General features: G+C 36.9%; 2 protein-coding genes and 1 non-coding gene across 5 annotated transcripts; 2 read left to right on the forward strand and 1 right to left on the reverse strand.

The window, feature by feature from the left end:
- Positions 1-16,645: 16,645 nt before the first annotated feature.
- On the reverse strand, positions 16,646-16,753 carry LOC112739624 (small nucleolar RNA R71). The gene has a single exon (XR_003170555.1). It is a non-coding gene; the product is annotated as a small nucleolar RNA R71 (small nucleolar RNA).
- Positions 16,754-39,490: 22,737 nt separating this feature from the next.
- LOC112737990 (poly(A)-specific ribonuclease PARN-like) lies at positions 39,491-45,539 on the forward strand. 2 transcript variants are annotated; one of them, XM_072211596.1, is made up of 8 exons: positions 39,491-39,999; positions 40,453-40,583; positions 41,172-41,366; positions 41,447-41,559; positions 41,669-41,785; positions 41,862-41,976; positions 42,079-42,294; positions 44,519-45,539. In XM_072211596.1, the coding sequence occupies exons 1-8, from the start codon at positions 39,524-39,526 to the stop codon at positions 45,172-45,174; spliced, it is 2,019 nt and encodes a 672-aa protein (XP_072067697.1). In that variant the 5' UTR covers positions 39,491-39,523; the 3' UTR covers positions 45,175-45,539. The 2 variants fall into 2 exon arrangements, with proteins under 2 accessions (XP_072067697.1, XP_025643978.1); XM_025788193.3 differs by having other exon boundaries at positions 39,539-39,999; positions 41,450-41,559.
- A 2,571-nt stretch (positions 45,540-48,110) lies between these two features.
- LOC112737991 (probable aminotransferase TAT2) lies at positions 48,111-66,143 on the forward strand. 2 transcript variants are annotated; one of them, XM_025788194.3, is made up of 8 exons: positions 48,111-48,605; positions 62,411-62,816; positions 63,461-63,800; positions 63,961-64,179; positions 64,392-64,451; positions 65,058-65,213; positions 65,324-65,417; positions 65,779-66,143. In XM_025788194.3, the coding sequence occupies exons 2-8, from the start codon at positions 62,530-62,532 to the stop codon at positions 65,907-65,909; spliced, it is 1,287 nt and encodes a 428-aa protein (XP_025643979.1). In that variant the 5' UTR covers positions 48,111-48,605; positions 62,411-62,529; the 3' UTR covers positions 65,910-66,143. The 2 variants fall into 2 exon arrangements, with proteins under 2 accessions (XP_025643979.1, XP_025643980.1); XM_025788195.3 differs by having other exon boundaries at positions 48,221-48,605; positions 62,449-62,816.
- Positions 66,144-72,089: the final 5,946 nt, after the last annotated feature.

Consider the following 72,089-nt stretch of genomic DNA (forward strand, 5'->3'; position numbering starts at 1 on the left):
TTATATATAATTGCTCTTCGCCAAAAGGTCTTAATCTAATTCCCTCTTATCTTCAATTTTGCATCCAATAAAACCAAATGATATTTTTAAGTAATGGATCATGAATTGTTGCAACATAGAAAATGAATACCACATTGGAATCTTTGATTGCTATTTATCTTTCAACTTCATTTAAAGTTTCAAACTTTTTTATCTGAGACAGAAATTTTTTTTTTTTTGAAAGAATTGGTTTGGGGTGCAGGGTGTGGGAGCAACATAAATCCAATGACATGCTGATTTCAAAGCATCAACATGATCAAGAACTTGGAAATGAACAGATGAGGTTGTAATTCAAGGTTTTTCTTTTTGTTATTAAAGTAGTAATATTTAATTATTGGCATTCAAGCTTCTCTTTTCATTTTTTGCTTAGATTTGGTTGCAATTGAAGCTTTTTTTTCTTGGTCAATTGTTTGTTCAGGTTAATTTATTTCTATATATTTATGTTGAGCCAGCAGCTTCTCTTAATGATTCCCACTAAATTTCATATTTGGAACAACTTTTTCTACTGACTAGGTTTTACTTCTTTATTTTCTTTTTATTTTCCTTTTTTATTTTTTTAAATTATTTTCATTTTAATCAAGTAGCTAAGTATGTAAAACTGTTGTTGGATCTGAATAGACATGCTCATGTTTGATTGATTTATGAAAACATTCAAACAAATTTATTTATCAAAATGTCATATGTTGAAATCATGTCCAGCGTCCAATGTCTTTAGAATGATGAAGTTCACACTTAATTACTGCCCATAGAAACCTTTGGTCTATTCAATTAATTACTCTCCATTCTGTTTTCATACTAACTTAATTAATCATCGCAAAAGCCTTTTTATTTATCAATCACTTCTTTCTGTCGTTGGTGATAGTTAATTAAATCTACGTTGAGCTTTATTTTTTAATTTTTTGATTTGATTTAGTCTTGAAACTGCCTTTTTTATGAGAGGAAAACTTGATATTATGGGATTTCAAATTCAGAGGACTTTTAGTTAATCATGTTTTAATAATTTCTTTTGCTTTTCAGGTAAAAGGTGATTTTCTGAGCTAACCTGGGTTCAAATCCAATGCTTATGAGATAGTATTTAATTTCTTGCTCCCATCCTTTACTTTTGTTTCATCATTTGTGTTAGCAAAAGTAGTAGTAAGAATATAAGAGTGGAATTTTGTTTTGGAAATTCATATAATTATCTGCAAAATTAGTTGATGAGTTGGTCATATCTCTGCCATAAGTATCACCAATATAATGCTGGCTTAGCTACTTAATTAATTATCTATCGATGATTTGATAAGTAGTTGGATAGAAGGTACAAGCACTACAATCAGATGCAGGGAGTGGTGGTGTCATTTGAGGTCGTGACTGGGGAGGGGCTGCTACTCTGCCAATGGTTAGAGCGCTTCTAACTTGGTACTTGAATGTTCCCATACTAACTATTATTGAATAGTGAATATGAATATTATTATTTTCTGGTATTTATAATTTCACTATATTATTCTATATGATTTTTAGTTGAATTTGAGAATAGTACCATTAGTGGAACTAATGCTATGATTGATTAATTCACTTGACCGATAGGGTATTCTGGTATTTTTCACCTTGCACACTACAACAGGAGACAAATTCAGATTCTTAAAGATGTTAGTGGAATAATAAAACCATCAAGGTAAAATGATTCTCATTTATATTCAGTTTATTTAATGTGTACAATGAGGGCAATTTAACATTTACTTTATGAAGCCTTTTTTTGAAACAAAAATATTTGAATACCGATACATTTCTTTTTTTCTGGTGTGAAATATCAGGATGACATTCCTGCTGGGTCCTCTGGGTGCTGAGAAAACTACATTACTTTTAGCACTTGGAGGAAAACTTGACCATAACTTTAGAGTTTGTTCCTATTTCATTATGCTTTCTTTTTTTTTAACTATATAATTAGTTACTACCTCTATTTCCAAAAAGCTGTCCATATGAGTGGTTTAACGGTATTTATTTGTTTCAAAATATTTTGTATGAGAATTGCTCAGTTTAAAATCATTTATTGGGATTCACTGGTAACTTCTGGTTGAATTCTAAGTAGTCGTACTTAAGAATTATCACAATTTCTTTCATTTCTTTTCATTTATTTTTACGTTTTATGAATGATTGATTATGTTTCATTGGGCACTGCGTTTGTATTTTAGAATTCAAAGAGGTCCTTTGCTAATTTGAATTGTTCATGCTTCAGATTTCTCTCTCTTTAATTGGCTTTTCGAGCATTTTCGTCACCGGTAATAATAATATATTGCTTTGCTTTGCTTTCCTTCACAAGTTCGATTCTTAGTTAATTAGCATAATCATCTACTAAATTAAACATGTATAATAATAATTTTTTCTATTTCTTAATTATCTCCTACTTCAACTAATAGCATGATGTGTAGTATAGCTAGCTAGGTAGATCAGAGAATAATATTGCATGCCTGTTTAAATATGATGCAAAATTGATTTTTATGAAGAATTAATGTAAAGGTACAAGTAGCAGCAAGTAATAGAGAATATATATATGTTAGCACAAGTAGTTTCATTTCTCATCTTTACAAATTTACATCATCGATCATTTATGGTTTGCTACTTTTCGTGCATCATCATTCAGATTCCAAACAATTGTCGTATTTTATTCTTTAGTTATATTTATATACAATCCTTTCAATTGCTTAGTTTGTTAATTCTCAATCTCTCTACCTACATATAGGCTAATAGTACTTGGTGTTACAAGTCTGAAATGTGCCCTTACTTTTTTCACAAGTCCTTTTTGTATTTGTCATTTAAGAAAATCATAATTTTCTCTTATTCAAATTATTAGTCTCTGTTTAAGTTTATAAGTATGTTCATTTTTTTTAGTTTTACAAGGTATGAAAAGTAACAGTAAAGTGTCGCTACCATTTCTATTGGCGATTTTGCTATCTTCTTATGTGAATTGACTCATAACTTGCACCGGTTTGGGTTTCCCATTGTGCTTCTTAATGAATATGTTAGTTAATTTTTGAGTGTTATATCTCTCTTATCTGAATGAATGAATGGAACTCCCCTATTATGCTTTGCAAGGAATCATTCAAATGGAAGCATTTTTTTCCCGATTTGTGTAAACTATATTTTCAGAAAATTTTAAGGTAAACTATGTTGTGATTCTGTAAAATTGTTTACTGGTATATAATGTATAATGCAGGTTATTTTTTGAATACGAAATTGTGCTATATTAGACATTCTATAATATTTGCTGATAATTTATTATTTGTTTCCTTTCAAGTATTAATGCGGCATATGATTTTCTAATTTTCTGCATGATAGTTCATTCAATTGAGCAATTGTCATATTATCATGTAGCAGGGTTCTTTTTACCTTCGCATGGGTTTCTTCGTTTGTGGAATCTATGACTTTACAAATATTACTATTGTGTTTCTTTTTATTGAACTTGAAGATTAAAAGCGTTTCATCTAGATACAGTTTAATTTTAGTCTTAGGCTTTTAGCCTTTTGATGTTTGATTTATATAACTCAATTGCATAAGGTATCATTTGTAATATATTAATTAATACTTTCTCTTATATAGATGACTGTAGTAGATTTTTTTATATTTGTCTTTGTTTTTATTTAACTTGCTATAAGCATAAGTTCATATGTAGACCAATAATCTTATTTCATGAAATTATCTTTCTCTTTCCAACGGATTAATTCTTTGATGTATATAGTAGATTTTTCTGTTATTCTTGAATTTTCTATATTATTTGTTTTATCTATTCTGAATCTGCTTTAGTATAGCATATCATTTTTTTATCTATTCTCACTATCTAATATATTTTGCTACGTGTCTTTGTTGCTACAAACATTAGTTGAATAAATATGATTCGGGCATTCATCTATTTATTTTTTGAATTTGATCTGTTTTGTTTCGTTCTGTTTTACCTTTTCTAGATTTCTTGCAATTTTAATGTTACTTCATATAATTGTTGGTTCTATATACTAGCATATGAGGAAGATATCAGAGCCTATAACAAAGGATTGATAATTGCTTTAACTCAATATTGTGATTCATGCTAATCTTATGGTTGAACTCTTTTGATGTATTAGAATGGGATGGAGATTCTAACAAGTCGACATCTGAGGTGAATGACGATAGTGATGATGGAGCTTTGTAATTTATTTTCAATTCTAAAATAGATTCTGACATTAGTTGTTATTGTTTGTTAAGGAGTTTGATTTGTTGTTATTCTGTAGGAGGATGAGTGAAATAGTTGGTGTGGTGAAAGAATAGTAGTTTCTTATTTTTTGGATCTGTTATTATGTTTTCAGTTTATCGTCATCATCATGATGTACCTATCCATTCTGCTATTCATATTAATCAAATGCAGTTTACCATTGTTCATTTTCATTTTTCGATCTTATGAGAAAGTCCAAGTCGCAATTAGAAGCTGAAAATTATTGCATAAATTTTGTAACTAGATCTAATAGTGATAAGGTTGTTTATGATTAACAATTAGATAAGTTTTTCCAGCAAGTGCTTTAGTATTCTTATTATTTAACTCTCTTCTTGGTTGAAAACATGAATATATAAGAACTAATAAATCTATGAAGATTTTAATCTTTGCACAATTTGGGTCTTTTAAAGTTATATTTGGCTATTTAAATTCAATGGTTTTAAAATGATTTAAGAGTTCACATATTGTGTGGTACATTATGTTATTTTTGTCAATTTTGTAAGGATATACTAGCCTTTTTTTTCTTTACTCATTCCTTACTATTGTCCTTACTATTGTCCATGGATTTTATTCGCACTATCTATTCAGTATACATTTCATATACCATGTAGTTCTAAACAGATTTTTCATGTGCATTATATCTAATAGTTTGCATCTTGATGTTCTTATTAAACAAAACCTTTTATATTTACGTTAATCAAACAAACATTTCATCTTTTAGTTATTTCAAATGACACTCGTTTAATAATTAAGTTAATTCTCTTTCACAAGAGTTATAAAAAAATCTAATTTTGTTGTTACATTTGCTCTGTCCAAAATCAAATCCAAGAGAAAACTGTTTAGGGAGTAATATTATACTTTGTTATCTTCAGGAAGGTTTTTAATAATGTTTTATGATTTGATGTTCTTTATGTTTTAATGGTGAATGTAATTCTTGCACTATGTGATTCAGTGATTGTTACGCTATGGAATGCAATTTTTTTGTTTAAAGCTACATCATTTATCTTCATCAATTAGCTTTACATAAATGATAATTGTATCTGGTTATTTTGTCCTGCCCGTGCGTAGCACGGGTCCCTGCTCTAGTAATATATAAAAATCAAGTCCTGTAATTTATTATTCAATAGTCAAAATAAAATATCTTCACATGATGATAATTATAAAATCTTCATTGAAATAGCCACTTACTTAAAAATCTAGAGTTAATGAAGAACAACTTTTTTTATGCTTTTCATGTGTTTTTATTTTATTTTTTAAATTATTTAAAATTTAAAATATAAAATTAAAGTTAGTTAAATTTTAAAATTTAATTAAATTAAAAGGATCATTTTGGTTCAACATAAAAAAATAATATTTAGATTTTCTTCTAAATTAAATAAAAAATGTTTTTTGTTTTTACTAAATTATAAGAATATTTTAATAAAGTAATAATATAATTGGCTTGTTTGGATGAGTTTATAAAAAAATATATAAGAAAATATATTTTAAAAGTAATTTTATGTTTGGATATCTTATACAAAATTTTTTTTTATCTATCAATTATGTTTGGGTATAATAATATAAAAATATTTTTTTATTTATTTATTATGTGAAAAATATCTTTTTTTTAAGGAAAAATAATCTTTTGAAAAAAGATGTATATTTTAGCATATCAAAAAAGATATTTTTTATTTTTCTAGTACTTTTAGTTTTTACTACTAGAAATTTACTAAACACGCTAAAAAAATAAAAAAAATATTCTTTTATCAATTTAATGGCACCTAAACAAACACAATATATATTTAACAAAAAATAAATGCTGACATGTATAATATAGTCCACATATCATATTTTTATTTGTCTACATTTTTATCGTATCGGTATGTATAAATTTATCATCATACCAAAGTAAAGACTAAATAAAAAAGTCAAACAATATATAACATAGTAAATTTAGGTAGCATTTGGTAATGAGTATTGAGACTGAGATTGGAAAACTGGGACTCAGTATTGTGTCTGGTGGCCAGAGACTAGAATTAAAATTTTAGTCTTTGTCCCCAAAATTTCAGTCTCTTTAGTACCTCCAGAAAAGTGGGAACACAAGGACTGAAATCTTTGAGAACGAAGATTGAAACTTTAATAATATTTTTTTCGAAAACACCCCCATTCAACCTTTCAAATTCCAATTCTACCCTCCCATAGCCATCATCCCCCCTTCTTCAGATAGCATCGTTCCCTTCTCCTCTAACCGTCATCGTCCCCATATTCTTCAACCACCACCATCCATCTCTTCAGTAATCAATACAGCAGAAAGAAAAAGCAGATCTAATACAAACATAACTTTAGTAATCAACACAACACAACAGAGAAGAACAACAAAGCAGAAGCAAAATAGAGAATAACAACGAGCTTCCCATCATCAGCGACGACGAACAGCAAAGCTCACAAACAATGAAGGCGACGGTGACGGCAAAGCTCGACAGTGACGGTGAAGTGATAATGAGAGTAGAGCAAGCGAGAGAGAGAGAGAGAGAGAGAGAGAGAGAGAGAGAGAGAGAGAGAGTGAATGAGTGAGCTAGCGAGAGAGAGCGAGCAAGCAAGGGGGAGAGAGAGGGGGGAGAGCGAGCGAGAGCCAAAAGGTAGATAGGGAAAGGGGAACGGGAAAGGGTTGGCTGGGTTTAGGGCTTTATATTTTTAATTAGAGTAAATGGTCAAATTGGTCCTTAAAAGATCACACGATCTTCATTTTGGTCCTCGAAATATTTTTTTAATTAAATCCATCCTCGAAAGATTTTAAGTTAGTCACGTTAATCCTTCCGTCATTTTCCTCGCTAACGTCGTTAATAGAAGCTGACTTGGCACCTTAAATTACTCCTCACCATATAAAACGATGCCATTTTAAGTTAAGGAGAGCTGGTTCATCAAAACAAAGTCATATGGATCACTCTTCATTCTTCAACCACACTTCCCTTCACTCTCAGTAAAAAAATTCCTGTTCTTCGTTGCTCTCTAAACCCAGCAACGACGCTCACTGAAAGACGAACCTGGTTGGATTTCAACGTGCGATTAAATAGTGGGTGTCATGTGCGTTTTCTCTAGCGAAGGTCGATTCATGTTTCGCACACGGAACGGCAACGAAAGGTGAGAGGTAGTGATTGAAACAACATAGTCCTTGTTTCTCTAACAAAACTCTCCCTCTCACCTTCTTTTCAAAGAAGCCTTCATCATCATCGCCGTTGTCCCTGTTTCTCTCACAAAACCCTCACCTCCCACTTCCTTGTTGACGTCGTTAAGGAGAAGATGAAGAAGTCTTCATCATCATCGCCGATTGAAGCATCTGGCACAACGTGTTTACGAGTTTGCCATTGAGAAGTGGCTTTGGCGTAGTGATTGAAGACGTGACCGACGACCATTTTCAATGTTGTTTAAGAATTTTTTTTCTGGTTACAAATTTGTTGTTAAGATTGTGCCATTGATAAAATGTGTTTCTTGTTAGTGGGTTTTGTTGGAATTAGAAACCGTTTGTGGGTACCGATGGCCATTTTCATTGTTGTTTAAGGTTTTTTCTTCTAGTTACCAAACTTGTTGTTAGGATTGTTCCATTGATAAAATTTGTTTCTTGTTTGTGGTTTTTATTGGAATTGGAAACCATTTATGTGGTTAGGGTTTTTTCTCCTTGTTGATTCATGAAAGTTGGTCAAGGCCTTTGTTTTTTTTTTTTTGAATATTAAAGGAGTCTACTGGCTATCAATTTCTCTGTTCGTAGTTTATGTTTACTGTTTGTTTTGTTGTTTGATTTTGGTGTTTATTTTTGGAATTTGATTTTGTAGAAGGGAAAATATTTTTTTTGTTGAGTTTAGTAAACAATAATAACATTTTTTATGATGACAAATATAATTGTAAATGGGTTGATAGGCCAAAAGTGTTGTGATGTGTCATTTAGTGTTACAGGCACAAGTGTTAGTGTGCAGACCAAAACAATGGAACCAAGCACCTGAACTTTAGCTACTTGGACCAAGATTTCAATACAGCCCATTACCTTCATGAAAAAAATAGCATCTAGCTGATGGTGGTGTTATGGTGATTCGGGTATGGCACAAAAAGAAAAAAGAAAAAAAGAAAAGATCATTTTTTCATTAAACACCAAAGAAAAAAAAAGGAAAAGCAAAATTTTGGTGGCTATGTCAAATCAAAATTGGAGTCAAAAGCACAATGTTCAAGTCAAGCTAAATCAGAAGAAAAAGGTAAAATATTTCCATAAATATGTAAGGTAATTACTTGTTGATTTCACCTTTCCCTCTGCACAACTATTTCAGGTAACATGAAGAAAGTGGAGGTCACTTTAATATGTTATAAATCAATGGCTAATATTGAAACTTGGGCCAAAGCACTAGATTAAGGGTTTGGATTTGAAAAATTCATTAAGGAAGCAAGTTGCTACTGCTCATCTCTCCTTTGTTGTGCTTAACTTTGATATCTAATCCCTAATTTTCTGGTCTGATGGAAGAAAAAGAAAGGGAGACTTTAGCTACTTCAAGATTCAAGGAGCTGACTTTGGGAAGCGAACCTTAGCAGTGGAAACAGAACTCTATAAAAAAAAATAAAATCAACTTTAGTTTTGTTCAAGGAGAGTGAACCAGAGTTTGAGTTTCATTGAAAGCTTCCCTACTATTCTTGCTCAACATTTTGGACAGTGTTTTTACATCAAAGAAACATTCTGCCAAGATGGAGAGCTACATATGAGAGTGCTGAATCTGGTTCATCTTATAGCTTCAGAGACATTCTATTCTACATCATCTCCTTCATGGTTTATCATTGAATATTCAGTTTGTATATTGTATCTTTCTTTGTTTTTATTCAGTGGTAAAAGGCCTTTAAGTAAGGCATTAAAAAAACTCATTGAGAGAAAAGGCAAAGACAGGTACTTGAAGAGAAAAGTCAAGATTTATGTCTTATCTCTTTTTATTGTATTTCTATTTTGTATCATGTACCTGTGAGGTATCTCTTACTAGGTTCGGTGAGCACTTAGTGTGTTGAGAGTCTAGGAAGTGAATCTAGGCAAGTTAAGCTTAGATAGGAGCTTAGTTTGTCCTTGATAGGATCAGGTTGAATTTTTGGGAATTGGTGTATGTAATACTTGAAAAGATAGTGAAAATTCCACCACTATTGTGGTGGAGACTAAATGTAGGCTGCATTGCACAAGGTAGCTGAACTAGGTTACATGGTTGTGTCATCTTCTTCTTTCCTGCTTTGGTTCTATTTTCATGTGTTATGAGACAAAATAAAATTGTTTCTTACAAAATCAATCTCGTAGTCTGAACAGAAGCAAGATTTCATTTTCTGGTTTGAGGATTAATTAATCAAGTTTAAAAGAAGGCCATAGATTCAACCCCTCTTCTCTAGGCCATCAAGAACCTTCAATTGGTATCAAATCTTGGTCCTTAAGGATCAAGCTTCATAGCTTGGAGGAAAGGTCCAATGCTTAACAACTTGGGTACAAACGTTGTGCTTACTCTCTTACTGATGGTCAGTTAAACAATAGGTCTCCTTTCTTCAATGGGAAGAACTACACCTACTGAAAAGAAAGGATGTAGATCTTTGTTTAATCCATTGACAACAATATATGGAAGATTATTGTAAATGGTCCTCAAGTTCCTACCAAGACAAGTGCAGAAGGAGTGGTGACTCCAAAAGAAGAAGCCGAATAGAATGAAGAAGACAAGAAGAAGGTAGAGTTAAATACTAAAGCCATTAACATGATGCACTATACTATCAACTTCGAGGAATATCGGAAGGTATCTAGATGCAAAATGGCAAAAGAGATTTGGGATAAACTCCAAGTCATTCACGAAGGTACCAAACAAGTCAAACAAACAATAATAGATATGCTGTGAAGAGAATATGAGATGTTCTCCATGAAGGAAGGAAAAACTATTGATGAAATGTTCAAGAGATTCTTGATTATCATAAACAGCTTAGATGCTATGAGAATGACCCACACCGAACAAACACTTGTGAAGAAAGTTCTTAGGAGTCTTACAAAAGAGTGAAAAACAAAAGTAATTGTGGTAGCTGAGAGCAAAAACCTGAGTTCATTATCATATGATGATTTGAGAGAAAAACTTCTTGTATATGAAACCACACACACCAACCAAAACACAAAAAGAAAAGGAGTGGCCCTAAAATCAAAAGTTGAGTCATTGGATGATGATTCAAATGATGGTTTTTCAGATGATGAAATTGTGTTATATGCTAGGATATTGGGAAGGTTAATGAGGAGCAAAGGCAAGAACAAAGGATCGAGTTCAAAGGAGCAAAAAAGGGATCTGAGCAACGTTATTTGTCATCACTGCAAGGAGGCAGGTTACTTCAAGTTTAACTGTCCTAAACTCAAGAAAGAAGACAAGACGAAAAAAGAAAAGAAGAATGTGCTTATGGCTTCATGGGAGGATTTAGAGAATGATTCTAATGAGGATGAAGACTTTGAATATGAAGAACAAGTCTGTCTAATGGCTGGTCACAATCAATTAGATGAGGTAAATTACTTTGACTTGTCCATTGAAGATTTATATATTATTATTGATGATCTCACCAACCATTCTTAAAAATTGCTGAATAAATACAATAAATGCAAATCTGAAAATGAAATCTTGAAAGTTGAAAATGATTTATTGAAAGAAAAAGAGAAGTAAACTGAAAGTGTCATTGAACTTGTTGAAGAAAATAGATTTCTAAAATTTGAAATTGAAAAATTTAAAGCAAAGCACTCGGTTGACACTTCACAAGAATTCATTGATGAAAATGAAATATTAAATGAAATGATTAAAGGTATGAATAATGATTTAGTGAAATTTGCACATAGTTCTAGCAACTTGGGCAAATTGCTTGCTAATCAAAGAGTTTTATTTGAAAATTTTGGTCTAGGTTACTTCACTAACTATGATGCTATTTTTGAAAAATCATATTTTGACAAAAATGCATCATCATCAAAGATCAAACCTTTGTCAAAATATTTTGGTCTGGGATACATAGCTAAAGATGGTGCGGTTGCTAACTCGTTTTATTAAAAGTGATGCAGCAATCTCAAAAGCCAGAAAATTCAAAACCTTTAATCACTTTCAAAATCATGCATACAGAAATCATTGTTCTATCTGCAATAAACATGGTCATTCTTCTTCTCAATGCTTTATTGTCAAAATCATGCATACAGAAATCCTAGTTCTCCACCAATTCAATTAGTGAGATCTAGAGTTAATGGCTCCCAATCGTCAATTACTTGGACATTAGTAACTCAAGAGTTCCTAAGTTACCTTCCCAAGCTAAGAACACTAAAATCTACTCTAACATCCAATCAAGCATTTTATCAAACACTTGGAAGGCACAAAAGAAAAGCATAGTAAATTGACAACAAAAATAGAATCTAACAACAATTATTATAAGGAATTAACAACAACAATCAAAAGAAGCACAATTATTATGACTTACCTCTAATTGAATTGAAAGAGAATAGAAGGAACAAAAGTAGATCTACAACAAAGCATAGAAACAAAATAGAAGAGATTACAACAAAAGAATAGAAGAAGGATGATTGCAACAACAAAGAATTGAGAAGCAAAAGTAGAGGAAAGCATGAATTAAACCCTAGATCTAAGAACTAAACCTAATCCTAATCCTAATCCTAGAGAGAAGTGAGAGCTTCTCTCTCTAAAACTAACTAAAACTAATCCTAATGTGTAAAAATGAGCTAAAAGTGTGAATGATGATGATTTCCCTTCAATCCTTGGTCCTTATATGCATTTTGGCACCAAAGTTGGTTGTAAACTGGGCCCCACAGCTCTCAGAAATTGCTGGGCACATTTTCTATTTAAAAATCATGTGCGGCCACCGACGCGTATGCGTACAGCACGCGTGCGCGTCCCTTGAGTTTTCGCGATCCACGCGTGTGCGTACCGTGCGCGTGCGCGTGGATGATTATATCCAAATCTTTGGCTTTTCCATGATTGCTCCACTTTGCATGCTTTCTTCTTCACTCCTTTGATCCATTTCTAGCCCTTTTCAACCTAAAATCACTAGCAAACACATCAAGGCATCTAGTGGAATCAAATGTGAATTAAAATCATCAAATTAGAGGTCTACAAGCATGTTTTCACACTTAAGCACAAAATAGGAGACAATCATGAAACCATGCTGTTTCATTGAATAAATGTGGGTAAAAGGTCATAAAATCCCCCAAATCAAGTACAAGATAAACCCTAAATATGGGGTTTATCAAGCACTTTGCTGATGAAGTATATTGGGCATTGAGTTTTGTCTTCTTCTCGGACAAGGACTGCCGCCATGGCTTGCGTGGTTACTGCTAGGTATAAGTACATGGGTTTCCCTTCTCTAGGTTTGTTGAGTATGGGGGATTCAGAGAGTATCTTTTTGAAGTGGCTGAACGCTTCTTCGCATGCTGGGGTCCACTCGAAGGTTATTCCATTCTTCATCAAGTTGAAGAATGGGATGGCCTTTTCTGCCGAGGCACCGAGGAACCGAGATAGAGCCGTGAGCTTCCCGGTGAGTGATGAGCGGATAATTTATACGCTTTTTGGCATTGTTTTTAGTATATTTTAGTTAGTTTTTATTATGTTTTTATTAGTTTTTAAATAAAAATCACTCTTCTGGACTTTACTACGAGTTTATGTATTTTTCTGTGATTTCAGGTATTTTCTTGCTGAAATTGAGGGACCTGAGCAAAAATCTGATTCAGAGGATGAAAAAGGACTGCAGATGCTGTTGGATCCAGACCTCCCTACACTCAAAGTGGACTTTCTGGAGATACAGAAGCTCAATTGGTGCACTATCAATTGCGTTGGAAAGTAGACATTCTGGGCTTTCCAGAAATATATAATAGTCCATACTTTGCCCGAGACTTGATGGCCCAAACAGGCGTTCCAAGTCAGCTTAAGAATTCTGGCGTTTAACGCCGGAACTGGCACAAAAGCTGGAGTTAAACGCCCAAACTGGCACAAAAGCTGGCGTTTAACTCCAAGAAAAGTCTCTACACATGGAAGCTTCAATGCTCAGCCCAAGCACACACCAAGTGGGCCCGGAAGAAGATTTCTGCATTAATTACTGATTTCTGTAAACCCTAGGCTACTAGTTCTCTATAAATAGGACCTTTTACTATTGTATTTAGACACAGATCTTTGGACGTTTAGTCCCTAGACCTTGGAGGATGGCCATTCGGCCATGCTTACACCATTATCACTTTTGTATTTTCAACGGTGGAGTTTCTACACACCATAGATTAAGGTGTGGAGCTCTGCTGTTCTTCATGAATTAATACAAAGTACTATTGTTTTTCTATTCAACTCAAGTCTATTTCTTCTCCAAGATATTCATTCGCACCCAAGAACATGATGAATGTGATGATTATGTGACACTCATCACCATTCTCACCTATGAACGCGTGACTGACAACCACTTCCGTTCTACATGCAAACAAGCTTGAATGTGTATCTCTTGGGTTTCTAATCTAAGATTAGAACCTTCGTGGTATAGGCTAGAATTATTGCGGTCATTCTTGAGATCCGGAAAGTCTAAACCTTGTCTGTGGTATTCCGAGTAGGATCTGGGAAGGGATGACTGTGACGAGTTTCAAACTCGCGATTGTTGGGCGTGTGACAGACGCAAAAGGATCAATGGATCCTATTCCAGCATGATCGAGAACCGACAGATGATTAGCCGTGCGGTGACAGCGTGCGTAGAACATTTTCACTGAGAGGACGGGAAGTAGCCATTGACAACGGTGATGCCCAACATAAAGCTTGCCATGGAAAGGAGTATGAATGATTGGAAGAAGGCAAGAGGAAAGCAGAGGTTCAGGAGGAACAAAGCATCTTCATACGCTTATCTGAAATTCCAACCAAAGAATTACATAAGTATCTCTATCTTTATTTTATGTTTTATTTATCTTTTAATTATCAATTCTCCATCACCATCTGAATTCGCCTGACTGAGATTTACAAGGTGACCATAGCTTGCTTCAAGCCGACAGTCTCCGTGGGATCGACCCTTACTCACGTAAGGTATTACTTGGATGACCCAGTGCACTTGCTGGTTAGTTATGTGGAATTGTGACAAAGTGTGATTCACGTTTGAGAGCTCCAAGTCCTTTGGCGCCATTGTTGATGATCACAATTTCGTGCACCAAGTTTTTGGCGCCGTTGCCGGAGATTGAACGAATAACAATTTCGCATTTGTTTCCGGTAACAACAGTGCCAAGTTTGGTCCGGCAACAACACCAAGTTTTTGGCGCCGTTGCCGGGGATTGTTCGAGTTTGGACAACTGATGGCTCATCTTGTTGCTTAGATTAGGTACTTTTCTTTTTATTTTTTTTTCAGAATTTTTAAGAATGAATTCTAGAGTTTCAAGGTGATGTTCTTATCATCACAAAAGCTAATTGATTCTCATCAATTTAGCTGCTGAATGTAATGTCCTGCTGAAGCTTGGCTAACCATGTCTAATCTTTTTAGACTGAAGCTTTAGACTAACATTGCATGATTCCTGGAATTCTTATTAAAAGTTTTGATTATCTTTATTTTCTCTTCCATATAATTTTTGGAAAAAAATACAAAAAAATTTTAAAACATAAAAACCAAAAATATTTTATGTTTCTTGTTTGAGTCTAGTGTCTAATTTTAAGTTTGGTGTCAATTGCATGCCTCTCATTTTCGAAAATTACATGCATTATGTTCTTCATTGATCTTCAAGTTGTTCTTGATGATTTCCTTGCTCTGATCTTTAAATTCTCTTGTTTTGTGTGTTTTGTTATTTTTCATATGCATTCTCAATTTATTAGTGTCTCTTATAAGAAAATTTTTAAGTTTGGTGTCTTGCATGCATTGTTTACTTGATCTTAGTTGCATTTTTATTATTTCTCATCATCAAAAATTCAAAAATATTTTTAAAACTATGTCTTTTCAAGTCAATAATACAGATAATTGAAGATTCAGAACATTCAGCAGAGGAATCAAACAGAAAAAGCTGGGCGTTCAAAACGGCCAGTGAAGAAGAAAAACTGGCGTTTGCTGGGCGTTTAACGCCCAAAAAGGTAGAGTTTTGGGCGTTAAACGCCAGAATGGATGCCATTCTGGGTGTTTAACGCCAGGATGACACTAGAGGGAAGATTTTGTTTTTAATCCAAATTTTTTTCAAATTTTCATAATTTTTCAAAATCAAATCTTTTTCAAATCATATCTTTTCAATCATATCCTTTCAAAATCAATTTCTTTCCAATTTTTTTATTATTATAATTTTCGAAAATCCTTGCCATAATTAATGATTTACTTTAAAATTTTCAAGTTGTTACTTTCCTATTAAGAAAGGATCAAATTTTAAATTCTAGAATCATATCTTCTAATTTCTTGTTAGTCAAGTAATCAACTTTAATTTTATAACTTTCTCTTTTTAATTTGATTTTCAATCATATCTTCTCAATCATATCTTTTCAATCACATCTTTTTCAAAATTAATTTTCAATCATATCTTTTTAATTTCTAATTTCAAAATCTTTTTCAAAATCACTTAATTTCTTTCCCAATTTTAGTTTTCGAAAATCATCAATCAAATTTTCAAAATTTCTTTTAATTATTTCAAAATCTTTTACTTTAATTTCGAAAATTCTTCCCCTCTTCTCACATCCTTCTACTTAAGGACTAACACTCCTCCACTATCAATAATTTGAACTCTATCCCTCTTGATAAGTTCGAATTCTTCTCTTTCTACCTTCTCCTTCTATTCTTCTTTTCCTCTGACACCTCAAGGAATCTCTATACTGTAACATAGAGGATTCCATACTTTCTTGTTCTCTTCTCTTTCATATGAGCAGGAACAAAGATAAAGGCATACTTGTTCAAGCTGATCCTGAACCTGAAAGGACCTTGAAGAGAAGGCTAAGAGAGGCTAAAACACAATTCTCTCTAGAGGGCCTAACAGAGCTTTTCAAGGAAGAAGAAACCATGGCAGCCGAAAACAACAATGCCAACAATGCAAAGAAGGTGCTTGGTGACTTTACTGCACCTACTCCTGACTTCTATGGGAGAAGCATCTCAATCCCTGCCATTGGAGCAAACAACTTTGAGCTTAAGCCTCAATTAGTTTCTCTAATGCAACAGAATTACAAGTTTCATGGACTTCCATTGGAAGATCCTCATCAGTTCTTAGTTGAATTCTTGCAAATCTGTGACACTGTCAAGACCAATGGGGTTGACCCTGAAGTCTACAGACTTATTCTCTTCCCTTTTGCTGTAAGAGACAGAGCTAGGACATGGTTAGATTCACAACCCAAAAAAAGCCTGAACTCTTGGGAAAAGCTAGTCAATGCCTTCTTGGCAAAGTTCTTTCCACCTCAAAAATTGAGCAAGCTTAGAGTGGAAGTCCAAACCTTCAGACAGAAGGAAGGAGAATCCCTCTATGAAGCTTGGGAAAGATACAAGCAATTGATCAGAAGGTGTCCTTCTGACATGCTTTCAGAATGGAGCATCATAGGTATCTTCTATGATGGTCTGTCTGAACTGTCCAAGATGTCATTGGACAGCTCTGCTGGAGGATCTCTTCATCTGAAGAAGACGCCTACAGAAGCTCAGGAACTCATTGAGATGGTTGCAAATAACCAATTCATGTACACTTCTGAAAGGAACCCTGTGAATAATGGGACAAATCAGAAGAAAGGAGTTCTTGAGATTGATGCTCTGAATGCCATACTGGTTCAGAATAAAATATTGACTCAGCAAGTCAATATGATTTCTCAAAGTCTGTCTGGAATGCAAGCTGCACCAGGCAGTACTTAGGAAGCTTCCCCTGAAAAAGAAGCTTATGATCCTGAGAACCCAGCAATGGAAGAGGTGAATTACATGGGAGATTCCTATGGAAACACCTATAATCCTTCATGGAGAAATCATCCAAACCTCTCATGGAAGGATCAACAGAGGCCTCAACAAGGCTTCAACAACAATAATGGTGGAAGAAATAGGTTTAGCAATGGCAAATCTTTTCCATCATCTTCTCAGCAACAGACAGAGAATTCTAAGCAGAGCCATTCTGAATTAGCAACCATAGTCTCTGATCTAATTAAAACCACTCAAAGTTTTATGACTGAAATAAGGTCCTCCATTAGAAATTTGGAGGCACAAGTGGGTCAGTTGAGTAAGAAAGTTACTGAACTCCCTACTAGTACTCTCCCAAGCAATACAGAAGAGAATCCAAAGAGAGAGTGCAAGGTCATAAACACGTCTCACATGGCCGAACCTAGAGAGGAGGAAGAGGAAGTGATTTCCACTGAGGAAGACCTCAATGGATGTCCACTGGCCTCTAAGGAGTTCCCTAATGAGGAACCGTGGGAATCTGAGGCTCACACTGAGACCATAGAGATTCCATTGAATTTACTTCTGCCATTCATGAGCTCTGATGAGTATTCTTTCTCTGAAGAGGATGAAGATGTTACTGAAGAGCAAGTTGCTAAGTACCTTGGAGCAATCATGAAGCTAAATACCAGGTTGTTTGGTAATGAGACTTGGGAGGATGAACCTCCATTGCTCATCAAAGAACTGGATGACTTGACTAAGCAGAGATTACCTCTAAAGAGACAAGACCCTGGAAAATTCTTAATCCCTTGTAACATAGGCACCATGACCTTTGAGAAGGCTCTGTGTGACCTGGGGTCAAGTATAAACCTTATGCCTCTCTCTGCAATGGAGAAGCTAGGGATTATTGAGGTACAAGCTGCAAGAATCTCACTGGAGATGGCAGACAATTCAAAGAAACAGGCTTATGGACTTGTAGAGGATGTCTTGGTAAAGGTTGAAAACCACTACATCCCTGCTGATTTCATAATCCTAGAGACTGGGAAGTGTGTGGATGAATCCATCATCCTTGGCAGACCCTTCCTAGCCACAGCAAAAGCTATAATTGATGTTGACAGAGGAGAATTGATCATTCAAGTGAATGAAGACTCCCTTGTGTTTAAAGCTCAAGGATATCCCTCTGTAACCATGGAGAGGAAGCATGAAGAGCTTCTCTCAATACAGAGTCAGACAGAGCCCCCACAGTCAAACTCTAAGTTTGGTGTTGGGAGGTTCCAACATTGCTCTAAACATCTGTGAGGCTCCATGAGAGCCCACTATCAAGCTATTGACATTAAAGAAGCGCTTGTTGGGAGGCAACCCAATCTTTAATTATCTATGTTAAATTTCTATTTTCTTTTGTTATTTTATATTTTATGTAGGTTGATGATCATGTGAAGTCACAAAAACAATTGAAAAAGCAAAAACAGAAGAAAAAACAGTATTAAAAACAGAACACCCTGGAGGAAAAACTTACTGGCGTTTAAACGCCAGTAAGGGTAGCAGAATGGGCGTTAAACGCCCAGTCTGGCACCATTCTGGGCGTTTAACGCCAGAAATGGGCACCAGACTGGCGTTTAATGCCAGGAATGGGTAAGAAGCTGGCGTTAAACGCCAGAAATGGGCAGCAGCCTGGCGTTTAACGCCAGGATTGGCAGCAAGGGGCGTTTTGGCATGCCACATGGTGCAGGGATGAGAAATCCTTGACACCTCAGGATCTGTGGACCCCACAGGATCCCCACCTACCCCACCTCTCTCTCTCTTCTTCACCTATTCACCAATCACCTCAATACCTCTTCCCCAAAAACCCCTCACCTATCAAATCCCACCATTCTTTTTACCACTCACATCCATCCTTCATAAAACCCCACCTACCTCACCATTCAAATTCAAACCACTTTCCCACCCAAACCACCCATAATGGCTGAACCATACCCCCCTCTCTCCACTCCTATATAAACCCATCTTCACTCCTTCATTTTCACACAACATACACACTACTTCTCCCCCTTGGCCGAGACCCTAAGCCCCTTCCATCTCCTCTATTTCTTCTTCTTTTACTCTCTTCTTTCTTCTTTTGCTCGAGGACAAGCAAACCTTCTAAGTTTGGTGTGGTAAAAGCTAAAGCTTTTTGTTTTTCCATAACCATTTATGGCACCAAAGGCCGGAGAAACCTCTAGAAAGAGGAAAGGGAAAGCAAAAGCTTCCACCTCTGAGTCATGGGAGATGGAGAGATTCCTCTCAAGGGTGCATCAAGACCACTTCTATGAATTTGTGGCCAAGAAGAAGGTGATACCCGAGGTCCCTTTTAAGCTCAAAAAGGGCGAATATCTGGAGATTCGACATGAGATCCGAAGAAGAGGTTGGAAAGTTCTCACCAACCCCATTCAACAAGTCGGAATCTTAATGGTTCAAGAGTTCTATGCCAATGCATGGATCACCAAGAACCATGATCAAAGTGTGAACCCGGACCCTAAGAATTGGCTTACAATGGTCCGAGGAAAATACTTAGACTTTAGTCCGGAAAATGTAAGGTTGGCATTCAATTTACCTATGATGCAAGGAGATGCACACCCATACAATAGAAGGGTCAACTTTGATCAAAGGTTGGACCAAGTCCTCATGGACATCTGTGAAGAGGGCGCTCAATGGAAGAGAGATTCAAGAGGGAAGCCGGTTCAACTAAGAAGGCATGACCTCAAGCCCGTGGCTAGGGGATGGTTGGAGTTCATCCAACACTCAATCATTCCTACTAGCAACCGATCCGAAGTTACTATAGACCGGGCTATCATGATTCATAGCATCATGATTAGAGAGGAAGTAGAAGTTCATGAGGTTATATCCCAAGAACTCTACAAGGTAGCGGACAAGTCCTCTACTGTGGCAAGGTTAGCCTTCCCTCACCTCATTTGTCACCTTTGCAATTCAGTTAGAATTGACATAGAGGAAGACATCCTCATTGATGAGGACAAGCCCATCACTAAGAAAAGGATGGAGCAAACAAGAAATCCCACTCATGGACAAGAGCATGAGGAAACTCCTCATCATGAAATCCCTGACATGCCTCAAGGGATGCATTTTCCTCCACAAAACTATTGGGAGCAAATCAACACATCTCTAGGAGAATTAAGTTCCAACATGGGACAACTATGGGTGGAGCACCAAGAGCATTCCATCCTCCTCCATGAAATTAGAGAAGACCAAAGAACCATGAGAGAGGAGCAACAAAGGCAAGGAAGAGACATTGAGGAGCTCAAGCACTCCATAAGATCTTCAAGAGGAAGAACAAGCCGCCATCACTAAGGTGGACCCGTTCTTTAACTTCCTTGTTCTTTATTTTCTGTTTTTCGAAAATTATGCCTTATGTTTATTTATATTTGTGTCTTTATTACATGATCATTAGTGTCTAAGTGTCTATGCCTTAAAGCTGTGAAAATGAATCCATCACCTTAAATGAAAAATGTTTTTAATTGAAAAAGAAAAAGAAATGCATGAATTTCAAATTTTAAAACAGTTTAATTATTTTGATGTGGTGGCAATACTTTTGTCTTTCTGAATGAATGCTTGAACAGTGCATATTTTTGATACTGTTGATTCATGAATGTTAAAATTGTTGGCTCTTGAAAGAATGATGGAAAAGGAGAAATGTTATTTGATAATCTGAAAAATCATAAAATTGATTCTTGAAGCAAGAAAAAGCAGTGAAAAGCTTGCAAAAAAAAAGCAAAAAAAGAAAAAAAGAAAGAAAAAAAAAAGAAAAGCAAGCAGAAAAAGCCAATACCCCTTTAAACCAAAAGGCAAGGGTGATAAAAAGGATCCAAGGCTTTGAGCATCAGTGGATAGGAGGGCCCACAGGAATAAAATCCTGGCCTAAGCGGCTAAACCAAGCTGTCCCTAACCATGTGCTTGTGGCGTGAAGGTGTCAAGTGAAAACTTGAGACTGAGCAGTTAAAGTCGTGGTCCAGAAGCAAAAAGAGTGTGCTTAAGAGCTCTGGACACCTCTAATTGGGGACTCTAGCAAAGCTGAGTCACAATCTGAAAAGGTTCACCCAGTTATGTGTCTGTGGCATTTATGTATCCGGTGGTAATACTGGAAAACAAAATGCTTTAGGTCACGGCCAAGACTCATAAAGTAGCTGTGTTCAAGAATCAACATACTTAACTAGGAGAATCAATAACACTATCTGGATTCTGAGTTTCTATAGAAGCCAATCATTCTGAACTTCAAAGGATAAAGTGAGATGCCAAAACTGTTCAGAAGCAAAAAGCTAAAAGCCCCGCTCATCTAATTAATACTGATCTTCATAGATGTTTTTGGAATCCATTGTATATTCTCTTCTTTTTATCCTATTTGATTTTTAGTTGCTTGGGGACAAGCAACAATATAAGTTTGGTGTTGTGATGAGCGGATAATTTATACGCTTTTTGGCATTGTTTTTAATATGTTTTTAGTATATTTTAGTTAGTTTTTATTATGTTTTTATTAGTTTTTAAATAAAAATCACTCTTCTAGACTTTACTATGAGTTTGTATTTTTTTCTGTGATTTCAGGTATTTTCTGGCTGAAATTGAGGGACCTGAGCAAAAATCTGATTCAGAGGCTGAAAAAGGACTGCAGATGCTGTTGGATCCAGACCTCCCTGCACTCAAAGTGGATTTTCTGGAGCTACAGAATCCCAATTGGTACGCTCTCAATTGCGTTGGAAGGTAGACATCCTGGGTTTTCCAGAAATATATAATAGTCCATACTTTGCCCGAGATTTGATGGCCCAAACAGGCATTCCAAGTCAGCTCAAGAATTATGGCGTTTAACGCCGGAACTGGCACAAAAGCCGGAGTTAAACGCCCAAACTGGCACAAAAGCTGGTGTTTAACTCCAAGAAAAGTCTCTACACATGGAAGCTTCAATGCTCAGCCCAAGCACACACCAAGTGGGCCCGGAAGAAGATTTCTGCATTAATTACTGATTTCTGTAAACCCTAGGCTACTAGTTCTCTATAAATAGGACCTTTTACTATTGTATTTAGACACAGATCTTTGGACGTTTAGTCCCTAGACCTTGGAGGCTGGCCATTCGGCCATGCTTACACCATTATCACTTTTGTATTTTCAACGGTGGAGTTTCTACACACCATAGATTAAGGTGTGGAGCTCTGCTGTTCTTCATGAATTAATACAAAGTACTATTATTTTTCTATTCAACTCAAGTCTATTTCTTCTCCAAGATATTCATTCGCACCCAAGAACATGATGAATGTGATGATTATGTGACACTCATCACCATTCTCACCTATGAACGCGTGACTGACAACCACTTCCGTTCTACATGCAAACAAGCTTGAATGTGTATCTCTTGGGTTTCTAATCTAAGATTAGAACCTTCGTGGTATAGGCTAGAATTATTGGCGGTCATTCTTGAGATCCGGAAAGTATAAACCTTGTCTGTGGTATTCCGAGTAGGATCTGGGAAGGGATGACTGTGACGAGCTTCAAACTCACGATTGTTGGGCGTGTGACAGACGCAAAAGGATCAATGGATCCTATTCCAGCATGATCGAGAACCGACAGATGATTAGTCGTGCGGTGACAGCATGCGTAGAACATTTTCACTGAGAGGACGGGAAGTAGCCATTGACAACGGTGATGTCCAACATAAAGCTTGCCATGGAAAGGAGTATGAATAATTGGAAGAAGGCAATCGAAAAGCAGAGGTTCAGGAGGAACAAAGCATCTTCATACGCTTATCTGAAATTCCAACCAAAGAATTACATAAGTATCTCTATCTTTATTTTATGTTTTATTTATCTTTTAATTATCAATTCTCCATCACCATCTGAATTCGCCTGACTGAGATTTACAAGGTGACCATAGCTCGCTTCAAGCCGACAGTCTCCGTGGGATCGACCCTTACTCACGTAAGGTATTACTTGGACGACCCAGTGCACTTGCTGCTTAGTTGTGCGGAATTGTGACAAAGTGTGATTCACGTTTGAGAGCTCCAAGTCCTTTGGCGCCATTGTTGATGATCATAATTTCGTGCACCAGTGAGTCGTTGCACATCTTTGACGCTTCCAAGGCTTGTCATTTTGAGGACGGCTTCGTACTTGTCTGGATTGGCCTCTACCCCTCTTTATGTTATCATGAATCCTAAGAATTTCCCCGCTTCCATGGTGAATGTGCATTTGAGTGGGTTGAGCCTCATTTTAAATTTTCTTAGTGCTTTGAAGACAGCTTGGAGGTCGTCTATTAGCCTGTTCGGCTCTGCTATTTTCACCAAGGTGTCATCGACGTACACTTCTACTGTCTTGCCGATGAGGTCGTGGAAGACCTTGCTCATTAGTCTTTGATAGGTGGCTCCTGCGTTCTTTAGCCCAAATGGCATTACTTTGTAGCAATAAGTGCCTCCTGGCGTTATGAACGTCGTTTTGTCCTCGTCAGGTCGGTGCATTGGGATATGGTTATAGCCAGAGTACGCATCCATGAAGCTGAGAAAACGATACCCTGCCGCCGAGTATACCAAGGTGTCGATGTTGGGGAGGGGAAAGAGTCTTTTGGGCATGCTTTGTTCAGGTCGGAATAGTCAACACACATTCTCCACCTCCCGCTGGCTTTCTTGACTAGGACGATGTTGGACAGCCATGTCGAATACTCGAGTTCCTTGATGAATCCTGCTTCCAACAACCCGGCTGTTTGTTTGGCGACTTCGTCGGCCCTTTCTTGAGACATCTTTCTTCGCCGATAGGCTACTGGTTTGGCATCAGGTTTCACGGCTAGTCGATGGGACATGACCTCGGGATCCAATCTCGGCATGTCTGATGGCGTCCACGGAAATAGGTCACCGTTCGCCCTTACAACCTCCATGAGGGGGCCCTTGAGTTCATGGGGCAGGTTCCTATTTACAAAGGTAAACTAGTCTGCCGACTTCCCTATCTGAAACTTTTCCATGTCCCCCTCTGGTTCTGGTCTCGACTTGTCTTCCATCCTGACGTCCAGGTCTGCTAAGAACACGCCAGCTGTCTTCTTAGATTCTTTCCTTAAGGAGAGACTGGCGTTATCGCAGGCGACCGCTGCTTCTAGGTCTCCCCTTATGGATCCAACTGTTCCCTTGTCCGTTATGAACTTCATTGTCAAGAATTTATTTCATATTATGGATGAGAGTTCGTTGATGGTCTTTCTCCCCAGAATGATGTTGTATGCTGTGGAGTCTCCAAGGACTACAAAGTCTGCCATAATCGACTTCCTGGCGTCACCGGTTCCAAGATAGATTGGGAGGGAGATCGTCCCGTCGGGTTTTATGGAGTTGTCGCCTAGTCCCACGACCCCGTGCTGGTGATTTTTGAGGTCAGACTCTTTGAGCCCCATGGCGTCGAATACGTTTCTGAACAGGATGTTAGAGTCGGCCCCGGTATCGACGAGGATTCGTCTAACTAACCCTGTCCCGACCATTGCTGTAACCACCATGGGGGGTTCTCAGGGAGGTCGTGAAACCATTTATCTTCTGGGCCAAAGGATATTGTGGGAGGTCCCCTGCTGACGATGGGACCTTCTGTCGAGATGGATAGGATCCGGGTATCCTTTTTTGTTTCCGACTTGGATTTAGGAGGGCTGTCACGCCCGACCATGACGTTGACCACAAAGGTTGGGGGGTTGTTGGCGTCCCCTATGGGTTCTTGCCTTGGTTTGACAGTCCGGCTACGATCTTCCTCAGAGCGTTCACGTTCCCGTCTCCTTGGCTCTCTGATGAGCCGGAGAATTCGCTCAGCTTTCCATCTTTGATGGCCTGCTCTAAGGCATCTTTGAGATCGAAGCAGTCTTGGATTTTGTGACCGAATTCCTTGTGATAATCGCAGTAAAGGCTTTTGTTGCCTCCCGTTCTTTCTTTCAATTGTCTAGGTCTGGATAGGATTCCCTTGTCTGCAATTTGTTGGTAAACTTCCACTATGGGCACCGTGAGTGGCGTGTAATTTGTGAACCTTCCTACCCATGGGGGTTGCTTGGATTGCTTGGCTAAGGTGCCGTCCCTGGGAGCTTCCTTATATCTATCGACCTGGGGGGCTTGCCGAGCTGAGGGGTTTGGGAGCTGCCGTTTGTTGGCTGCTACAACCTGACTCAGCTCCTCATCATTGATGTATTCCTTGGCCACACCTTGAATTTCCTGCATGGACCAGACGGGCTTAGTAGTGAGGTGCTTCCTAAAGTCCTCGTTTAGCATGCCTTCGTTAGGCAGAGGCTAGCGACTGAGTCTGTAAGGCCGTCGATTTCCAAGCATTAGTCGTTGAATCTGTCCAGGAACTTCTTGGTCGGCTCCCCTGGGGGTAACCCCTAGTAAGTTAATTAGGTGCTTTGCCTTGGCTATGCGTGTCGTGAACCGAGCTAGGAAGCTTTGGGAGATGTCGACAAAGGCCGTGATGGATCCTTGTGGGAGCGCGTTGAACCATCAGATCGCTGGGCCGGCCAGCGTCACCTACTCCTTCCAAGTTCATTCTTGCTTCAAAAGCTGTGAGGTGCTCTTGGGGATCCTTAGTCCCATCGTACCTCATGTCCGTCGGCTTGTCGAAGTTCTTCGGAAGCCAGACCTTGAGGATCGAGCGGTAGAAGGGAGTGGCTCCCATGATGATGGGTTTCTGTTGTTTCTTGGCTTTCCCTCTTTGGGACTCCCTGTGACTCTCGGTCCTGCCTTGGGTAGGTCAAGAGGTCGCCTGTGTATGCGCCTCGTCGCGCTTTGTTAGGCTCCTTTCTCGGCTCTCGTGTCTTCGAGAGGGGGAGCGAGTGCGGATGCGGGATCGATTGGCGTTGCCGTGGGAGTGGCTGACGTCTCCGTAGGATCGGCTCCTCGCTGCTAGCTCTCGCTCAAGGTTTCGCATTCTGTGCCTGAGCTCTTGCATGATCTTGGCACTGTCGGCCCCCGTTCATCCGAAGGGACGTCTTTCGGGGGTCTTAGTGTAGATTGGTTGGTTTGGCTGAACGGAGGATCGTAACTATTCGCCAGCACGGGCTGACGAGCTAGCCCTGCTCAGGCGGGCCCCTCCTCCTTCGCAGAGTTCCTCTGAAGTGGGGAGTCGCTCTATGTCTGCTCTAGGGTCCCCACAGACGGCGCCAATGTTCTTCACCAGATGATCTCGGGTGCTCGACAGGTCAGAAGATGGTGGAGGGATGAGGGGGCGAGACCTTGAAGTGGCTTGGAGCGGGTTCCTGGTCTAGAGGTGGAGACTGGCGAAGCCGGTGGTAGAACGGACGAGAGGGGGGTGGCCACCTACAAGGACACTCTGACGATCAAGTCAGTGTCTGTACAAAATGATAGCCAAATTAGGTAAGATGATGTGTACCTCGGGGGGAGAGCTGACCTTTCCCCTTATATACTGTGCTGGGTGGGCCCATAAATGACCTAACCCACTGGTCAGGATGTTTGTGAGTTGTCCTTGTCCACGTGGGAGGAGCAGGTTGTTTCGGACTTCGGGTCGGGGCTTCGGGTGCTACCCCGAGGATACCAACCCGACCGGTTTGCTAGGCGTGGTGTACTGGGTCGTGCAGGTGGTAAAGTCGGGCGTCGACCGGGTCGAGTGTTAAAGACTGACCCGTCGGGTTTTCCTTGTGAGGGATAGCTTGGGCCTGGGTCAGGGGTGGTGCCTCAACCCGGCGGCTAGTTGGGCTGGACTTGTAACGGTCCGTAACAGTTCCCCCAACACGCTAGTCTTGAGGTTTGGAGCTCGTGGCTAGGCGTGTTTGTCCTACTCGCCGAGACGGGATGTGTTCTTCTTCTCGGGAGTCCATTGATGGCGTTTCGTGTTTCTCACGCGTGGTCATCTCGTCTCTGATGCTGCCTCCTTGGCTTCTGTGTGGGGCATTAAATGCCCATCGTTTCATGATTTGAAATTTGCGTGAAACGACGAGTATGCCCCTGCCTTTTGGCGCTCTTCCTCGATGGTTACGCCTTTTGCCCTATTTTTGTTTTGCAACCCCCTCATAACTTCATTCTCCCTTTTCTGCTTCTTCTATTCTTTCGTACTGCTGCTGCTTCCATCTTCTTCCCTGCTTTTGCTGCTGTTTCGATTTCCTTCTTACTTCCAGTGTTCCTTCTTCCCTTTCTTCCTTCTACTTTGCGGATTCTGCATTTTCCTGGTATGTTGATTCGCAGTTTTCCTTTTGGTATTTTCTTGTGTATTTTCCTAAGCATGCCTGGGTTTTTTGCTTGGTTCTTCTTTTAGAGGGGGTGCCACTGGGTTTTCCTTAGATTTTGCTTGAGTTCTGGGTTAGTGTAGGGGTATGTAGAGGGTGATTTAGGGAGTTATAGTTTTATTTTTACTGCTTTAAGGGTTCCCGAACTCCCGTTCTGACTAAGTGGTGCCCCCGCTGTAGGTATGGCCGAGCGCCTCGTTCTTCCGAATCAGGTTCAGCGGCCGCTAGCCGATTTCGTTGATCATTATGCTTGGGTTTCTTCCAACGTGAAGGACACCCCTTCCAAGGTCACTAAGGAGGGCCTCCAAGATTTGCGCCAGGCTGGGCTCTTGTGTGGAGGTGGTCCCAAGGAAGCGTTGTATCAAGTTTATGTTCCTGCTGGTCGGGAGCGTGTTTGCCAGAAGAACCTGGAAGCTCCACAGGTTGTTGATTGGTTGTGAGTTTATGAACCCATGTTCATGACCTTGGGAGTTCGCTTACCCTTTTCCCCCTTTGTCATGGGTTTGTTAAACCGTTGTGACGTTGCTCCATCGCAACTGCACCCGAACAGTTGGGCTGCCATCCGATGCTTCGAGATGGTTTATGAATATCTGGAGCTTCCGATCTCCGTGAACGTTTTCCTTTACCTTTTCTTTCTTACGTACCCTTCTCGGCAGGGAAAGGCGAAGAAGGGGTATATGTCCTTCAGGGCCCAACAAGGTCGTAGGATCTTTGGCCTTTTTGAGGACTCCTTTCATGGTTTTAAGTCTACTTTCTTCAAGGTCAGGCCGATTGAGGGTCATCAACCCTTCAGGCTTACTGCCGAGGGGGAAAGGCGGATCCCGACTTACTAGAGCTTCGGGGCGGGATCCGATTATTTGATAAAAATATCCTATGATTGGTTAAGCCCAAAAGATCGTAACATTACCGACATCTTGTTGGCCATTTTTGGCAAGAAAAATCTTAACCCTCGTATGGTTATGGGGGACCGGGAGGCCGATCGGTCGTATGTTGGTGAGTTCTTTACTTTTTTGTATTTTTAGTGTTTACTCTTCTATTGCTCACACCTTTGCTTTTTGTTTGCAGTTTCCATGGCTGGCGGGAAGACTACCCTAGCGGACTTGATGAACCTCATCCAAGGAGGGAATGAGGGTGGTGAAGACACTTCATCGACTCCTTCGGCGAGTCAGGTCCACGAGGATGTCGGGGAAGGTAGTGGTTGGGTTGACGGGGCTGACCAAGGTAGTGGTGAAGACTACCCTGGATGACTTGAAGTCCCTCCTAAGAATGCCTCGGGGAACTCAAGTGTGGAGGCGGAGGTTCCTTTTGATGAGGAGGATCTGGGGTTTGGCGATGACGACTTGAAGGTCGTTGGCAACCCAAAGAAGAGGAAACGGGACTCTGGGAAGGCCCTTTCTGTCATGGAAAAGAACTTCGATGCTGGGGGTTTCATCGAATTTCAGTTGCTTCCTGGTACCGAAGAGTTCTTCCAGGATGCCGACCTTTCTGGGCAGGCAAGGTGGATTTATCGCAGTCTTCTTCGAGTTGCTGCTATTGCCAAGAAGGTGGAACCTGTCTTGGGAAATTATCATGTTTTGGAAGGGAAGCTTCGGAACTCCCAGAAAGACCTGACAGATTCAAGATCTCGGGAGGAGTCTCTAAAGACAAAGTTGTCTGAGCAGGAGAAGAAGGCTAAGGAGGATGCCAAAGAGATCAACAGGCTGGTGGATCGGGACCTCGCCTTGATGAAAGATTTGAATACTTCTCGTGGTAAGACTGCCGCTGCCAAGAAGAAGGCCAAGGAATTAGAGGAGCTCTCAAGACAGTTGAGGACGGGAAGATTGTTGATATCCTCAAGCCTTGAGATGGATACTTCTTTCAACTTTTGTACTCCTTGCCTTACCTTTTGTAATTTGTTTTTATCTTTGGGCCTGTTTAAGGCGCCTTTTAGTTGTAATGAACACTTTGGCATTTTATTTTGATTAGGCTGTTTTGTTATTGCTTGCTTGCTCGGGCCGTCGTGGCTTTGCCATTTTCTGTTAATGCTTGCTTGCTCGTGCCGTCGTGGCTTTGCCTTTTTTTTTTACCCGGGCCGTCGCGGCCTTTTGGTTTACCGTTTTTATGGTATTTACCGTTTTCATTGCTTGTCGCTTCGAGTTGTTTTTTGCTTTGCCTCCCTTTGGTTCCCGGGGTGATTAGTCCCAAGTTTCTGTTAGGTTGACCGTTTGTTGTTTTTCGTCGTTTTGTCGTTTTGACGTGAATCTTGCAAAAAGACAAACTTATTATATACGCATATGTAGAACTTAAAACAAAGAAATGGTGTAATACATAATAAGGTGAAGGAGATGGAGGTAAAAAAGGAATGCAAAGGAAGTCAAAGTGGAGGGGTCGAGGTCGTTAGATCGTGTGGTTGCTTCTTCTTATGAGTAGAACCTCTTTAGGTTTGCCATGTTCCATGTTCTCGGTACCTCGCTTCCTTCCAACCTCTCTAGCTTGTAGGCGCCCTTGCCGAGGACTTCTCTTACCCTGTAGGGGCCCTCCCAATTCGCGGCCAATTTTCCCTCTCCCGAGGCTGGTGGACCTATGTCGTTGTGTCGTAAGACCAAGTCACCCTCTTCGAGACTTCTTTTCAGTGTTTTGCCATTGTACCTTAGGGTTATCCTTTGCTTGATTGCTGTTTCTGTTAGATGTGCCATTTGTCTTGTTTCGTCAATCAGATCCTTTTCCACTGCCTCGCTACCCCCTCCGAGGAGTAATCTTTGGCTCGGCTCCCCGACTTCGACTAGGATGACTGCGTCGACCCCGTATGTGAGTCGGAATGGGGTTTTGCCGGTAGATGATTGGGGGGAGGTTCTATAGAACCATAAGACTGACGCTAGCTCGTCTTCCCATGAGCCCTTCTTCCCTTCAAGTCGCTTCTTTAGCCCTTTTAGGATGACTTTGTTGGCTGCCTCTACCTGGCCGTTGGTTTGGGGGTGCTCGATTGAGGAGAACTTTTGCTTGATTCTCAGTCCTACTAGGAATTCTTTGAACTTCTTGTCGGTGAATTGTGTCCCAATATCCGATATGATAGTTTCTGGGATTCCGAACCTGGTGACCACTTGCCTCCACATGAATTTTTGGCAATTCGCTGAAGATATGCTAGCTAGTGGTTCCGATTCTACCCACTTGGTGTAGTAATCTATGGCTACTATCTAGTATTTTACATGTCTAAGCCCAGGCGGGAACGGTCCTAGGAGGTCGACCCCCCCCCCATTGGGCGAAAGGTTGGGGGCCATTATCAGGCTGAGTTCTTCAGGTGGAGCTTCATGGAAGTTGGTATTTTTCTGGAATTTTTTGCATTTTTTGACGAACTCTTGGGCGTCCAACATCATTGTGGGCCAGTAATATCCTGCTCGAATGATCTTTCTTGCCAGCGATCTTCCTCCGATGTGGTGACCACAACAGCCTCATGGACTTCGCTTAGGACGTAGTCCGTTTGGTCGGGACGTAGGCACTTGAGTAAGGGTTGGTGGAGTCCTCGTTTATACAGCTATCCTTGTATGATCACATACTTTGAAGCTTCCCTTCTGGAGTTCTGGTGGTTTGCACTTCTTTCTCATTCTCAGGAGTTTTGCCATGCTCTAAGTATCGGAGGATAGGATCTATCCAAGAGGAGGGGTTCGGTATTTGGGTTGTGCACAAGATGATTGCAGGTTCAGTTGCTAGCCCTTGGATTAAGGATCTATTTCCCGTCCTGGGCTTGGTGCTTGCTAGTTTAGAGAGGAGGTCGGCTCGGGCGTTTCTTTCTCTAGGGACATGCTGAATTATGACTTCCTCAAAGCTTTTGCATAGCTCCTTTACCTTTTCCAAGTATTTTTGTAGTAGTGCGTCCCTTGCTTGGTAGCTGCCGTTTATCTGAGAGGTGACGATCTGGGAGTCGCTACTAACTTCCACCCTTGATGCTCCGACCTCTTTGGCTAATATTAATCCTCCTATCAGGTCCTCATATTCTGCCTAGTTGTTGGAGATTGGGAAATCAAACTTGATCGATTGTTTATAAGCTACTCCTGCGAGTTCTCGAGAATGATTCCAGCCCCTCCGAACGTTTGGTTGGATGCTCCGTCAACGTGGAGTTTCCACCGTGTGTTTGGTATATCGGGAGTCTCCCCTGTGACCTTCACCAGGAAGTCCGCCATTGCTTGGGCTTTAATTGCCTGCCTGGGTTCGTACTGCAAGTCGTATTGGGACAGCTCTATTGCCCATGCCATCATTCTTCCCGCGAGGTTGGGTTTCTGGAGGACTTGCCGAATGGCCTGGTCGGTTCTGAGAATTATCACGTGCCCTTGGAAGTACTGTTTTAGTCTTCTGGATGAGGTTACTAGGGCGTAAGCCAACTTTTCCAACTTGGTATATTTCAACTCCGCCTCTTGGAGCACTGATGAACAGATTTTTTGACGGTTTAGAATTTCACAAATGAATCCTCGTTGCAAGTATAGTTTCTAAACCAATAAATAATCCTTTCATACAAAAGATTGTTTGTCACAAGTACAAACCCCTAAAATCTATAAACCAAAGTATTTAAACCTCGGGTTGTTCTCCCTAGGAATTGCAATAAAGTGTCCTTGTTATTGGTTATGAGGTATATTTGGGGGTTTTTTGAGATTTTAGACATGAAATGTAAATGGCAATGAAAATAAACTAACAACTACAAAGGTCTTGGCAAGGTTTGATGGTCAAGGATCTCTATCCCTATCGCTAACTACAACATGACAATTGGCAAGGATCAATCCCACTAAGTCATCCCCTAACTAGTAGTAAAGGAAAGTCAAGTGAGCTATATCAATCTAAGTCCATAAGTCCTACTTCTCCACCAATTTAATTAGTGAGATCTAGAGTTAATGGCTCCCAATCGTCAATTACTTGGACATTAGTAACTCAAGAGTTCCTAAGTTACCTTCCCAAGCCAAGAACACTAAAATCTACTTTAACATCCAACCAAGCATTTTATCAAACACTTGGAAGGCACAAAAGAAAAGCATAGTAAATTGACAACAAAAATAGAATCTAACAACAATTATTACAAGGAATTAACAATAACAATCAAAAGAAGCATAATTATTATGACTTACCTCTAATTGAATCGAAAGAGAATAGAAGGAACAAAAGTAGATCTATAACAAAGCATAGAAACAAAATAGAAGAGATTACAACAAAGGAATAGAAGAAGGATGATTGCAACAACAAAGAATTGAGAAGAAAAAGTAGAGGAAAGCATGAATTAAACCCTAGATCTAAGAACTAAACCTAATCCTAATCCTAATCCTAGAGAGAAGTGAGAGCTTCTCTCTCTAAAACCAACTAAAAATAATCCTAATGTGTAAAAATGAGCTAAAGGTGTGAATGATGATGATTCCCCTTCAATCCTTGGTCCTTATATGCATTTTGGTGCTAAAGTTAGTTGTAAACTGGGCCCCACGGCTCTCAGAAATCGCTGGGCACGTTTTCTATTTAAAAATCACGTGCGGCCACTGACGCGTACGCGTACAGCACGCGTGCGCGTCCCTTGAGTTTTCGCTATCCACGCGTGTGCGTACTATGCGCGTGCGCGTGGATGATTATATCCAAATCTTTGGCTTTTCCATGATTGCTCCACTTTGCATGCTTTCCTCTTCACTCATTTGATCCATTTCTAGCCCTTTTCAACCTAAAATCACTAGCAAACACATCAAGGCATCTAGTGGAATCAAAGGTGAATTAAAATCATCAAATTAGAGGTCTACAAGCATGTTTTCACACTTAAGCACAAATTAGGAGATAATCATAAAACCATGCTATTTCATTGAATAAATGTGGGTAAAAGGTCATAAAATCCCCCAAATCAAGCACAAGATAAACCCTAAATATGGGGTTTATCAACCTCCCCACACTTAAACCAAGCATGTCCTCATGCTTAAACCAAGAGAGAAACAAAGGGTATCAACATTTATTCAATGAAATCTAACTAAATGCAATCTAAGCTATATGCAACTATCTACATGAATGTAATTGCTTGGTCAAAATAAATCAATCCTCAAGAAGTATATATAGGCACAAGGGCCAAAGGTGTTAACAACCATGCCAAACCACAATTGAATTGAGCTATTAAATATTTTTACAAACTTGCATGAAGAAAGATGATCATAGGTGAAAACATGTAATTGAGCATCAAACCCTCACCGGATGTGTTTGTACTCTATTCGCTCAAGTGTTTAGGGTTGAATCACTCAATTCTCCCCTAATCATGCTTTCCAAGATTTGTTTTTCTTCTAACAATCAACATTTATTTCATGCATGCATACATATATCATGAGGTCTTTTCATTGGTTGTAATGGGGCTAGGTCAAGGTAGGATGCATATTTGGTCAAGTGGACTTGAAATTTGAATCTTTGATCAACTAAACTTCCCACCTAACCTATGACAACCTATACAATTCAAAGCTAACCTAACTACCCATTTTTCACTTTTTCACATACTCATGCATTCTCTTCTTGATTACAACTCATATGCATTGATTTTATTGAGCTTCACTTTGCTTTGGGGCATTTTGTCCCCTTTTTATTTCTTGCTTTTTCTTTATCTTTCTTTCTCTTTTTTTTTCTTTTCCATATTTTTTTCTTTTTCTTTTGTTTTTCTCATCATTTTTTTCTTTCAAACTATATACAAAAACATCAATGCATACGATCTCTACATTTAATCAATACATGAGCATGTACCCAATTCCCAATATTTTTAACAAAAATACAAAACTACCCTTTTTATTCAACCAATGTCCCAAGTTTTCCCACACTTGAATGTTACATACACTAGCCTAAGCTAATCAAAGATCCAAATAAAGGACATTTATTGTTTTTCGCTTTAAGGCTTGTAATGTCCTAAAATTTAAGAACAAGTGGGTTAATCGTAGGCTCAAAGTTGGCTAACAATGGAAGATAAGAGGTAAGGCTATTTGGGTAAGCGAGCTAAATGAAATGATGGCCTCAACATATAAATACATGAATACACAAAATAATGGACATAAAGAATCAAACAAATCAAGGATTACAATCATAGGAAGAGAACAATTTCACACAAGAAGGAAGATAAGTGGTTATAAGATATAACCACACCATTAGGCTCAAAACTCACTAGCTTGTGTTCTTAGCTCAAAAATCATGTTCCACAAAATATGAATTCATGCAAGTTTTATGAAAGGTTTTCACTCAAATCAATTAGTGCCCTAGAGATAGAAATCTTGAAAATTTTCATTATTATGACTAAGCTTATTGTGTATATATATGCAAAATTAAGAAAATGAAACTAAAAATCCTAAAAGACCTAAAATGAAATGTAAAAGTGTTGAGATTAGAAATTCGTCACCCAAAATTACCGATTGGTCAGACGACTTCCCCACACTTAAAAGTTTGCACCGTCCTCGGTGCATTCAAAGATGAGCAGGGGGTTACGGCGACTCTTCGAGTTGCTACCTTCAGCTGGTAGGTCAACCGGTGCTACGTGTTCTTTGTCTTGCTTCCGTTTTTGCTTGTGGTGCATCAATCATGAAAAATAGAAAATAACACCATAAGAACTACTTTAACTTGCTGCAGTTACAAAATAAAAACTCTTCATATATCTTGCATGCCTCTTCATATTTCTCATTCTCATCATTTCAATTTTTCTTGAAAAACTGCAGCAGTTCTGTGTCATTAAGATGAGAAAGAAAGCTGCTACCCGAAGAGGCACGTTCACTCATAAACTTTCCAGAATCCTTGAAAGTTCTCGTGCACCATCCTACACTCACATTCATATACATTCTCATACTCCTTCTCCATCTCCCTCTCCTCCTCACTCTGAACCGATGGCTCACACCAAGACTACGACACGTCGTCCCTCTTTTTCTCAGGTAGCCGAACCATCTAGTGCTCCTTCTCATCCCAGTGCTTCAAAGAGAAAACGTCAAGTGACCAAAGAAGAGCCTCGTGATCCTCCAAGATCCAAAACTAAGTCTGTTCCTCAACGTTCTCAGAGAGGTAACTCTCGCATCCCTCTTTGCTCAGTCAAATAACCCCTAAATATTAACCCTTTTGCTTTTAAATCTTACTTTGCAAACATGTCTCACTCTCATTTCAACCCTCTTCATTTTTCCTCTGCTATAAACTTTGAGTTTTATAAGAAAGTTTTTGTTCATAGTCCTTTATGCTCTACCTATCTTGCTGATTTGCCTGGTTAAGAAAAAAATGTCTTGACTTTGTGAAAAATATAGTATTCTTGGACTAGAATCATCTTTTTAAAATAGAAAAGCCTGTCTACCCTGACTTTGTCCATGAATTCTATGCTAACATGACTTATTACGATGAAAATGTTCATTCTTATGTCAAAGGGCGTGAATTAAATCTGAACAGTAAAACTATCAGTGAAGTTCTAGGGTGTTCTGATGTTGGTGTTAATGCATACACTTCGAAAAAATGGGATGAAGGATTAGGTCTCTCATACCAAGATGTCCTAGCTTCTGTTTGTAAAAATATTTCTCTCATTGATGGTCTTATTCCTACCCATAAGGCTTTAGGTCCTATCCATGCACAACTTCATCGCATTGTAAACCACATAATCCTTCCTCAAAGCGGTTCATATCAAAGGGTTTCATTTTGTGGCACATTAATATTGTATGCTATTATTATGAAAATTGAAATTTCCTTTACTTATTTGATGATGAGGCATATGTATGACTGTATAAAGAGTGATAAGAATGTGTCACTTCCTTATGGCATATTTTTAACATGTTTCTTTGATTTTTTTTTGGTGTTGACCTATCCAATGAGACACTTGAAAATCGAAACTCTTACCTAAAAGGAGGTGATGCAGTGAAACAACAAAAAAAGGACCTATCAAATCTGAAAGAGTGGTCATTGATGATGAAGAAGAAGAGCTTGTGACATTCCCCCTCACTCCATTACTGGAACATCAGCCTCTACTGGACACAAATCCCTTGTGTACGGAGTTGTAAAGGATGTTCTGCAAGAATTTGTCAATTTGTCCAATCATCTCATATCCACAAGCCAACAAGAGAGAAAGCTTGCCATTCGGAATGAAAATGCCTTGCGCAAGTTAAGAGATAGAGTTGCAGTTCTTCTGAAGTATGTAGACATCATTCATGAAGATGACACCATGACAACTGATCAAGAGGAGCCACTATATACTGAGGATGAAGGCTCAGATGCCTAGGGATGTCTCATGTTGAAGATTTTTATTTCTGTTGCACTTAGTTTTATGAGAGAATTTATTTTTAGCTACTGTTCCTTTTGTTCTCTGGATAACTGTATCCTTTAATTAAACACTTACTTCATTTGTGGTTATGTTATCTTTGGAGTCTAACCTATTTCTTGCAGGTCTAAACTGGAATACACTTCCTCCATTGATGACAAAAGGGAGAGTAGTGTAGAGGAACAGAGGAATATGGATAATTATGAGAGATTGAGACAAATGAAATTTGCTAATTGATATTATGCTTTGATGATTAAGTTACTCATGTTTAATGATATTCTCTTATATGTGTTGCTGAACTTCTGATTGTATGCCAGTATAACATGTGTGTTGTTTCTGAAGAAGACCACATTAAGGGGAGTATCTCCTATGAGAGAAAGGAGAAACAGATCATATTTGAATTGGAATCATCAAACGGAAGTCTCTAATATAAATTTGTTATTCCATTCCCTTTATTTCCATGTTAAATGATGTTTGTCATCAAGGAAGAGATTGTTGAGTTTAATAAACAATAATAACATTTTTTGTGATGAAAAACATAATTGTAAGGGTTGATAGCCCAAAAGTATTGTGATATGTCATTTAGTGTTACAGGACCAAGTATTAGTGTGCAGCCCAAAACAATAGAACCAAGCACTTAAACCCTAGCTACTTGGACTAAGCTTTCAATCCAATCCATTGCCTTGATGAAAAGAATAGCATCTAACTGATGGTGGTGTTATGGTGTGTCAGGTATGACACAAAGAAAAAAGAAAAAATCATTTTCTCATAAACACCAAAGAGGAAGAAAGGAAAAGCAAAATTCTGGTGGCTATGTCAAATCAAAATTAGAGCCGAAAGTACAATGTTCAAGTCAAGCTAAATCAGAAGAAAAAGGTAAAATATTTCCTAAACATGCAAGTTAATTACTTGTTGATTTTACCTTCCTCTCTGCACAACCATTTTGGGGTAACATAAAAAAAGTGGAGGTTACTTTAATCTGCTATGAATCAATGGCTAATATTGAAACTTGGAGCCAAAGTACTATATTAAGGATTTGGATTTGAAAAATTCATTAAGGAAGCAAGTTGCTCATCTTTCTTTTGTTGTGCTTAATTTTGATATCTAATCCCTAATTTTTTGGTTTGATGGAAGAAAAAGAAAGGGAGACTTCAGCTGGTTCAAGATTCAAGGAGTTGACTTTGGGAAGCAAACCCTAACAGTGAAAACATAACTCTATACAAAAAGGAAAATTAACTTCAATTTTGTTCAAGGAGAGTGAACCAGAGTTTGAATTTCATTGAGAGCTTCTCTACTGTTCTTGCTCAACATTTTGGACAGTGTTTCTACATCAAAAAAATATTCTACCAAATGGAGAGCTACATGTGACAGTGTTGAATCTGGTTCATCTTATAGCTTCAGAGTTGTTCTACATCATCTCTTTCATGGTTTATCTTTGAATATTCAATTTGTATGTTGTATCTTTCTTTGTTTTTATTCAGTGGTAAAAGGCATTTAAGTGAGGCATTAAGAAAAAGCCATTGGGATAAAAGATAAATAGAGGTACTTGGAGAGAAAAGCCAAGATTTATGTCTTATCTCTTTTGATTATATTTTTGTTTTATATCATGTACCTGTGAGGTATTCCTTGTTAAGTTTGGTGAGCACTTAGTGTGTTGAGAGTTTAGAAAGTGAACCTAGCTAAGTCAAGCTTAGGTAAAAGCTTGGTTTGTCCCTAATAGGATTAGGTTGAATTCTTGGAAATTGGTATATGTAATACTTGAAAAGATAGTAAAAATTCTACCACTGTTGTGGTAGAGACTGAATATAGAGCATTGCGCAAGGGCTGAACCAAGATACATGGCTGTGTTATCTTCTTCTTCCTTACTCTGATTCTATTTTCACGTGCTATGAGACAAAATAAAATTGTCTCCTGCATAATTAATCTCGCAGTCTGAATAGAAGCAAGGTTTTATTTTCTGGTTTGGGGATTAATTAATCAAATTTAAAAGAAGACCATAGATTCAACTCCCTTTTCTAGGCTATCAAGAACCTTCATTTCTGTTAATGAACATCTTTTTAGGATTGTACCATTGTTAAATTCTATTTTTTATTGGTTTTTTTTTTTTTTTTGCTGGAACTGAAAATCGATTTTGGAGTTAGGATTTTGTTCTAGTTGATTAAATATTTTGGGATTAGAGTTTGTCACTTAAGGACTAATTTGACCAAATTTCATAAAGACATCATGCTCACTACCAATTAGGATGTAGATGGGTGTGCTGACATGTAACTTAACGTGTCACGTCAGCCTCTATTAACGCCGCCAACATGAAAAGTGACGGAAAGACTAAAATGACTAAACTAAAATCTTTGGGGAGTGGATTTGATTAAAAAAATCTTTCGATGACCAAATTAAGGATCACGTGATCTTTCAAAGACCAATTTGACTATTTACTTTTTTTAATTAATAAGGACATTTTAGTCATTTTAAATATTTTAGTATCTACTTTTTCTCAAACCAAATAAGAGATTGAGACCTGTACACTTTACACCAAGCACAATATTAAAATTTATTTTAGTCTCTGTCTTTCAATTTGTGTTTCTGAGTCTCAATTTCTCTTTCAAACGCTACCTTAGAAACTATGAAATTAACAATTACCTTTTATAATGTTGAACTTGAAAATTAAAACTAAGAGTGTGTTTGAAAAGTTTTTTTTTTAAAAAATAATTTTAATTTTATTAAAAAAATTCAATTTTAGTTTTCATTCAAATTTATAATTTAAAATAATACATAATTTTGATAGAATTGAATTCTTATTAATTTGTCTTTAACTAAAAAATTGAATATTTTTGTAAAGATATTTTAAACTTTTTTACTTTTAAAATTATAACCATGAGAATAGAATTAAAAATTAGACCAAAATAATCTGATTTATAAACAGAATAAATGTGAAAATTAAAATTTTCACTAAAATTAAAATTATTAACTTTTATTTGTTTCAAAACATGGAGAAGAATGAATTTTGTGTTTATGAACAGCTTGATACTAAGAAAAGGCTTGTAGCCTTATTTCAATTCAAGGTGGCAAAGTTCAAACTTAGTGGTACATACAAACCGAAGGTGGAAGAACCCATCGACACTATTGTGATGGTTTCACTGTTTCAGCTACTATTCTTGCAGCAGAGGCGTTCCCTTTGCACGAGCGCTTCCCCCAAACGATGGAGAGTGAAGCAGGTCAACAACTCCAACTTCCCTGAATCCCTCCAGGAGATTAAGGCGCACATCGCGCATTCCGACTTCGTGGCCGTATCCATGGAGAAGACGGGCTCCCCCGCGCCGCCCTCCTGGCACCGCCTCCTCCCATTCGACACGGTGGAAACTGCCTACCTCAAGGCCAGCCTCTCCGCCCATCGCTTCCAGCTCCTCCAGTTCGCTGTCTGCCCTTTTTCCATCTCCGACTCTAACGCCCTCGTCGCCCATCCGTTAGTTCCCTTCTGTAACTTGCTTGCAACCGCCTTCTTTCTCTTTAATTAATTAAAATAGTAAAACTGTTATTTTGGTATCCTTTTTGAATCATATCAGTGCCCAATTTTAAATTAAGGAAATATGGAAAAGTACCGAAGTTAGTAACTTACAAGGAAGAACGTTGATAGTAGTAGTATTTGAAGAACATTTAGTAGGATTGAAAAAATGAGTTATATATTGAATAAGCGCAAAATTAGAACACTGAAAAAAATATATAGTTGATTAAGATTGTGCGTTGAATTTTGATCAGGGAGTTGTGATTTGTGCGTGAATGTGAATTTGTACTTGATTAAGATTGTGTGTCTGATTCGGATAATTTTTTTTTTTCTTTTTTTGAATTTTAAATTTATGGCTCACAATGATTGAAAAGGAATTAAGAGATGAAGTTTTGGTATTTGGGTATGGTGCAGGTATAATTTCCTGTTGTTTCCCAGAGATGAGCTGAGAATGGGGATGCCCTCTTACAGTTTTTCATGCCAGCCTTCGTCCCTTGCATCTATGGCATGCCAAGGTTTTGATTTCAATGCATGCATAAATGATGGTGAGGTTCTATTGAAGTTCTTGCATTTTCGTTCTCCTGTGTGGCAATTTGAATGGCTTGTTACGGTAGGAAGAGAAAGAAAGGAAGAGCTGAGTGATAGAAGGGAAGGTGAGACAAGAGAGGAGTTGTTACCTAACTAGTACAGAAAGAGCAGAGGGAATGTGGCGGGGGAAGGAAGGCTGTGATATTAGTTATATTAGACTAACGAGGGTAAGGGCCCCTTACTGCCCAAGAGTGTGTTTTCATTTTTTGTTTTCTACTTTCTGCATCCTACCCTTGTAATCACATCCAGTTTTCTGATTTAGAGCTGAGATCCTACACTGGAATACCAGTTCTGTGATAATACAAAGAAGTTTATGATTCTCTGTGTGTTTACGATACCGGTTCTTACCATTTTTTTCCCTTCTCTTTTGGTTTTAATAGTCCACGGATAGAAAGTCCATTAACTCCATACTAGATTGTATAAAATCTCTATTGAACATGTGAATGAACAATGCTTTGCTATGCTATGTGAATTGAGGATATGCTGCCCTATTTACTTACCTTGATATCCCAATGAGCTATAATCCATTTTAATTTGTGGGACAGGCATATCATACTTGTCTCGGGTGCAAGAGTCAGTGGCCAAAATTCGTTGTGGGACTGCATTCCCTTCTTTTTGTGTGATGAAATCTTCTTCAATCTCTACTGTTGCTGATACAGTTTTTGTTGAGAGGATTAAGTCACGGATTAAACATTGGAGAAAGACATGTAAAAGCTCTGGTACAAGTGGAAACAAAGATGGTATGGCAACTTTTGCAAGATTCTTCTCACAATAACATTTTGGTTAGATCCTTTTGTTCTGTAACACTAATTTTATGCAGAAGAGCTTATAAACTCCCTTAGGAATATTGTCCGGGGCAGTGAACAATTAAGATCAAGACCTTGCTTGACTATAGATGTTTGCAGTGAACGTCAAGTGCAGCTAATTGTGGAGGTATAATGGGCTAATAAATTCTTAATTATTCCAACTTGAATAATACAATCTTCTTTAACTGACTCGTATACTTTTCTTTCTGTTCTTTTGTACTTTGGATCTTCTGCAGATGTTGGCAGAAATTTCAGATGACCTTCTTCCTTTGATAATCCCTGCAAAGAGTGGATCCACCCAGGCTATACGTGTTGTTTTGGCAAATTCAAAAGAAGATAAGGATTTCTTGGAGGTAATTAAATGATTCATCTCTATTCTTTTGCCTTGTTAAGGTCACATCATTAAGTAATAATGTTTTTACAATGCAGAGAGAGCTTCAAAATGCTGAAGAGGAGGAGACAAAGAAAATTCGTGGTTTTCGAGAGGTGATCGACTTGATTTCTGCTTCACAGAAACCTGTTATCTCCCACAATAGCCTTAATGGTGTATCTCTTAAATGGAAATTTCTCAACTTTAATTCTAGTGTACTTCCCCGGTCTATCTACTTCATTTTATAGTTTATTAACTTTCTATTGGTTTTTGTAGATTGTACACTTATTCATTCAAAATTCATTGCCCCACTTCCACCTGAAGTAGATGAATTTGTGAGCTCCATGTGCACGGTTTTCCCCAAAGTACTTGACGTAAATTATTTGATAAGGGTAATTGGAACCAAGAGAAAAGTGGCCAACATACCTAGTGCTATATCCTACTTGAATAATCATTTCTTTGCACCTGTTGATGTGAAAATTCCGGACCAAGGTCAGTTAGTCTATAACATTTTAGTCTCACATGCAACAAAAGCATGCTTATTGGATGGTTTTATCCATTTTATCTTAATAATAGTATGGAAAGTGATATGGTCATTCCTTTGCAACTTGCATGCTTGTCAAGATATATATTCATATTATCTCTTAATGGTTTTCCTCCTTTAAAGATGCATATATTTTCCTACTCCATGTTTTGCTTCGTCTTTGATTGAAACATGATTATGGGGAAGACAATAGCATTGCCATAGGGTTAAGTGTTGTTTTTCGTGTTTGTTTTGTCACCCCTTCCACCCATGGTAAGTATGTAAGCAACTTACTGAGGAAGACAAGAGGTTCATGGCTGAGTATTTATTTGATTCAATGAAATAGACCGATGCTCGTAAAGAGGAGGAATACGGCTTTTAAGGAGTAAATGAGTTAAGAAAAAAACCATAGAAATTTTCAGTTGTTGAAGATTGTTTTGGCAGAGATCTTAAACCTTTCATCCATGAGATCTTCTAGATTTTATTCTTGCTAGTGCTCATCTATATACCCTGAGATAGAGAGGGTGGTACTTCAGGTGGGACTCATTGGCTTCTTGTAATTTTTTATATTGGTCATGCTACTAGGAAAGCTACACCTAAGCTTCATTTGGTGATGCAAATGGGGAGAACAAGGATGACACAGCGTTGATTTCAACTTAAAAAATTTGGCTTGAATTTAGTAGCCAACAATGCCATCTGATGCCTCTCCAAGTTGGAGAATTCAAACTTTCTGTCTCTTAAGAACGTAATCTAATAGAAGATGGACTCCACCAGTAACTGAAAGTTCTCCTGGTGAGGCTAGAGGAGAATCATGAACTCATCTGAGTGTGGTCCTATTAATTTTGTTTCTACTGCTTTGTTTTGCATATGAAGGTTCAAACATTATACGTGATGACTTTAAAAGGGACTGTGTGATTTATTGAGTTAGCTTTGCATATGGGAGGCATTGAACCCCCTAGTTTTGTGTTTTATTCCTATATTGGGACAGTAGAGATGTTTCTGCCCCATCCTTTCTTTTTGGAGGTACTGAAATTGCTTTGAAGTCTTTCCCAATGTCTCTCTCCTTTGTATCAACTATCAAGATAGTAATCAAAAGCTACTTGTAAGTTTGGGCTTAATTGGGCTTTTGGGAAGATGGTGCGCTAAGAATGCAATAAACCCAATAACATTCAAGAGTAGTAAGGATTGATCACCATACTTCTGAAGTCAATGCTGAATTTCTTGGGCCGGATCTAAAGCTTACCATGGCTGACACTATTAGTGAGGTAATAGACCCTACTATCCTTGTCAGAAGTACCATAAAATTTTCATGGACTGTTGTAAGTGACATTATCATTGGTAGTTATTGGGAAGGCAATGTCTATATTATCACAGTCTATGGAGCACCTTGCAATAGTTTTGAGCACCTGCTTCATTTTATGGCACTTAGAAAGAAACATGCGCATCTCATGGTTGAACATTCAGTTTTAAGGATTCATAAGAAATTATCTTGTTGCTTGAGGAACCTAGGGGATGTTTACCCACCCTTGGAAGAATCCCTTTATCTTTTAGCTTTTTTTAAATATTTATGAGGGAGTGGAGTTGGGAGAACACTTTGGATACCATGTGGACTATGGAGGTAGGCTTAGCATGTGTGACTTGGATTTTCACTATCTTTGTCATCAGTTAATGGAAGTGCTAACATCAGGGGATCATGATAAGGACTTGGATAGATTGGGATGCCCAAAGCCCAACATCAAGCATTATGCACTTGCTGTTATATTCAAGGAGAATTCTTCTCTCCCCTTAACAACTAGCTTGAGTGTGGTATCCCCACTATACTTGAGGAAATGATAGTGTATCGCACCAAAGTTTGAAACCAAACTGAATTTAGAGTAACCAATGCCAATATTCACTATTTAAAGGGGCCAAAACCATTTTTAAGCTTCATTTTCTCCCCTTCTATCCCTTCATTTTGTGGGCTCATACAGGTACAGTGAGTGAAGACAAGATTTATGGATTTTGAGCACTAAGGTTTAAAGGTTATGTTATTCTGGTAGAAAGATTCATGTTTAGTACTTAACAAATTGCATACTCAATTTCTCAACTTTAAGAGGTGTTTCTTTTATCCTATTTTATATATAGATGGCTATATTAATCAGTGACTGGTAAGTGGTACCTCATTTTCTTTCATTTTCATTTTTGCTTTTATAGGTACAACAAATGAAGGCAAGAGCCATGGAATTAATGCATTAAGGCTATGCTATTTATTTATGAAACTTTGCTCAATATTGAAAGTTTCCCCATATGTTAATGAGTCCGGCAGTAAGCATTTGGCAGCTGAGCTCGAAGACTATGCCAATGTATTTCATCCATGTGCAGCAGCCGATATCCAAGAGTCACCAGTTAATGAGGATATCAGTATATGGGCCAAAAATACTAGGAAAGTTAGCATTGACAATGTGGTTTTCCTATGGGGATTCAAATTTGGGACGACGGCAGGGATGTTGAAGAGTCTACTCCATGCATCCCATGATATATTTTTGGGAGAATTCGATGTTAAATTGGTGGATAAGAGTTGTGCCATTGTTGTATTCTGGCAGCCTAGTTTATCAAAACAGTTTCTTGATGTAATGAATAGTAAAGAAGTTGATGGAGCCTTGAAGGAATTGGTATCAGATGGCATGCGAGTAACCTGTTATCAGACCTACAAGACAATATGCAGGCTAGGGTTGTGGGGGATGGATCTTGCAGAGTCATTAGAGAGCGGCTTGGGGAGTTCTCACTCCGATATGAAGGTGGATTCTGGGAGCAAATCTTCAGAGATTCATTGGTACAATGACAACATAATTAACTTCGATAATCTTTGAGTTCATTAACCTTATTGGCAGTTTTTCGTTCACTAATTGACACGTTTTTATCTGAATAATTATTTCCTCGGATGGAAACTGTAAATGTATTATATTTGCTGCTGGCATGCGTATAGAATAGAAGACACTTTTAATGTCTTCATGACAGGGTACACTAGTACTGTTTGATGATTATCCTAGTGAGATACGAGGCTTTAGGCTTTGTTGTTGTATTTATCTTGCCTTTACTTCGAGGTCTCAGGTTCTAGAATTACACCTTGACGCTTCCATTAGGTTAGGCTATTTGGATGTAGTCTTCTCTTGATTCTGCATGGTGCCGGATGTTTCTAGATTGGACACTTGTTATTCTAACTAGACTTTGTGCATGTTTGGGCGCCATTATTTTGTTAAAAAAAGATCTTTTTTCAATGAAAAAAGATCTTTTTTTATTTTTTAACGTGTTTGGTAAATTTCTAGTAGTAAAAGTAAAAGCACTAGTAAAATAAAAAAAAAGATCTTTTTTGAGAAGCTGTAATTTACATCTTTTTTTAAAAGATCTTTTTTCCTTAAAAAAAAGATGTTTTTCATGTAATAAATGAACAAAAAAGTACTTTTATACTGTTATACCCAAACATAATTGATAGATAAAAAGATCTTTTTACATGAGATATCCAAACATAAAATTACTTTTACTTTTCTATAAGATCTTTTAAAAAAAGATAACTCAAAAAAAGATCTTTTTTTAAAAGCTCACCCAAACAAGCCCTTTGACCTGGGTAAAGAATACATTATATTATCTCCAAATTGTGCATAAACAAAGAAAGAAGCATCTCAAACTCCGGTAAATCATATTTAAACGAGATCCAAACCTGTTCCTTTTGAGTTATTTTGAAAAAGGAACCAATTGACTTTGATTATCTAATTTGAACTACAATCGTACACTTTTAATGAAACAATTCAAAGATCGAAGAGGTTAAATAATATCTTTAGAAACAACTGAGGACGAGTTTAGGAATTTAATTCTACAGAAGACTGGCAAAATTATGAAGAGAAGGTGCCAAAATTATCAAGAGAAGAAAGAGTGCGATTAGAAAAAGGGTTTATATACTCTGTCATAACATAATTTTTGTAAACCTTTCTCCTTTTAGTGTTCCACGTTTTTTGGCACAGAAGAGGGCGCCTGAGTTAATCTGTGGGCCAGTTAATTATTGGCCAACTTGATTGTATCTAATTAAAAAAAAAACACTATTTGTATCTATAAATTTTAACGAATGCCAAAAAATATTTTCAAATTATCCCCACTCTTTATCTTTAATCTCAACTCCATCCCTAAACCAAAAAAAAAAAAAAAAAGAGAAAAGGACAAATAGGTCCCTTACCTTTTGTCCTACGGACATTTTCGTCCCTGACCATTGAAAAATACTTTTAAGTCCCTGACCTTCACAAAACTTGGACGGATTAGTCCCTTACAGAGGCATTTGGACAGATCAGTCCCTGACGAAGACATTTGGACAGAGGGACTGATCTGTCCAAATTTTGTAAAGGTCAGGGACTTAAAAGTATTTTTCAATGGTCAGGGATGAAAATCTCCGCAGGACAAAAGGTTAGGGACTTATTTGTCCTTTTCTCAAAAAAAAATCTCAACTCCATCCTTCTCTCTTTATTCCCAAATTCTAAATTTTCACAATCTTCTATTGTCATCATCTTGACCACCTTCTCTCTTCTTTACTACTCCACCACTACCTCGCCATCATGACGACATCGATATCAACTACCTCAACAAATTCGTAGTTATATTCAAGCAGAATAAAAAGAAAGAAAGTAGAATTTAAACTCAAATATTAGAAAAGTGGAGTTTACAGTGGTTCTGGACAACTCTATTAATGACGATAGCGAACTCCAGAATAAACCAAAAAAATAATAAAACTAAAACAAATCAAGAAATAAGGAGCGAAAATCATAAACCAACATTAGAACAAAATCATAAACCAATAACCTAAAATAAATGTTGATCAGAGATGGAGATCAGCGATGAGGACACAACATAGAACATACTAACAAAGAGGAGATAAGAGGAGGCGACAAACCGACAACACCTTTTAATTCTGTGGGGATTTTGGACAGCTCCATCAGTGATGGTAGCGAACTCCAATGATGACAGCGAGCTCCAGCAATGACAATGATATCTTTTCTATTGTTATTAATTTGTCATCTTTATATCCCTCAGCAACCATCTTTCAGACGGCGAACCTTAACAGAATCGGCAATAGAATAGATTGACAACGGCGGAACAATTCTCTCTCTCTCTCCCTCCCTCCCCCCTCCTTTCGACTTTCTTTTTTTCTTTATTTCTTTTTCTCTTTTTACTTTCCCTAATTCTTTTCATTCTTTTCCTCGATACACCTCTCTTTCTTCCTTTCTTATTTTTTGATAGCGACAACTTATGTTTTGGTTTTTTTCTTTCTTCTTCTTCTCCTCTTTTTACCTTTCCTATTTCTTTTCATTCTTTTCTTTTCTTTTTGGATTGAGAGGTGCTGAGAGGTGTGTCTGTTTAACTTTAGGGTCAGGCATAGAAAATTAGGATAAATAAAAAAATGTGAAAATTTGAAATTTGGAGAAAAAGAAATAGTGGAAGAGTTGAGATTGAAGATAAAAAAATGAGGTAATTTACCTCATTTAAAAATTTTATTATAAAGGCAACAAAAATTTAAAATGTAGATATTTTTATCATTCGAAACCTATATTTTTTTATCAGTATTTACAAAATTTATGAGTACAAATAGTTATTTTAAAAAAAAAAACACTTAATCACTCAACATCTTTCTTTCTTTTTATTTTATTTTCAGAACTTCAAATTTTCCCTGACATATGCCCAATAAAATTATATAGGAGAAACTTTTGAATAAAAAGACAAAATAGAAGGCTTCGTGGCAACGTGCATCACATACATATCCCTTTAGGTTTAAAATGATAAGAATGATGAGTCCTCCAGCATGTAGCATGGATGGACAAAGTGTCGTAGAGTACACTTATTAGGTTGAAGATCATGCAATATCCTATCGTCCTTGTGCAATTGGTCACCATCATATGCATGGCAAATATGATAGGACAATGAATCACCAAACTTATCTGATTTTATTTAAGAGAAATTAAGATATATACCAATGGAATTTCCGTAATGTTATATCACTTATAACACTTTCTTTTTTATATGTTATATATTTATTTTATTAATAAACTTGTAAACAATTGGTGTTCATGTTCCGTGTCAGAACTTGGGACGTAACAACCCAACAATAAATAAATCGTGTAGGAGTAAGTGGGTGATGATGAAAACAAAAGTGATTTGCCAGAAACCATAGACCATATATAATTAATAGGGAATTCTCTCAAAAAGCACGTTGAAAGATATATCCCTTGCTCGGAATCTCCAGGCGCCTATATATAGCCAGGTACTGTTCTAAATGCGTATATTTTGCCACGGAAAAAATTAAGATGATATTATTATGAAAATTTTTCCCTCTATTTATAGACACAATATACTTCATCTATTTTGTTTTCTCTCATGTATTTTTCTTCTTCTATTTCATTTTTTTCTTTTATGCCCTATGTAATTCCATTTCTAGGCTGTATGTGTTTGGTTGGATATAAGAATGGATGAAATTTTTCATGAATTTTGTCTTTATTACCATTTTTTTTAATATAACACGAATAGAAGAAATATGAATTAGTAGGCAATATTACTATTATATTGTATCATAGAGACATTTTCTATTGTTTCTTTTTTTTTTTTTTTTTCCTTATAAGAAACAGACCTTTTAAGTTAAGTATGATAATACTTGTGAAAGGATAAATCGACAATGTTTATTTTTTAAAATTTTTTCCTTTTATCCCTTAACTTTTATTTGGTCGTTATTTTGTTAGGTGATTGCTGTTTAAAAAGGTTTTGGTTTCTAACAAAATCGTTTTGATATATTATCTAAAGAAATTACATTTTGCGTGTCCCACGAAGATACATGTAGGTACGTATGTATATTGTATAAGCCCAACTGGTCTAACTAGTCATATTATAATACCAACAAAGAGAAACAAAATTCTAAGTTTCTCATCGTTCGAGGTTACGTCTCATAGCTAATATCTGTCAGTCTGTCTTCTGTCACAAAGAGATCGTGTTCTACATTGTAACTTCCAAAAATCAAAACAGACAAAAAGGAGAAGGAAAAGGTGGTGCTAAAATACACATCATTTGATTAGGGACAAATTTTTGTTGTTATTGAACAAAAGTAACCTTAACTTTTTGTTTACCCGTGTTAGGATTTAGTTGAATTAGTCCCATATTGCTTAGGATAGTAAATGGAGTGGGTGGCCTAGGTTATAAATATGAGGCTAAGTTTTCTATTTGTTTTTGCACCAGTCAGAAACACTTTAAGCTTGTATCTGATTTTTCTTTTCTTCTGTACTCTTTGATTAGAGAGTGTTGTGAGGTGTAGTTAGATATTTGCTTTGAGAGAGTGTGGTTGTACTGGGGTGCCGGTGTTAGAGAGAAAGAAGTCTATGTGTTGTAACAATTTTCACATAGTGATATTCTCTGGTTGTCATTTGACAACGGCCGTGGTTTTTTCTCCGGTAATTGGAGTTTCCACGTTAAATTCTTGTGTTGTGATTGTGTCTATTTTATTTCTCTGTCAAAGGTATTTTCTCAAGGGGGAATGGTGTCTTATTCCCAACAAGTGGTATCAGAGCTTCGGTTCGGTGGGATTTATTCTTAGTATGGTCTGTGGTTGTAGCCTAATCTGACCTTCCACATCAGAAAAGAATTTTGTCCTATGGCTTGAGGTTGATCTTTGGTTGCTGTTGTTGTTGCTGGAAGGCAGTGTGACACTGTGAGAGTGCAGTTTGGAAAGGTTCTGGCTAAGGAAAGACCTGGTATTTAAGTGTGTCCATTGTGACCCACTTCTCTTTCCTGGGGACCCTTCCTAGTGCACGGTCTATAGTTGAGTTATACTATTTCAGTATACGGTTGCAACAATGTCAGGATATTCAAGTGCTGTGAAGCTTGAAATGGAGAAATTTGATGGAAGAATCAATTTTGGCTTGTGGCAAATACAAGTCAAGGATGTGTTGATACAATCAGGTTTGCACAAGGCGTTGAAGACAAGAAGTATCCTCATGGTATTGCAGCACTGCCATGGATAAGGATAAGTTGTGGCAATCGGGTCCACAATTGCACACGGGTATTGGTTGGCGTTGAGATGCAAGGTGTGTGGCGGAGTTAGGTCGATGGCTGAAGAACTTCCAGGAAAAGCCAATTTGGAAGTTGCACCATGAATTTTCAACAAGGTTTCGATCTGTACCAAGGCGAAATGCTTGGAGTGGTCTAATTCCAAGTGAATATACTTTCATGGTGGAGTATGATAGTTCTCTGAACTATGATTGTCGGTATAGACAATGGCAGCAAAGAATTGTCGGTGTTGACAATGGAAGCTGAAGATGTGTGACTATTTCAATCAAGGTGGAGATTGTAAGGATTTGGTTGAATTAGTCCCACATTGCTTAGGATAGCAAATGGAGTGGGTGGCCTAGGCTATAAATATGAGGCTAAGTTCTCTATTTGTTTTTGCACCAGTCAGAAACACTTTAAGCTTGTATCTGATTTTTCTTTTCTTCTGTACTCTTTGATTAGAGAGTGTTGTGAGGTATAGTTAGATATTTGCTTTGAGAGAGTGTGGTTGTACTGGGGTGCCGGTGTTAGAGAGAAAGAAGTTTATGTGTTGTAACAATTTTCACATAGTGATATTCTCTGGTTGTCATTTGACAACGGCCGTGATTTTTTCTCCGGTAATTGGAGTTTTCACGTTAAATTCTTGTGTTGTGATTGTGTCTATTTTATTTCTCTGTCAAAGGTATTTTCTCAAGGGGGAATGGTGTCTTATTCCCAACAACTCGGGCTTAAAACTTTAGGAGAAATAAATAATATTTTTGGTTATGTGTTCTTAATTAGGAGTGGTAATGGATAGCGTAAGATTTTGATCCAATTCTAATTCTATCCGTGAGTTGAGAATATCTCAACTTTAATTCTACCCGTTCTTAATCTGCGGATATTCGAGGGTTATCAAAAAAATACAATATTATTATATAATTTAATGATAATTTAAAATAGAATTGATTTTTATATAAAAAATATATTAAATTATTAATTAATGATCTTTTTTTAGTGGTTAAAGATCTTTTATATTTAATAATAGATCTTTGGTTCAACATCCACTTGAAACATATTTTTATATAAATATATAACATATACATATATAGGGTGCGGGTTGGTCGAGTAGAATTGAGGCTCAACCTACACTCTACCCGTCCCGCACGAAAATCCTACCCGCACCCTATTCGCAGCAGATCGGGTTGGCAACCCTACTCGATGGTCGCAGAATTTCGAATACCACAACTGAACTGACAAGTGCACCGGTTCGTACTAAGTAATACCTCAGGTGAGTAAGAGTCGATCCCACGAGGATTGATGAACTGAGCAACAATGGTCGAATGACTCACTTAATCAGACCAGCAGAAAGTGATGTTTTGGGGTTCAAAAGCATTAAACAGTAATTCAAAGAATAGAGAACGCAAACAGTGAGAATTGTGTGAACTATATGTGATAAAGCAGTTAAGGTATCGGAGATGTTTATTTTTCTAGGTTAAGTTTTCTTACCAACTAATTTAATCATGCAAGATTCATTTCATAGCAAACTGTCAGTGACTAAACCCTATTGTCTTAGTAATTTAGTCCCCTCTAACCTAGTTAATCGCCAATATATATATTGGTCGCTTAATTTCAATTAGAGGGTTAAGTTCTATTCTAATTTAAAGCCACAAAAATCCTAATTACCCAAATATAAAAGGATTATAAGTCACGTATCCCGTTAAGTCCAAATAATTAGCAATCTAGGAGAAATTTACTTTCAAACTGTTGTTCAAGTGAGATAACTCTTTCAAGAATCACAAGAATACATATAGAATAAGGGTTACTCTTCCTATCTACCCAGATTCATAAAATAAAGAACGAAAGTAATCCTTGAAACTGAATCAATACATTAATTAAAATAGAACAGTAATAGTCTTAATTAATCCATAGAAATAAATAGAGTTCCTAACATTAACCAAAGAGATTTAGTGGCTTATGCTTCAGAGAGAAAACTAGATTTTTGAAAATGTGAAAGTGTGAAAGTGAGAAGATGATCCCTCAAAGGGTGAATCTTTTCCTTTTTATATCTAACCTAATTTAATTTCAAACTAAAATAAAATAAAATAGAGTAATTAAAAGTTAAATCCAATTAAAGATGCTCTTTCAATGAGGTGTGAATTCAGATTGCTGGCTGGCATTTAGCACCCCTGTGAGCAGAAGGCTCTCCTTTGCTGTTGAGTTGCTGGCACTAAACGCCTAGTGGATAGCTTCCAAATTTTCTATTTTCTTGCATAAAATTCTGTCAAACTGATCTGAACTTCATCTAAAATAATTAAAATACCAAAACAACTCAAAGTAGCATCTAAAGAGATTTAAAACATTAGAATTAAATTAAAACTCAACAAATTTTAACTTAAAATAGATAAAAAATAAAAAAATACTTACACATTACTCGACCAAATTGGATCAAATTAAATTCTTGCGGATAAGGTGCATATTACCACCCCTATTCTTAACGGGATAGGCTATGGAGTGTGCATGTATTTAGGCCCAAAGAAAAATATATCACCATAATTTATAATTATTTTTTATAGATGAATAGTCTAGATTTTACATAAATCACCCAAAGAAAGAACGGCGACTACGCTCAGATATATTATGGCATACGTTTTATTATTTTATAATAAAATATTTTGTGATTGAACCAATAGTAGCTTGCGAATAGAAACCCTAGCAGAGAGAGAGTACGTACTCCGTACTCAAAGAGAATGAGAGAAGGAGAGAGCGGGGCGAGCGGTTGAAGGTGAAAGACGGTGAGAAAGATGGCCATGCCATCGGAAGAGATAAGGGGGAGAGCGTGGGAGGGTGTGTATCCGGTGTTAAGAGGGTTCTTCTCGAGAGGGTTTAGAAAAGCCATTTAAGGTCTCTTTTAGAAATAAGGTCATTAGTGCAGAAAAGTCTAAGGTCTTTGCATTAGTAGGGTCTTTATCTGAGGATGGTATCGCGACGGTGACAAGTAAGCAGGGTGATTCTCGTCCACCAAGTGTCAGTTTTACTAAGGAGGCAAAGAGTTGTCTGGCTAAACCTTATAAGGAAGCCATCGTGATCAAGGTGCTAGATAAGCATTATGGCTACACGGCTCTTATGCATAAGCTTCGGATAATATGGCGCATCAAAGGAGGGTTTGATTTGTTGGATGTGGGATTTGGATATTTTTTTGTTAAATTTGATATGGCTGTGGATCGTGAGAAAGTCATTCTTGGTGGTCCGTGATTGATAGACAGTCACTATGTTGCAGTAAAGCCATGGGACGTAGATTTTAGGCCATGCGAAAAATCCTTCGAATCAACGCTAGTATGGATTCGAGTCTCGGGACTTCCAATCTGGTGTTAGCAGGAACAAGCAATGTTGCAAATTGCTTCTGCAACAGGAGTTCCGGTGAAAGTAGACTTGGCCACTAAGCTTGCAGAAAGAGGAAAATATGCCCGAGCTTGTGTTCAAATTAATCATGGGTTGCCTGTAATCAAACATATTATAGTGGAGGGTATGACTCATGAAGTGGAGTACGAGAGTTTACAGCTGATTTATTCTACTTGTGCACGGTATGGGCATGATAAATCATTGTGCAGGGAGAAGGAGTCCTTGGAAGGAAACGGTGATTCTTTTGGTGATGATGAAAAAAATAATGAAGTCCCGACACTAGTGTCACACAACAATCATGAGATTCAAAAAGAGGCTGAATTGAAAGCTCGCGATTTGGGTGAGAATTCTCATAATTCGGGTGAGAAATTAGGAGTTGTTAAAGGAAAGGATGCAGTTACAGAATCATTGGCTGCTCACGTACCTGACGGTCATGTTAATGAGGCATGCATGAATGATGAAGAGGACTGGCAACAAGTGCTGCGTAAGAAAAAATTCACAATGGGTCAACCATCAGGTTTGAAGGACTAAGATGGAAAGCAGCACAAGTATGGTTCGAGAAGGATTTCAAGGCCCAATTTGCATGGTGATGGAGGCAAATCAATTGGCATTACGATGGGGAAGCGAGGAAAACATGAAATTGCGCCATTTCCATCGCGTAGAACTCCTGCACGTCATGGAATTTCTCTACAGAAGCATCCGCGGCCTTCCTCCCTGCAGAACTCGCCAGTTGATAAAAATGGTGGCGCAACGGAGGAAACCTTAGTAGATGGAAGCATGGTAGGTGCAGCATTAGGGGGTCCAAAGGTTGCAATTAATGAGGATCAAAGTGTGCCAGTACCGCAAGACAAACCACCTATTGAGGTTGGTGATTCTATTTAGAGTTTAGGTTCTTATATATTCTGTCCCTATTATTTATGGATACTTTAAATATGATTGTTTGGAATATTAGGGGTGCTTCTAATAAGTTAGTCCGGGTGCATTGTAAGGAACTTGTTAGGAAATTTAGACCTGTTTTCTTTATTGTGGTTGAAACTCACTCCCCTTTTCAGCATTTAAAATTGTTTTGGGAAAGGTTGGGGTATCACTCTGTTGGTATAGAGGAAGCAGATGGGCATAAGGGGGGTATTTGGTTTCTATCCTCTATGAAGGGTGTTTGTTGTAAGTTCATTGATGCTTTTGATCAGGGTGTTACTGTTGAGGTTCAATCTGATAATTTAGTTTGGAGGTGTAGTGGTATTTATTGTAGTCCTCAATTTAATAAAAGAGTTCTCCTTTGGGATTATCTTGTTGCACAATCCATGGTATTTCAAAGACCTTGGATTGTTCTTGGTGATTTTAATGAAGTCAAATTTTCTCATGAATCTAAGGGTTGTCAATTTTCTCATCAAAGAGCAGACATATTTGTTACTTCATTAGGAGATAGTGGTTTGTTTGATCTGAAGACTATTGGGAGGCGGTTTTCTTGGTACAGGAGGGTGAAAAATTATGTTGACGTGGCAAAAAAGCTTGACCGAGTCTGTATAAATAGTAGTTGGTTATCTATTTTTCCAGAGACTTATGCAGAAATTTTAAATAGGCTTCAGTCTTATCATTGTCCTATTCTGGTGCGTTGTAAAAGTCGTCCTCAGCCTAAAGGGAATTGACCTTTCTATTTTGTTGCTGCTTGGGCTACTCATCCGGGTATAGGAATATTGTGAATCAGTCATGGTGGTCTGGTAATAGAGGAATTCATGGCAAGCTTTCAGAAGTATAGAAGAAGTCACTACAGTTTAACTCGAAGGTATTTGGTAACATTTTTGTTAAGAAATGTGAATTAGAGCAGCAGATTAATTATTTACAAAAGCGTTTGGAAGTGGTGGATAGCATTTATTTGCGTCAGAAAGAGCAACAGTTGCTTGATGATTATAATAATACTCTAGTGCAAGAAGAGCTCCTATGGTTCCAAAAGTCCAGAGAGCAGTGGGTAAGATTTGGGGATAGGAATACAAGATTTTTTCATATTCAAACTCTTGTGCAAAGGAAGCATAATAAAATTCATGGCCTTTTTCTCAAGGATGGAGTGTGGGAAACTGATCCAGAGGTTCTGAGTTAAGAAGTAGAGTCTTTCTATAAAAACTTATTCTGTCATTTGGATGATGTTGATTTGGGTTGCATTGGTGATGTGCCTCTTCCTTCTCTGAATGAGGAAGCTTGCAATAATCTTACGGCACCAGTTACTATGGAGGAGGTTAGGACATCTGTTTTTCACATGAACTCCTTTAAAGCTCTGGGTCCTGATGGGTTTCAAGCTTTCTTCTTCAAATAATATTGGGAGATCATTGGTCTTGATGTTTGGAAGATGGTTAAGCAGGCATTCTCCGGTGTTACTCTTGATCCGAGAATGATGGAGACTTTACTGGTTCTTATTCCAAAGGTTGAATCACCGGTATCTATGAAAGATTTCAGGCCAATTAGTCTCTGCAATGTAGTTTACAAGATCATCATGAAGGTCCTTGTTAATAGGCTCCGTCCTCATCTTGCGGAGATTGTTGGCCCGCTTCAAGGAGGATTTATTCCGGGACGAGAAACTCCTGACAACATCATTATTGCTCAAGAAGTCCTGCACTTTATGAAGAAGACTAAATCAAAGAAAGACACACTGGCCTTTAAGATTGATCTAGAGAAAGCTTATGACAAAGTTGACTGGAGGTTTTTAGCTCATACCCTTAAGAGCTTTGGTTTTCCTATTCCTACAATTAATTTGATTATGAATTGTGTCACTGCTTCCTCCTTATCTATTATTTGGAATGGGAATCGTCTGAATGGCTTTACTCCTAGCCGGGGTCTTAGACAAGGAGACCCTATGTCACCCTATCTTTTTGTATTGTGTATGGAGCGATTGGCATGCTTTATTAGTCATCAGGTTGATTTGGGCTTGTGGGAGCCGGTTGCCGTTTCTAGAGGGGGACCAAGAATATCCCACTTAATGTTTGCGGATGACTTGCTTCTATTCTGTAAAGCTACAAAGAGATAAGTGTAAAATGTGATGTTGGTTTTAGAGACTTTTTGCAAAGCATCTGGGATGAAGATTAATGTGGAGAAGTCTAAAGCACTTTACTCCAAGAATGTCTCTGCAACAAGGAAAGATGTTTTCACTGGGTATCCTCTATCAGATTTGTCCAGGACTTGGGCAAGTATCTTAGGGTTACCCTTAGACATTCTAGGGTGACCCGTTCAGCTTTCAATGGTGTCCTGGATAAGATTCAAAGTAGACTAGAGTAAAGTATCGTTTTTGTCTCCAACGTTTGGGGTAAGTTCTATTTGTGTCCCTAACATTTAAATCGTCCTATTTGTATCCTTAACGTTTATAAAAGTGATTCAATGTTATCCTACTATCAATTATACTAACAAATTAGATTATATTTTTCAATTATTCTTATTTGGATGTATTCATTCTCAATTAGGTCTCACTTGAATGTGTTCGATTTTAATATTATACCCACTATTTGTGTTTAGATTTAATTATGTCCCTAGAAAAGTGAATTATGTAAATGTTGTAGGAATTAGTTTCAACATTTGATGAGCTATTTTTCGGAGTAGATCATCGATTCTATCCCAAATATTTGTATTCTAACTTCAAGAAGTGATTTTTAAAACTCAAACTAAAGCGCTCATGGTGTGTAATTGACGGCAGGATAACATTGAATCACTTTTACAAACGTTAGGGATACAAATAGGACGATTTAAACGTTAGGGACACAAATAGAATTTACCCCAAACGTTGGGGACAAAAACGATAATTTACTCAAGTAGACTATCAAGCTGGAAAGGGAGTTTACTCAATCGGGCTGGTAGACTCTACTTGGTTAATTCTGTTGTAGCCGCTATTCCCACGTACCAGATGCAGGTCTCTATTTTTTCCAAAGGAATCATTAGTAAATTGGAGTCTATGATGAGGAATTTTCTTTGGAAAGGACAAGTTGATAGAAGAGGATTAAATCTTGTTAGTTGGAAGGTACTGGTTACTCCAAAAAAATATGGAGATTTGGGGATTAGAGATCCTTATTGTGTGAATATTGCTCTTCTTGGGAAGCTAATTTGGACTTTTTTCCAGCAGCCAAACAAGTTATGGGTCCAATTGTTGGATGCCAAATACCGATCATCTCTGTTGCCCTAAGAATAAGGGCTCTCCCATTTGGAGGAGTCTTTGCAAGGCTTGGGAAGTGTTGAAGGATGGGTTTGCTTGGTGTATTGGGAATTTGAACCAGAATTTTTGGTTTTCTAGCTGGAGGAGAGAATGACGGTTATCTAACGAGATGGATTATGTTCACATTTCTGATTCGAATCTCTGGATACAGGATATTTGGTCATTTAGTAGGTGGCATTTGGATACTCTTTATTCTCCTTTATCTCAAAATCTAAAAGGTAATATTCTCTCTTACAATCCAGATGTGCAAGCAGGTCCGGAAGCGGGTTGGTATTGGTTTGGGTCTGCTGCCAAAGTCTATGACTCACGCAATGGTTACTTGTGGTTGTGTAAGAAGCTTTTTGGTTGGGAGGAGCGGGAGAATTGGCTTTGGCTTTGGCGTCAGCTTGTTTCGGAAAAGCACAAGTTTTTGACTTGGTTGTGTCTTAAGGAGGCTCTTCCTACTGCAAGTTTTCACTTTATAAGAGGGATGTCGTCATCGGATAGGTGCCCAAGATGTCTTTCTAACCAGGAATCGATTTTATATTGTATTCGGAATTACCCAGAAGCTCAGCTTGTATGGCATAGGTTGGATATTTCTTGTCATCCTTTGGATTTGAAGAACTAGTTCTTGTATTGTAGCAGAGAGCATCCGTTCAAGTTCTTTTCGGGACTTTGGTGGATATGGCGAACAAGGAATAATGACATCTTTAATCCTCATGAAACTTGGCCTCCGGAAAAAGTGATTTGTGTGGCATTAACTTCAGAAAAGGAGCTTAGGAATATTTTTGAATTACAACGTATGTCCCTTCTCTCTACTCTAAATGGTTTTTGGAATCCTCCATCCATTGGTACTTTTAAGATTAATTGTGATGCTAGTTATCTTGGTTTGGGTGATAGTGTTGGTTTTGCTTGTGTTATTAGAGATTGTAATGGGAGTTGGCAAATGGGGTGTTTGGGAATGATTGAGAGTAATAGTATTCTTCAAGGGGAATTGTTTGCTATTTGGAGAGGATATCTCTTAGCTTGGGATATGGGTCAATGAGATGTTATTTATGAGACGGATTGTGTGGAAGCATTTAATCTTGTTACTAATCACTAAGATGGTTTTGGGTTTATTGATCATTGGTGCACAAAATAAGAAATATCATGCATTAGAATTGGCGTGTTGACTTTCGTTTGATTATGAGAGATGCAAATACGGTGGCAGATACTATGGCAAAGATGCCGATGAAGTTACAACTTTCTCATGTAGAGCTTCCTTCACCTTGGGAGGAGTTTAAAAGTAGTCTTAAAAAGAACTGTCCCTCTATTTAAGCAGATCCTTTATTTTATTTTTCTTTGTTTAATTTATTTCAGTCACCAAAATAAAAATAATAAAATATTTTGTGAAAGAATGTATATTTTGTAACACTAACGTTTGCCAAAACCAAAAAAGAAGAAAATATATTTATGCAAGTAACACAATTATTACTTCATCCAAACTAAAAATGTTTAAAGTGAACAAAATTTAATTGAAACATAAATTTTCATGTATTTGAAATTCGCTAAATTTTAAAATACTTTATTCAAATGTACCTTAAAAGTAATGTAATTGATTTTTTTATTACAAAATCTCTTAAAATTAAACATGAAATCATAATAATAACACGTTTTACTTTCTAAAATCACACAAAATAAGGAACACAGAAATCTTATCTATTTGTACTGACTTATGTTAGTACATAGTACCAACTAATTGGATCCACTAATAATATATTTTAGTTTTAAGCTTGAAAATATTATTTATTTGCTTATTGCAGTCAAACTTTACCAAGATGTTGATAAATATTATTTTAATTATATCAAACTTCAAACTAATTTTCTATCTTTCAATTAATTTTATAATTTGTTCTATTTTTAATTATGAATGTCATAACTGTCAGCAAAATATATTTTTGAGTGAGTAACTGATTTAATTTATAATAAGAAAAAAATATTTAAAACCATTTTCAATCTCTTAATTAAAACATAAAATATTTACTGGAAATGGAAAATACATATTTTTTTTTTCAAATCAAATCCTCACACATGCATTGCATCTACGCGTCCGCTATAATCAACTTGCGAAATCAGAGATTGTCCAGGATAAACGAATCAAAGGATATATGCAAGTGTTTTTGTTATTTTCAATAATCTTACTTGAACTGGGTCGTGCAAGTTGATTTTTCTCATGCATTACGGAATCGTAGTGTGCAATTCTTAGCCACGTACGCAACACGATGAACAATAACACACCTTCAAGGACGGAACATCTCTGGTTTTAGTTTAATTTTATGTTAAATTTTGTAAAATATCATATAAATATTTATAGAATCATAATATCATACAAAAATAATTTAAAATTTAATGTAAATTTTATCATTTTAATATTTGATCTCAATTCAATTTAAATTTTATATTATTTTTAATTATTTTAAATATTTTAAATTAAATTATAAAAAATTAATTAAAATAAAAATTATAAAATTACTCAATTAATAATTATATACTATATTTAAAACATATTACACATTAATAAAAACAAACTTTAAAATATTTTTTAATTATTATTTAATTAAGCATAACAATATTAAAAAAATACATTACATGTTTGAGATATTATATATTTTGGCTCATTGAATTTGAAAAAAAAAAGATTACAATGAAAAAATTAAAATTTTATAGACATGAAAATTGAGAATTTTGTGCATTTGGATTCAAAGAAAATTAAAACTTTGTAAATTTTTGAAAAAAAAATTTACGTTAAATTGGTTTAAATTTATTTTTCTATCAAATTGATAACATAAAAATAGAGTAATAGACAATAGTATACAGGAGTACAAATAAGTCTATCTTATTTAGTTTGATTGAAATTTTGTCATCACCATGTGAGTTAAACCCATTTTACTTCTTAAAATTGATGATTTGTACTGATTTAGTTTTTAATTTTTTAATTATTATAATTTGATCTCTTAAATTTAAAAAAGTAATATAGTCTTTCATGTATTTTCTGTCACCGAAATTTAATGTCATGATGTGATTCAAATATTGCTACGCTGAACATATTAAAATGACGTCATACGTATTTTCGTATTAAAGAAGGCATTAAATGACATTGTGAAAGATTTGAACAATCTTGTCATAATAACCAAGTTTCTTGTCATAACCCTCAAATGATGGCGTTTAATCATTAATGCCTTCTTTAGTGCCAAAACTCGTACGACATTATTTTAATATGTTTAGCATGGCAAGGTAGTTTGAGCTACGTCACTAACAGCGTTAAGCTTTGCTGACGAAAAATACATGAGCAACTACGTTGATATACTTTATTGAATTTGGGAGACTAAATTGTAGCAATTGAAAAGTCAATGACTAAATCATTGTAACTCGCTAATCTCAAGGACCAAAGTGAGGTTTAACTTCTCCATTGTAATAACAACGTTTAAATGTTCATTTAATGGGTCATATAAGTGGCAATATTTAATTGGTCTTTTTTTAAAATAATAAGGAGCAAATAACGTATTTATTTTATCCGAATTTTTGTGACAATATTTGAATAAATATTTAAAAAATATACAAAAAATTTAGAGTAAAATTTGATCTCTAAATTTTTTTATTTTTTAAAATAATGCGGTCATTCACAATAAAATCTTTTTTTTTAAAAAAATTAACTTAATATAAAATTATTAAAATTTAAGAGTAAAAAATCTTTTTTTAGTATGTTTGTAAAAAATTATATAAAAATTTAATTTTTAAAATTTTTTGATATATATTTAATATTTAATTTTTTTATTACATTTTAAATACGTTCAAAACCTTATTTGTCGTTAACATCTTTTAGAATTATTTTATTATGAGCGTAAATTTTTAGATATTATTTAATAGTTAATTCTAAAAATATGCCAAAAATTTTTGCAATAAATTCAGAAATTTTTTTATGACAAACACAAATTTTATCACCTTAAATACACAATTTTTTAAAGAGGAGTTAAGAAGTAAAACACTTATCATGATCGTGAATTTAATTTTAGATGGTAGAAAATTCGTTTGACATATAGTATTTAAATTAGAGAAATTTTAGGGGTTAGTACTTTTGTTAAAATTTGGTCAGTATTTAACCAATAAAAGAAAGATGAGTAATTTCATATTATTAGATATAATTTTATATCATTAAAAATATTAATGATAATTAATTAATAGATACAAAATATAAAATTGACTGGCTTCTAACACTCCTCATTCAATTATTCATAATTCTTTTATCTTCTCGTAGGACAACCGTTATTTTTTTATATCTCTCAGTTTAACAGATTAAAGATTAATTTGTTGTAAATTTAACTTCTATTTAAGAATCTATATTATTGGCCAATAAAGTACTGTAGGTGTGTATGCATAATATTATACAATTTGATATAGAGTGTAAATTTATAATTTGATATATTTCTTTAATTTTTTAAATAAATAAATAGGGGGTCCATAATTTTCTCTATAAACGTGCGTCTGGCAGAGTCTCCACGCTCCCAAGAAGGCAGCGGTAAGTGGTTACACTCACACATCAGAGACCACAAAAAGAAAGAGACAGATAGCCATGGAAAATGGTGGTAATGGTAATGGTGTTGCAGCTGTGAACTATGAATCAAAGGCAACTTCAACTATCACCATAAAGGGTATTCTGAGCCTTCTAATGCAAAGCATTGATGATGAGAAAAACGATGCTGAGAATAATAAGAGAGTGATTTCTCTTGGCATGGGTGACCCAACACTGTATTCATGTTTTCACACCACAAATGTCTCTGAAGAAGCTGTTGCTGACACCCTTCTCTCTCACAAGTTTCATGGCTATGCTCCCACTGCTGGCCTCCCTCAGACCAGGCAGTGAGTACTCTTAACCTTCCCCCTTTGCATTCTCCTCAATTCTCAATTATCACCTACTTCGATGCGTCTCTTTCTCATTAATTAATCTAGTGGATTTTCCTATTGTTTGATTATTTATATTAAAGATTTGAATTGTCTTTATTAAAAAAAGGGAAAGAAAATATTAGTTAATTGTTGCTTTTTGGTGCCTTGGTGGTAGGGAAGACCAGTTCCCTGTCTTTTCTCTTTTATCTATTTATTTAGGTTTTTTTAGATACGTGGGAATATTCATATAGAGATATATTTATTTTACTCCGTCAATCCATTTTAAAATTCAGTTAATGCTAAATTCAGTTTTGCAAGTAAAGTTTCTCGCTCGGTTTCTTGCGGTTGGGTTTTCCTAACTAGCTTCAATGGTTGTTATTTTAAGTTCCTATGAAACTTTGTGATTGTGTAACTAAGAAAAAGGCATCATAGATTCTGAATCCTATCCTAAAATTCCAATCGTACTTTCATGCAATTGGTAAGATTTACTTGGGATTTGTGTCTTTCGGAAGAAAGACTCATTGATAAAATGTAAATCTCTTCTAAGGAACCTTTTTTTTTTTTTCGAAAATAATATTCTGGTAAAACTGGTCTAAAAGTTGCTTGAATCTTTATGACAGAGAAATTGCTGAGTATCTGTCACGTGATCTCCCTTACCAGCTATCTTCAGATGATGTTTTCATCACGTGCGGGTGCACGCAGGCCATCGATGTCTCGGTGGCGATGCTTGCACGCCCCGGTGCAAACATCCTGCTGCCGAGACCAGGCTTCCCAATATACGAACTCTGTGCCGCATTTAGACAAGTTGAAGTGAGGCACTATGATCTGCTTCCTGAAAAAGGCTGGGAGGTTGATCTTGATGCCATCGAGGCACTTGCGGATCAGAACACTGTTGCATTGGTGATCATAAACCCAGGAAATCCCTGTGGAAATGTGTACACTTATGATCACTTGGAGAAGGTTAGTTAAATAAAGCACAAGTTTGTTGGTACTCACAAAGTATTTTATGCACACTGCTCCATATTTTGGTTGATATTTTAAGCATTAGCAAGAAAGATTAAAAAAACATGAAAAAAAAGACTGAAATTTGTTTTATGTTATGTCATTTATTGCAATTTAGATTGCGCAAACTGCGAAACGGATTGGAACAATTGTGATTGCTGATGAAGTTTATGGTCATCTTGCATTTGGGACCAACCCTTTTGTTCCAATGGGAGTTTTTGGGTTTACTGTTCCTGTTATCACTCTTGGGTCCTTGTCCAAGAGATGGATAGTACCTGGTTGGAGGCTTGGTTGGTTTGTGACAACTGATCCTAGTGCCACTTTCAAAAAACCCAAGGTTATATATTTGCCCTCTCTTAGCATTTTGGTATTTTTATATTGTTAATCAATTAATAATCTTGTCTATGTTTGACAGCTGTTTCTATATAATTTCTAATAGTGTTTTATTTGTTTATTTGTTCTATTCTTGTTTATTTACATTTGCCTCTCCGCTTTCTGTTTGTGCTGTGTTGTACAATTCTATATTCAAAATCCTTTTGTAATATACAGGTAGTTGAGCGCATTAAAAAGTATTTTGATCTTTTGGGAGGTCCGGCCACCTTCATTCAGGTTTTTACATTTTCCTCTGCATATTCTGTCCTCTTTTGATAGCAACAATGCTTGTAATTGGAGAATCAAAAATAGAAAGGGAAGAAACATGATGCTATAGCAGATTGTATTGTTACTAATATGATATCTATCCAACAAGACATTTAACACTGATACAGTCTGATGCAAATATCAGGATACAAAATGTTAGTTTTAACTTTTAATTTAACCAGTGTTACTCTTAGGATTTATTTGGCTTAACATCTAGGCTCATCTCACTTGTAATGGGTGCAACCCTTTTGTGCTAGATGCGGTTATGAAAAAGTATTAAGAAAAATAAAAGTGAAAGTTGTATCCTTACTAACCACGCAAGGTTCACCAACACCGGAAATTATTGGTTTTAGTTTAACTAGCATCACCCTTAAGATTTAATGAACTTAACAAGATCATGACGCCTGTAATGGGTGCAACTTCTTGCGCTAGATACAATTCTAGAAAACTATCAAGAAATAAGTTAAAATTTATAAGACATCATCCTGTTAATGCGTTGATTGTTAAAACTTCAATCATAATGATTTTATCTATTATTTCTTTTTTAGTTGATTGATGGTGCTTCTGGTTTGGCAGGCAGCTGTACCGCACATAATTAATAAAACTGAAGAGTCTTTCTTCAAGAAAACCATCGATAATTTGAGACTTACCTCGGATATATGCTGTAAAGAGATAGAAGAGATTCCATGCATTTTTTGCCCTCATAAACCAGAAGGGTCCATGGCTATGATGGTAAGAAGCTGAGAATGAAACTACAGTTGATACTATTTCTTTGAGAACAGCATGAGTGCTGTAGAGTCTTTTATACTTGTCTTTTAAAATGTATTTGTAATGAAATGCAGGTGAAACTAAACATTTCGCTTCTAGAAGATATTAGCAATGATATTGATTTTTGTTTCAAACTTGCAAAGGAGGAATCTGTTATCATTCTTCCAGGTACAATTGTGCAAAACAAGCTTTCATTTGGTATTTTGTGCATCTTCTATTATCCTTTTTCTTTTTGCAAAGCATGATTTTGCTTATAAGTTACTGTTATAGGAACAACTTAGACAATTCGGAAATTTATGTGCCTAACTAGATTATTTTTAGGGAGACTAAGACTGCAAAGCTAACATTTATTCCCTTTTTGACTTTTTGATATAACTAAAACTCTCAAATGATTTTAAATGTCCTCGATTTTCCCGAAAATTTCCAGCATGTTTTTTCAAATTATGTACAATTTCTTGCAGAAGCTTAGGTTTATGGATTCTTTTGCTGTTGAATTTCGTTAACAAACAAAGCTGGCATTTCTTTCCAGGAACTGCAGTCGGGCTAAAAGATTGGCTTCGCATTACTTTTGCCGCCGATCCATCGGCCCTTGTAGAAGGTTTGAAAAGGATCAAAGCTTTCTGCCAAAGGCATGCTAGAAAATGCTTGAAGCAATATTGAATCCAGAAAATAAAATGGCTACTAAAGATGTGGCCCTTGACCCTGTCTCCTGCAATAGAAAGTTAAACATTCTCATGTGTCCATATAGAAAATTACAGAATAGAGATTAATGTCATTGCATTGTATTTGATAGAAAAAGCATCAACAATTTAATTTGCCATTGCAACTTATATACAGTGGAGATCCTCATTGCAGTGTGGCATCATCTTTATCAAATAAAATATATTAATCTCATTGCAATGTATTTCAGTTTCTATACTATGCTATGGTGGACAGTTCATAACTTCCAATTTGGTCACAAATTTTTTCTACTTTTATCTTTATTGTAAGTCAAAATACAATAATACATGGAAATTATGAGAATTTATTTAAAAAAAAAAACTAGAATTTGTGAAAAGAAATTTAAAATGAAAGAGATAAGAAAATATTGCAAACAAATAAATAAACAAAAATGTTATAAGTAACACTCTAAAATAAAATATCTATTATTCTCTTTCAAACTAATAACTAAAATATCACTTATTTTAAAACTAATTATTTATATGCCACTTTTGGTCAGACATTTTTTTTCTCTCTCAAAATAATAAAATAGTGATATATTCTTAAATAGTCTAGATACCAAAAAAAAAAAAATAATAATAATAATAAATAGTCAGAAAGGTTTGCAGATGGGTATTTTTGCCTAAATAATTATATGATTGAAGTTTGGTTGATATCACTGAAGTTTGGTCTAATCTCATTTATTGGTGTAGATGTCAAAATTGTGGATAATAATGTGTGTAAACAGATTATCTGGCTGTCCAGCCTTATGTTAAACCCCCTCATGCCTTACAACATTGGACTGTTAAGAGATTCCAAGTTTCCAACATTTGCTTAAAGCCCTAAACCTCTTATGGTAGGCTATACCCATGGATGAGCACAACCTCACAAGGCCGACCAAAACCTGCCTCAACCTTTTGCCGAACTATTAGGTGAGGTTGTGACTCCTTTTTTGGCTAATGGTAAAGTAACTAATGGTGTGGTGGAAATTGTCAATTAGCCGATGGGGTTGCCACCGGTGAGGGTGTAGCGGAGAACAGTGATGGAGCCATGTTCATGGGTCTAATAATCATCTCTTGGTATGCGTAGTTATACAGCATAAGAGCCACTCCAACGGTTGGAGAGTCCTCATCTAGTGCGTTGTCAGTAAAAGTGGGAAACTCATAGGGATGGCAAAAACTTCCTGGCAGGGTGGGTATTTGTGGGAATTTCTCTATCAAGAGCAGGTTTGAGGGGCATTTTTTTTTGTGGGGGCGAATACGGGTACTCGTATAATAAGCGGGTGAGAGCTGGGGGAGAGGTCTCCTGACCCGTGAGTATCCATTTATTATTCGTGATTGTAAAATTACAAAAATAATTTCATATATATATATATATATATATATATATATATATATATATATAAGTTTGTTGAAATCCTACTCCATCAAACCACAATCTCTGTGCCTCTCTTTTATCATCGTCTCACTCAATCTCTCCAACACCTCGCCACCTCCTCCTTCTTCCTTCTGACTGCGTTGCCGGCATCCTCACTCTCAGTCCTTCACCTTCCTTTGTTGCTGTCGTCATTCACCTTCCTCCGTCGCAGCCGTCGCTCACCTTCCTCTGTCGCTGTCGCCACTCACTCTTCCTCTCACTGCTTGCTACTAGCCTCATCGCCGCCTCCACCTCTGCTTCGCAATGAAGCCTTAGATATGTGACGTTGACGACAACCTTCCTCCAACAATGCCTCTGCTCCACGATGCCGATGACGCCTCCCCCACCACGACTTTGCGTCGCCTCTGATCAGCAAAGACGATGACGACTGTTCTCCGTCTCTATGGTCATCCCACCTTGCAATAAGTTGGATGTTTCTGTTAATTGATTAAATTGGTTTTAACATATGTTTTGATTTTTAATTGATGAAATTGCTATGAAATTAAGACACTGGAGTTAAGGTTTAAATTCTATTAATATGAACTGGGTTTAGATTCAGGATTTTGATTCTTTTAATGTGAAATTGGGTTTATGCTTAGGGTTTGGACTTTGTTGATTGATAAATTTGGATTAGAGTTAGATTATATTATTGTGAAATTGGAATTAGAGTTTGGATTCTTAGTTTTTTACTGTAAAATTGGATCATAATACTGAGATTATTGTGAAATTATTGTTGTTTATTGGATTTTTTTCTTTTTATTTTTTTTCTTATTTGTTTCCTCAATTCCTCCAAACCCCGCGAATATCCGCGGATATTCTAATATTCGGTGGGAATGGGGTCTCCGTTACCCATCATGGAGACGGGGCAGAGATAGGGAGGGTTTCTGCAGGCGGAGGCATGTCTCCGTCTCCACGGGGACCCGTTGCCATCCCTAGAAACTCATCACAGGAGAAGAGAAAGTTTGAGTCCCAACTCAAGAATCGAGAAGGCCGAGTTTTTGTTTAGAGGGACCTCTTTATGAGTGGAAGTGACTAATGTTACTGTTAGGTTGCGTTTTCGAGTTAAGTTTCAAAGTCGTCCTTGAAGTTGCACTTGAGTCTTAAAGTGTACTTGAAGTTAATAGTTACTCAATTTTGTCCTCAAACTTGCACTCCAAGACTCATACTAGTCCTTAAGGCGCTTTCCGTTCATCGGAACACTGAAAACGACGTCGTTTTGTATTTATTAAAAAAAAAAACACGCCCCTTTCTCCTTCTCCAACTCGAGGTCCTTTCTCTTTTCCTTTCTCTTCTTCTTTTTCTTTTTCAACCTGAGGTCCTTTCCTTTCTCTTTCTCCAACTCGAGATTTCTGCCACCGTTTCTCGTTAACTTTCATCACGGTGCCAAGTTGCTTACCCCCTTTCCAACTTAGTCTCTCTTCTTTTCCTTTTTTCTTATGTGTTTTTTTAAATTTTTTTACTGCAATAGAATTTGTTTTGTCATTCATTGCATAAAATTTTGAATTTGATAAATGAATTTTGTGATTTAAGTGGAAGATAATTTTAAATTGAATTTATTAAAATAGTGTATATTGATGAATAATAAAAGTATTTAGTTAATTTTTTTGTGAAAATTGATGATTGTCTGTATATAAAAAAATAAAATAAAATAATAAAAAAAATTAATTTTAAGATCAGAGAAACAGAAAAAGACAGAAAAGAGACAAAAAAAAAAAAAAAAGAAAAGGTAGAGAGAGATCGCGTTTTCCTTCGTAAACATAGTTCTCGTTAATCTTACGGTATTCTTTGTTCAAAATCCAATATCTGAAGTAGAATTATTCTTCTTGTGGATACTATCAAAAGAGGTACACATACAAAAAATAAGATACATCGATTTGCGATCAAAATATTATATATTAAACATCCTGAAGCATTTAAATTCATTAGGAATTGTAATCAAATGCACATATAAATATATTTTCGATCATAAACAAATAACTTTTATACATTACATAATTTCAAAGTGAAAATACAAAGTATGCCTTAAATATGACTTAAGGAAGAAGTGAAGTTGTACAAGAATGATAAACTTTAATTATTAAAAGAAAATTAAATTTGATAATGATAAGTGTTCATACCCTGATCTAAAATATAAGTCAGGTCTAATAAAATTAAAAGGTTTAGACAAGAAGAGTGGTCTTATCTACTTATCCGACCTCTTCTAAGAGATCGAGATCGATTGAAACAGGCAGCTCATACTTATCTAAGTGAGTAACTGCCTCCCTGAATCTCTCTCCAACTTCTAGAAGAGAGATCTCAACAATCCCTAGAAAAAGGGGACGGTTATCCACCACCAATAATGAAACTACTCCAACGGTGGTTATTGGTTCATCACCTATAAATATCCTGACACACTCAGGTACATCTAAGTTCCAATACTCTAGAACCTGCTTACCTCCTTGCTAACTTAGGCATCGGAGTGTCTTTGCAGGTGCCACTCCCCATTCTTTCAAACACGCAACTCGGACGGCGGCTCCCAAACAAAAAACAAGTCAGAGACCCCCTTCCTCCAATGCTTGGACCTTCCATTCAAGCTCAATCAGTCCAGTGTCAAGTAACCTCCAGAACATTGGCGCCGTTGCCGGGGACCTAGAGCTCAACCCTTGATAATGGTGAATGATCAACATCTAAAAGGATGAATTGCGTCCAACTTCAAAAAAAAATGGAAGCCTCTTGGAAAACAAGTTACAACGACGAAGAGAATCGAAGAGCCAACTCCGAAAAGAGCTTCACAACAGAAGAGAGATTGAAGATAAACCAAGAAAATTGGAATCCGAGCCAAGGAAAAAAGGAAGTCAGGATGACAAAGACTTAGTCTTCATTGGAAGGGACGATATTTTCTCTAAAGAGGTCATATATGCAAAGGTCCCAAAAAATTTCCAACATCCCAACGTAGATTCCTGTGCTGGATGTACTAATCAACATAACCATCTAAGCAATTGTAAAGAAGTCTCCAGATCAGAAAATACTTACAAAATTCAACCTCTTTTAGAGCTCACAGCAAAAAGTCCTACCTCTTTTAAAGGTTAGGCTCTACAATGAAGTCGAAAAGCTCCAATCTTACAAAGAGAATTTCAACCTCTTTTAGAGCTCATATAGAAAAGTCCGACCTCTTTTAAAGGTCAGACTCTATAATGAGGTCAAAAACCTCCAAGCTGATAAAGAAAAGTCGACTTCTTTTAGATCCCACGAAGAAAGTCCGGCCTCTTTCAAAAGTTAAGACTCTACAATGAGGTCTAAAACTTCAAAGCTCACAAAGAAGAATCCGACCTCTTTTAGAGTCAACAAAGAAAAAATCTGACCTTTTTTTGGAGTTTATGAAAAAAAACCTGACCTCTTTCATGATCAACTTTACAAAGAGGTCGAAAACCTTGAAACTTACCTGAAAGAAATTTCGACTTCTTTTAAATGTCAGACTCTACAATGAGGTTGAAAACCTCCAAGCTTAGACAGAAAATCCGACCTCTTTCCAAGCTTAAAAAGAAAAATTCGGCCTCTTCTAAGGATCCAAACTTATGAAGAAAATCTGACCTCTTTTGGGGATTCAAATCTACAAATAAAAATCCGATCTCTTTAAGAGCTCACAAAGAAAAATCTGACCTCTTTTAAAGGTCAGACTTTATAACAAGGTCGGATAAGCTTAGAGCTTACAAAGAAAAATCCGATCTCTTGCAAGTCCTAGGAAAAACGACCCGGAATTCTACTACCGATTATTAATTTGACTCTTGTGACATCTTTATAAAATTTGATTGAAGGTTGGTTGCCGGTTTAGACTATGCTTACAACAAAAATCTATTGAGAAATTTTGAGCCGACATCTAAATCTCATCACGTCTCTCTGTTGCGCATCCTCAGGAGGAATGATACGAAGGAGAGTGCTTTTCACCTTCTCCTGGAAATATCACCAGGGAAAATAATATGAAGGAGAGTGTCTTTCCTAAAAAATACGAAGGAGTGTACATTTTCACCTTCCCCTGTGAGGCCATGCCATATAAAATGAAGGAGAGTGCCTTTCCACCTTGCAGCCAGAGAGAATGTGGGGAAATAATACATAGGAGAGTGCCTTTCCATTTTCTCTTGACTTAGGGGGAATGATAAGAAGGAGAGTGCCTTTTCACCTTCTTCACATCCACACCACAACTCCAAGCAAGTGGGATAAAATCAACATCCTTGTCCGGTGCCGTTGCCTCATCAACAATGCAAGTAGGACAAAATCCACGTCCTTGCCAATCCGGTCATCATATCGCATTTACAATCATATTTGATCATAATTAAAATCTTAACTAATTTCCTAAGTTATAATTCATCAATCCGTAAGCAGGACCAAACCACCGTCCTTACCGTGGTGGAATAAAACTACCATCCCCACAAAATAACAACGTACTGAGCAAGCAGAACGATACCACCGTCTTTGTCAGACAAGTAATCAATATCACATTTACAGTCATTTCACAATTTCAACCAGTTTCAGAAGATATAACTCATCATAATCCTTCATTTGTTAAATAGTCAACTTCCTCAATTCGTGAGCGGGACTATACTATCATCCTCACCATAGGTGGTATTAACCACCATCCCCATAACATTTAAAATATTTCATTTTACAAGTTTTATAGGAGAGTATCCCAATTTAAATTCATTAATTACATCCCCAATCCTATTAAGGTCAAAAATATGGTTTTCAGAG

Source organism: Arachis hypogaea, chromosome 13 (genome assembly GCF_003086295.3).
Source record: "Arachis hypogaea cultivar Tifrunner chromosome 13, arahy.Tifrunner.gnm2.J5K5, whole genome shotgun sequence".
Classification (NCBI taxonomy): domain Eukaryota; kingdom Viridiplantae; phylum Streptophyta; class Magnoliopsida; order Fabales; family Fabaceae; genus Arachis; species Arachis hypogaea.

Excerpts from the sequence above, each read along its gene's own strand:
- LOC112737991 (XM_025788194.3), top strand. The coding sequence starts at position 62,530 with ATGGAAAATGGTGGTAATGGTAATGGTGTTGCAGCTGTGAACTATGAA. Across the intron at positions 63,801-63,960 it reads CTTATGATCACTTGGAGAAG|ATTGCGCAAACTGCGAAACG; the intron begins GTTAGTTAAATA and ends ATTGCAATTTAG. Across the intron at positions 64,180-64,391 it reads CCACTTTCAAAAAACCCAAG|GTAGTTGAGCGCATTAAAAA; the intron begins GTTATATATTTG and ends TGTAATATACAG.
- LOC112737990 (XM_072211596.1), top strand. The coding sequence starts at position 39,524 with ATGGAGAAGAATGAATTTTGTGTTTATGAACAGCTTGATACTAAGAAA. Across the intron at positions 40,584-41,171 it reads CAATGCATGCATAAATGATG|GCATATCATACTTGTCTCGG; the intron begins GTGAGGTTCTAT and ends TTTGTGGGACAG. Across the intron at positions 41,560-41,668 it reads AAGTGCAGCTAATTGTGGAG|ATGTTGGCAGAAATTTCAGA; the intron begins GTATAATGGGCT and ends GATCTTCTGCAG.